This window comes from Triticum aestivum, chromosome 4A (genome assembly GCF_018294505.1).
Source record: "Triticum aestivum cultivar Chinese Spring chromosome 4A, IWGSC CS RefSeq v2.1, whole genome shotgun sequence".
Lineage (NCBI taxonomy): Eukaryota > Viridiplantae > Streptophyta > Magnoliopsida > Poales > Poaceae > Triticum > Triticum aestivum.
Genome location: NC_057803.1, coordinates 464,639,603 through 464,711,691, shown reverse-complemented (window position 1 = coordinate 464,711,691; position 72,089 = coordinate 464,639,603). Strand labels below are relative to the sequence as shown.

General features: G+C 44.8%; 3 protein-coding genes and 2 pseudogenes across 4 annotated transcripts; 2 read left to right on the top strand and 3 right to left on the bottom strand.

Annotated features, from left to right (window-relative positions):
• Positions 1–34,565: 34,565 nt before the first annotated feature.
• LOC123086380 (putative receptor protein kinase ZmPK1) lies at positions 34,566–37,287 on the top strand (annotated as a pseudogene).
• Positions 37,288–37,674: 387 nt separating this feature from the next.
• Positions 37,675–40,912, bottom strand: LOC123086381 (putative receptor protein kinase ZmPK1; annotated as a pseudogene).
• Positions 40,913–45,930: 5,018 nt separating this feature from the next.
• On the bottom strand, positions 45,931–48,110 carry LOC123086379 (protein ROOT PRIMORDIUM DEFECTIVE 1). Its single transcript, XM_044508139.1, has one exon. The coding sequence runs from the start codon at positions 47,689–47,691 to the stop codon at positions 46,411–46,413; it is 1,281 nt and encodes a 426-aa protein (XP_044364074.1). The 5' UTR covers positions 47,692–48,110; the 3' UTR covers positions 45,931–46,410.
• A 1,102-nt stretch (positions 48,111–49,212) lies between these two features.
• On the bottom strand, positions 49,213–56,790 carry LOC123086376 (alpha-L-arabinofuranosidase 1). 2 transcript variants are annotated; one of them, XM_044508137.1, is made up of 18 exons: positions 56,664–56,790; positions 56,117–56,313; positions 55,947–56,001; positions 55,170–55,366; positions 54,734–54,855; positions 54,494–54,641; positions 54,184–54,253; positions 52,936–53,081; positions 52,808–52,853; positions 52,650–52,702; positions 51,862–52,012; positions 51,310–51,428; positions 51,123–51,194; positions 50,689–50,795; positions 50,377–50,433; positions 50,095–50,287; positions 49,710–49,853; positions 49,213–49,613 (listed from the first exon to the last, which is right to left on the bottom strand). In XM_044508137.1, the coding sequence occupies exons 2-18, from the start codon at positions 56,294–56,296 to the stop codon at positions 49,488–49,490; spliced, it is 1,986 nt and encodes a 661-aa protein (XP_044364072.1). In that variant the 5' UTR covers positions 56,297–56,313; positions 56,664–56,790; the 3' UTR covers positions 49,213–49,487. The 2 variants fall into 2 exon arrangements, with proteins under 2 accessions (XP_044364072.1, XP_044364071.1); XM_044508136.1 differs by having other exon boundaries at positions 56,588–56,666.
• A 1,853-nt stretch (positions 56,791–58,643) lies between these two features.
• LOC123086378 (uncharacterized) lies at positions 58,644–59,603 on the top strand. Its single transcript, XM_044508138.1, has one exon. The coding sequence runs from the start codon at positions 58,723–58,725 to the stop codon at positions 59,362–59,364; it is 642 nt and encodes a 213-aa protein (XP_044364073.1). The 5' UTR covers positions 58,644–58,722; the 3' UTR covers positions 59,365–59,603.
• The last annotated feature ends 12,486 nt before the right edge of the window (positions 59,604–72,089 follow it).

Sequence of the window (72,089 nt, the reverse complement as noted above, 5' to 3'; positions counted from 1 at the left end):
CTTGCAACAACAAAGTAGAGGACGTCTAACTTGTTTTTGCAGGGCATGTTGTGATGTGATATGGTCAAGACGTGATTATATAAATTGTTGTATGAGATGATCATGTTTTGTAACATAGTTATCGGCAACTGGCAGGAGCCATATGGTTGTCGCTTTATTGTATGAAATGCAATCGCCATGTAATTGCTTTACTTTATCACTAAGCGGTAGCGATAGTCGTAGAAGCAATAGTTGGCGAGACGACAACGATGCTACGATGGAGATCAAGGTGTCAAGACGGTGATGATGGTGATCATGATGGTGCTTTGGAGATGGAGATCAAAGGCACAAGATGATGATGGCCATATCATATCACTTATATTGATTGCATGTGATGTTTATCCTTTATGCATCTTATTTTTCTTAGTACGGTGGAAGCATTATAAGATGATCTCTCACTAAATTTCAAGGTATAAGTGTTCTCCCTGAGTATGCACCGTTGCTACAGTTCGTCGTGCCGAGACACCATGTGATGATCAGGTGTGATAAGCTCTACATTTACATGCAACGGGTGCAAGCCAGTTTTGCACAAGCAGAATACTCGGGTTAAACTTGACGAGCCTAGCATATGCAGATATGGCCTCGGAGCACTGAGACCGAAAGGTCGAGCATGAATCATATAGTAGATATGATCAACACAGTGATGTTCATCATTGAAAACTACTCCATCTCACATGATGATCGGACAATGTTTAGTTGATATGGATCACGTGATCACTTAGATGATTAGAGGTATGTCTATCTAAGTGGGAGTTCTTAAGTAATATGATTAACTGAACTTTAATTTATCATGAACTTAGTACCTAATAGTATTTTTGCATGTCTATGTTGTTGTAGATAAATGGCCCGTGTTGTTGTTCCGTTGCAGTTTAATGCGTTCCTAGAGAAAGCTAAGTTGAAAGATGATGGTAGCAATGACACGGACTGGGTCCGTAACTTGAGGATTATCCTCATTGCTACACAAAAGAATTACGTCCTGGAAGCACCGCTAGGTGCCAAACCCGCCGTAGGAGCAACTCCAGATGTTATGAACACCTGGCAGAGCAAAGTCGATGACTACTCGATAGTTCAGTGTGCCATGCTTTAGGGCTTAGAACCGGGACTTCAACGACGTTTTGAACGTCATGGAGCATATGAGATGTTCCAGGAGTTGAAGTTAATATTTCAAGAAAATGCCCGGATTGAGAGATATGAAGTCTCCAATAAGTTCTACAGCTGCAAAATGGAGGAGAATAGTTCTGTCAGTGAATACATACTCAGAATGTCTGGGTACCATAATCACTTGACTCAGTTGGGAGTTAATCTTCCGGTTGATAGTGTCATTGACAGAGTTCTTCAATCACTGCCACCAAGCTACAAAAGCTTCGTGATGACCTATAATATGCAAGGGATGGATAAGACAATTCCCGAGCTCTTCACAATGCTAAAGGTTGCGGAGGTAGAAATCAAGAAGGAGCATCAAGTGTTGATGGTCAACAAGACCACCAGTTTCAAGAAGAAGGGCAAAGGGAAGAATTGGAACTTCAAGAAGAATGACGAGCAAGTTGCTGCTCAAGTGAAGAAGCCAAAGTCTGGACCTAAGCCTAAGACTGAGTGCTTCTACTACAAAGGGACTGGTCACTGGAAGCGGAACGGCCCCAAGTATTTGGCGTATAAGAAGGATGGCAAAGTGAAAGGTATATTTGATATACATGTTATTGATGTGTACCTTACTAATGCTCGCAATAGCACCTGGGTATTTGATACTGGTTCTGTTGCTAATATTTGCAACTCGGAACAAGGGCTATGGATTAAGCAAAGATTGGCTAAGGACGAGGTGACGATGCGCGTGGGAAATGGTTCCAAAGTCGATGTGATCACCGTCGGCACGCTACCTCTACATCTACCTTCGGGATTAGTTTTAGACCTGAATAATTGTTATTTGGTGCCAGCGTTAAGCATGAACATTATATCTGGATCTTGTTTGATGCGAGGCGGTTATTCATTTAAATCAGAGAATAATGGTTGTTCTATTTATATGAGTAATATCATTTGTGGTCATGCACCCTTCATGAGTGGTCTATTTTTATTGAATCTTGATTGTAGTGATACACATATTCATAACATTGAAGCCAAAAGATATAAGTTTAATAATGATAGTGCAACTTATTTGTGGCACTGCCGTTTAGGTCATATTGGTGTAAAGCGCATGAAGAAACTCCATGCTGATGGGCTTTTGGAATCACTTGATTATGAATCACTTGATGCTTGCGAACCATGCCTCATGGGCAAGATGACTAAGACTCCATTCTCCGGAACAATGGGACGAGCAACAAACTTATTGGAAATAATACATACTGATGTATGCGGTTCGATGAGTGTTGATGCTCGTGGCGGGTATCGTTATTTTTTGACCTTCACAGATGATTTGAGCAGATATGGGTATATCTACTTAATGAAACATAAGTCTGAAACATTTGAAAAGTTCAAAGAATTTTAGACTGAAGCAGAAAATCATCGTAACAAGAAAATTAAGTTTCTACGATCTGATCGTGGAGGTGAATATTTGAGTTATGAGTTTGGTCTTCATTTGAAACAATGCGGAATAGTTTTGCAACTCATCCCACCTAGAACACCATAGCATAATGGTGTGTCCGAATGTCGTAACCGCACTTTATTAGATATGGTGCGATCTATGATGTCTCTTACTGATTTACCGTTATCATTTTGGGGTTATGCTTTAGAGACGGCTGCATTCACGTTAAATAGGGCACCATCAAAATTCGTTGAGACGACACCATATGAATTATGGTTTGGCAAGAAACCCAAGTTGTCATTTCTTAAAGTTTGGGGCTGCGATGCTTATGTGAAAAAGTTTCAACCTGGTAAGCTCGAACCCAAATCGGAGAAATGTGTCTTCATAGGATACCCAAAGGAGACTGTTGGGTACACCTTCTATCACAGATCCGAAGGCAAGATATCCGTTGCTAAGAATGGATCCTTTCTAGAGAATGAGTTTCTCTCGAAAGAAGTGTGGGAGGAAAGTAGAACTTGATGAGGTAACTGTACCTACTCCCTTATTGGGAAGTAGTTCATCACAGAAATTGGTTCCAGTGATGCCTACACCAATTAGTGAGGAAGCTAATGATGATGATCATGAACTTCTGATCAAGTTACTACCGAACCTCGTAGGTCAAACAGAGTAAGATTCGCACTAGAGTGGTACGGTAATCCTGTTCTAGAGGTCATGTTGTTGGGGGACATAGTAATTTCAAAAAAAATCCTATGCACACGCAAGATCATGGTGATGCATAGCAACGAGAGGGGAGAGTGTTGTCTACGTACCCTCGTAGACCGGAAGCGGAAGTGTTAGCACAACGCGGTTGATGTAGTCGTACGTCTTCACGATCTGACCGATCAAGTACCGAACGCATGGCACCTTCGAGTTCTGCACACGTTCAACTCGATGACGTCCCTCGAACTCCGATCCAGCCGAGTGTTGAGGGAGACTTTCGTCAGCACGACAGCATGGTGATGATGATGATGTTCTACCGACGCAGGGCTTCGCCTAAGCACCGCTACGATATGACCGAGGTGGATAATGGTGGAGGGAGGCACCGCACACGGCTAAGAGATCATACGATCAATTGTTGTATCTTTGGGGTGCCCCCTGCCCCCGTATATAAAGGAGCAAGGGAGGAGGAGGCCGGCCCTAGGAGGGGGCGCGCCAAGTGTGGAGTCCTACTAGGACTCCCTAGTCCTAGTAGGATTCCACCTCCCATATGGAATAGGAAAAGAGGAAGGGAAAAGGAGAAGGAAGGAAGGGGGCGCCCCCCCTTCCCTAGTCCAATTCGTACCAGACCAAGGGGAGGCATGGGGCCACCCTTGAATCCCTTTTCCTTATTTCCCGTATGGATCAATAAGGCCCAATACGTATTCCCGTAACTCTCTGGTACTCCGAAAAATACCTGAATCACTCGGAACCTTTCCGATGTCCGAATATAGTCGTCCAATATATCGATCTTTACGTCTCAACCATTTCGAAACTCCTCGTCATGTCCCCGATCTCATCCGGGGCTCCGAACTCCTTCGGTACATCAAAACTCATAAACTCATAATATCACTGTCATCGAAACTTTAAGCGTGCGGACCCTACGGGTTCGAGAACTATGTAGACATGACCGAGACACATCTCCGGTCAATAACCAATAGTGGAACCTGGATGCTCATATTGGCTCCCACATATTCTACGAAGATCTTTATCGGTCAGACCGCATTACAACATACGTTGTTCCCTTTGTCATCGGTATGTTACTTTCCCGAGATTCGATCGTCGGTATCTCAATACCTAGTTCAATCTCGTTACCGGCAAGTCTCTTTACTCGTTTCGTAATACATCATCCCACAACTAACTCATTAGTTGCAAGGCTTGCAAGGCTTAAGTGATGTGCATTACCGAGTGGGCCCAGAGATACCTCTCCGACGATCGGAGTGACAAATCCTAATCTCGAAATACGCCAACCCAACAAGTACCTTCAGAGACACCTGTAGAGCACCTTTATAATCACCCAGTTACGTTGTGACATTTGGTAGCACACAAAGTGTTCCTCCGGTAAACGGGAGTTGCATAATCTCATAGTTATAGGAACATGTATAAGTCATGAAGAAGGCAATAGCAACAAACTAAACGATCAAGTGCTATGCTAACGGAATGGGTCAAGTCAATCACATCATTCTCTAATGATGTGATCCCGTTAATCAAATGACAACTCATGTCTATGGCTAGGAAACTTAACCATCTTTGATTCGACGAGCTAGTCAAGTAGAGGCATACTAGTGACATACTGTTTGTCTATGTATTCACACATGTATTATGTTTCTGGTTAATACAATTCTAGCATGAATAATAAACATTTATCATGATATAAGGAAATAAATAATAACTTTATTATTGCCTCTAGGGCATATTTCCTTCAATCTCCCACTTGCACTAGAGTCAATAATCTAGTTCACATCGCCATGTGATTTAACATCAATAGTTCACATCACCATGTGATTAACACCCATAGTTCACATCGTCATGTGACCTACACCCAAAGGGTTTACTAGAGTCAATAATCTAGTTCACATCGCTATGTGATTAATACCCAAAGAGTACTAAGGTGTGATCATGTTTTGCTTGTGAGGGAAGTTTAGTCAACGGGTCTGCCACATTCAGATCCGTATGTATTTTGCAAATTTCTATGTCAACAATGCTCTGCACGGAGACACTCTAGCTAATTGCTCCCACTTTCAATATGTATCCAGATTGAGACTTTGAGTCATCTGAATCAGTGTCAAAACTTGCATCGACGTAACCCTTTACGACGAACCTTTTGTCACATCCATAATCGAGAAACATATCCTTATTCCACTAAGGATAATTTTGACCAATGTCCAGTGATCTACTCCTAGATCACCATTGTACTCCCTTGCCAAACTCATGGCAGGGTATACAATAGGTCTGGTACACAACATGGCATACTTTATAGAACCTATGGCTGAGGCATAGGGAATGACTTTCATTCTCTCTCTATCTTCTGTCGTGGTCGGGTTTTGAGTCTTACTCAACTTCACACCTTGTAACACAGGCAAGAACTCCTTCTTTGATTGTTCCATTTTGAGCTACTTCAAAATCTTGTCAAGGTATGTACTCATTGAAAAACTTATCAAGCGTCTTGATCTATCTCTATAGATATTGATGCTCAATATGTAAGCAGCTTCACCGAGGCTTTCTTTGAAAAACTCCTTTCAAACATTCCTTTATGCTTTGCAGAATAATTCTACATTATCTCCGACCAACAATATGTCATTCACATATACTTATTAGAAATGTTGTAGTGCTCCCACTCACTTTCTTGTAAATACAGGCTTCACCGCAAGTCTGTATAAAACTATATGCTTTGATCAACTTATCAAAGTGTATATTCCAACTCCGAGATGCTTGCACCAGTCCATAGATGGATCGCTGGAGCTTGCATATTTTGTTAGTACCTTAGGATTGACAAAACCTTTCTGGTTGCATCATATACAACTCTTCTTTAATAAATCCATGAAAGAATGCAGTTTTGTTTATCCATTTGCTAGATTTCATAAAATGTGGCAATTGCTAACATGATTCAGACAGACTTAAGCATAGATACAAGTGAGAAATTCTCATCGTAGTCAACACCTTGAACTTGTCGAAAAACTTTTTTGTGACAATTCTAGCTTTGTAGATAGTAACACTACTATCAGCGTCCGCCTTCCTCTTGAAGATCCATTTAATCTCAATGGCTCGCCGATCATGGGGCAAGTCAATCAAAGTCCATACTTTGTTCTCATACATGGATCTTATCTCAGATTTCATGGCCTCAAGCCATTTCGTGGAATCTGGGCTCATCATCGCTTCCTCATAGTTCATAGGCTCGTCATGGTCAAGTACCATGTGGTCAAGTACCATGACCTCCAGAATAGGATTACCGTACCACTCTGGTGCGGATCTCACTCTGGTTTACCTACGAGGTTCGGTAGCAACTTGATCTGAAGTTACATGATCATCATCATTAGCTTCCTCACTAATTGGTGTAGTAGTCACAGAAACAGATTTCTCTGATGAACTACTTTCCAATAAGGGAGCAGGTACAGTTACCTCATCAAGTTCTACTTTCCTCCCACTCACTTCTTTTGAGAGAAACTCCTTCTCTAGAAAGGATCCATTCTCAGCAACGAATATCTTGCCTTTGGATCTGTGATAGAAGGTGTACCCAACATTTTCTTTTGGGTATCCTATGAAGACGCACTTCTCCGATTTGGGTTTGAGCTTATCAGGTTGAAACTTTTTCACATAAGCATGGCAACCTCAAACTTTAAGAAACGACAGCTTAGGTTTCTTGCCAAACCATAGTTCATACGGTGTCGTCTCAACGGATTTAGATGGTGCCCTATTTAACGTGAATGCAGTTGTCTCTAATGCATAACCCCAAAACAATAGTGGTAGATCGGTAAGAGACATCATAGATCGCACCATATCTAATAAAGTATGGTTATGACGTTCGGACACACCATTACACTGTGGTGTTCCAGGTGGCGTGAGTAGTGAAACTATTTCACATTGTTTTAACTGAAGGCCAAACTCTTAACTCAACTATTTTACCTTTGCGATCATATTGTAGAAACTTTTATTTTCTTGTTACGATGATTCTCCACTTCACTCTGAAATTCTTTGAACTTTTCAAATGTTTCAGACTTGTGTTTCATTAAGTAGATATACCCATATCTGCTCAAATCATCTGTGAAGGTCAGAAAATAACGATACTTGCCGTGAGCCTTAACACTCATCGGACCGCATACATCAGTATGTATTATTTCCAATAAGTCAGTTGCTCGCTCCATTGTTCCGGAGAACGGAGTCTTAGTCATCTTGCCCATGAGGCATGGTTCGCAAGCATCAAGTGATTCATAATAAAGTGATTCCAAAAGTCCATCAGCATGGAGTTTCTTCATGCGCTTTACACCAATATGACCTAAACGGCAATGCCACAAATAAGTTGCACTATCATTATTAACTTTGCATCTTTTGGTTTCAATATTATGAATATGTGTATCACTACGATCGAGATCCAACGAACCATTTTCATTGGGTGTGTAACCATATAAGGTTTTATTCATGTAAACAGAACAACAATTTATTCTCTTACTTAAATGAATAACCGTATTGCAATAAACATGATCAAATCATATTCATGCTCAACGCAAACACCAAATAACACTTATTTAGGTTCAACACTAATCCCGAAAGTATAGGGAGTGTGCGATGATGATCATATCAATCTTGGAATCACTTCCAACACACATCGTCACTTCACCCTTAACTAGTCTTTGTTCATTTTGCAACTCCCGTTTCGAGTTACTACTCTTAGCAATTGAACCAATATCAAATACCGAGGGGTTGCTACGAACACTAGTAAAGTACACATCAATAACATGTATATAAAATATAGCTTTGTTCACTTTGCCATCCTTCTTATCCACCAAATACTTGGGGTGGTTCCGCTTCTAGTGACCAGTCCCTTTGCAGTAGAAGCACTTAGTTTCAGGCTTAGGTCCAGACTTGGGCTTCTTCACTTGAGCAGCAACTTGCTTGCCGTTCTTTGAAGTTCCCCTTCTTCCCTTTGCCCTTTCTCTTGAAACTAGTGGTCTTGTCAACCATCAACACTTGATGTTTTTCTTGATTTCTACCTTCGCTGATTTTAGCATCGCGAAGAGCTTGGGAATTGTTTTCGTCATCCCTTGCATATTATAGTTCATCACGAAGTTCTACTAACTTGATGATGGTGACTAGAGAATTCTATCAATCACTATTTTATCTGGAAGATTAGCTCCCACTTGATTCAAGCGATTGTAGTACCCAGATAACCTGAGCACATGCTCACTGCTTGAGCTATTCTCCTCCATCTTTTAGCTATAGAACTTGTTGGAGACTTCATATCTCTCAACTCGGGTATTTGCTTGAAATATTAACTTCAACTCCTGGAACATCTCATATGGTCCATGATGTTCAAAACGTCTTTGAAGTCCCGATTCTAAGTCGTTAAGCATGGTGTACTAAACTATCAAGTAGTCATCATATTGAGCTAGCCAAACATTCATAACGTCTGCATTTGCTCCTGCAATAGGTCTGTCACCTAGTGGTGCATCAAGGACATAATTCTTCTGTGCAGCAATGAGGATAAACCTCAGATCATGGATCCAATCCGCATCTTTGCTACTAACATCTTTCAACTTAGTTTTCTCTAGGAACATATATAAAGCATAGGGAAGCAACAACGCGAGCTATTGATCTACAACATAGATATGCTAATACTACCAGGACTAAGTTCATGATAAATTAAAGTTTAATTAATCATATTACTTAAGAACTCCCACTTAGATAGACATCCCTCTAATCCTCTAAGTGATCACGTGATCCAAATCAACTAAACCATGTCCGATCATCACGTGAGATGAAGTAGTTTCAATGGTGAACATCACTATGTTGATCATATCTACTATATGATTCACGCTCGACCTTTTGGTCTTCGTGTTTCGAGGCCATATCTGTTATATGCTAGGCTCGTCAAGTTTAACCTGAGTATTCCGCATGTGCAACTGTTTTGCACCCGTTGTATTTGAACGTAGAGCCTATCACACCCGATCATCATATGGTGTCTCAGCACGAAGAACTTTCGCAACGGTGCATACTCAGGGAGAACACTTATACCTTGATAATTTAGTGAGAGATTATCTTATACAGCTACCGCCGAACTAAGCAAAATAAGATGTACAAAAGATAAACATCACATGCAATCATAATATGTGACATGATATGGCCATCATCATCTTGTGCCTTTGATCTCCATCTCCAAAGCATCGTCATGATCTCCATCGTCACCGGCATGACACCATGATCTCCATCATCTTGATCTATATCAATGTGTCATCACATGGTTGTCTCGCCAACAATTGCTCTTGCAACTATTGCTATCGCATAGCGATAAAGTAAAGCAATTATTTGGCGCTTGCATCTTATGCAATAGAGAGATAACCATAAGGCTTTTGCCAGTTGCTGATAACTTCAACAAAACATGATCATCTCATACAACAACTTATATCTCATCACGTCTTGACCATATCACATCACAACATGCCCTGCAAAAACAAGTTAGACATCCTCTACTTTGTTGTTGCAAGTTTTACGTGGCTGCTACGGGCTAAGCAAGAACCATTCTTACCTACGCATCAAAACCACAACGATAGTTTGTCAAGTTGGTGCTGTTTTAACCTTCGCAAGGACCAGGCGTAGCCACACTCGGTTCAACTAAAGTTGGAGAAACTGACACCCGCCAGCCACCTGTGTGCAAAGCACGTCGGTAGAACCAGTCTCGCGTAAGCGTACGCGTAATGTCGGTCCGGGCCGCTTCATCCAACAATACCTCCGAACCAAAGTGTGACATGCTGGTAAGCAGTATGACTTATATCGCCCACAACTCACTTGTGTTCTACTCGTGCATATTACATCAACGCATAAAACCTGGCTCGGATGCCACTGTTGGGGAACGTAGTAATTTCAGAAAAATTCCTACGCACACGCAAGATCATGGTGATGCATAGCAACGAGAGGGGAGAGTGTTGTCTACGTACCCTCGTAGACCGAAAGCGGAAGCGTTAGCACAACGCGGTTGATGTAGTCATACGTCTTCATGATCCGACCGATCAAGTACCAGATGCACGGCACCTCCGAGTTCTGCACACGTTCAACTCGATGACGTCCCTCGAACTCCGATCCAGCCGAGTCTTGAGGGAGAATTTCGTCAGCACGACGGCGTGGTGACGACGATGATGTTCTACCGACGCAGGGCTTCGCCTAAGCACCGCTACGATATGACCGAGGTGGATTATGGTGGAGGGGGGCACCGCACACGGCTAAGAGATCAAACAATCAATTGTTGTATCTTTGGGGTGCCCCCTGCCCCTGTATATAAAGGAGCAAGGGAGGAGGAGGCCGGCCCTAGGAGGGGGCGCCCCAAGTGTGGAGTCCTACTAGGACTCCCTAGTCCTAGTAGGATCCCACCTCCCATATGGAATAGGAAAAGAGGAAGGGAAAAGGAGAAGGAAGGAAGGGGCGCCCCCTTCCCTAGTCCAATTCGGACCAGACCAAGGGGAGGGGTGAGGCCACCCTTGAGGCCCTTTTCCTTATTTCCCGTATGGCCCAATAAGGCCCAATACGTATTCCCGTAACTCTCCGGTACTCCGAAAAATACCTGAATCACTCGGAACCTTTCCGATGTCCGAATATAGTCGTACAATATATCGATCTTTACGTCTTGACCATTTCGAGACTCCTCGTCATGTCCCCGATCTCATCTGGGACTCCGAACTTCTTCGATACATCAAAACTCATAAACTCATAATATAACTGTCATCGAAACTTTAAGCGTGCGGACCCTACGAGTTCGAGAACTATGTAGACATGACCGAGACACGTCTCCGGTCAATAACCAATAGCAGAACTTGGATGCTCATATTGGCTCCCACATATTCTACGAAGATCTTTATCGGTCAGACCGCATAACAACATACGTTGTTGTTGGGTTTCGTAGTAATTTCAAAAAATTACCTACGCACACGCAAGATCATGTGATGCATAGCAACGAGAGGGGAGAGTGTTGTCTACGTACCCACGCAGACCGACTGCGGAAGCATTAACGCAACATAGAGGAAGTAGTCGCACGTCTTCACGATCCAACCGATCAAGCACCGAAACTACGGCACCTCCGAGTTCGAGCACACGTTCAGCTCGATGACGATCCCCGGACTCCGATCGAGCAAAGTGACGGGGAAGAGTTCCGTCAGCACGACGGCGTGGTGACGATCTTGATGTACTATAGCAGCAGGGCTTCGTCTAAACTCCCTACATTATTATCGAGGAATATGGTGGCTGGGGCACCGCACACGGCTAAGGAATAGATCACGTGGATCAACTTGTGTGTTCTAGGGTGCCTCTACCTCAGTATATAAAGGACTAGAGGGGGGAGGCTGGCCGGCCATAGGAGGCGCGCCAGGAGAGTCCTACTCCCTCTGGGAGTAGGATTCCCCCCCAATCCTAGTTGGAATAGGATTCGCGGAGGGGGGAAAAGAGAGAGGGGGGCCGGCCACCTCTCCTAGTTCTAATAGGACTAGGGGAAGGGGGAGGCGCGCAGCCCATGTAGGGCTGCCTCTTCTCTTTTCCACTAAGGCCCATCATGGCCCATTTAGCTCCCGGGGGGGTCCGGTAACCTTCCCGGTACTCCGGTAAAATCCCGATTTCACCCGGAACACTTTCGATATCCAAACATAGGCTTCCAATATATGAATCTTTATGTCTCGACCATTTCGAGACTCCTCGTCATGTCCGTGATCATATCCGGGACTCTGAACAACCTTCGGTACATCAAAATACATAAACTCATAATATAACGGTCATCGTAACCTTAAGCGTGCGGACCCTACGGGTTCGAGAACAATGTAGACATGACCGAGACACGTCTCCGGTCAATAACCAATAGCGGGACCTGGATGCCCATATTGGCTCCTACATATTCTACGAAGATCTTTATCGGTCAGACCGCATAACAACATACGTTGTTCCCTTTGTCATCGGTATGTTACTTGCCCGAGATTCGATCATCGGTATCCAATACCTAGTTCAATCTCGTTACCGGCAAGTCTCTTTACTCGTTCTGTAATACATCATCTCGCAACTAACTCATTAGTTGCAATGCTTGCAAGGCTTATGTGATGTGCATTACCGAGAGGGCCCAGAGATACCTCTCCGACAATCGGAGTGACAAAACCTAATCTTGAAATACGCCAACCCAACATCTACCTTTGGAGACACCTGTAATGCTCCTTTATAATCACCCAGTTACGTTGTGACATTTGGTAGCACCCAAAGTGTTCCTCCGGCAAACGGGAGTTGCATAATCTCATAGTCATAGGAACATGTATAAGTCATGAAGAAAAGCAATAGCAACATACTAAACGATCGGGTGCCAAGCTAATGGAATTGGTCATGTCAATCAGATCATTCTCTTAATGATGTGATCCCGTTAATCAAATAACAACTTATTGTTCATGGTTAGGAAACATAACCATCTTTGATTAACGAGCTAGTCAAGTAGAGGCATACTAGTGACACTTTGTTTGTCTATGTATTCACACATGTATTATGTTTCCGGTTAATACAATTCTAGCATGAATAATAAACATTTATCATGATTATAAGGAAATAAATAATAACTTTATTATTGCCTCTAGGGCATATTTCCTTCAGTCTCCCACTTGCACTAGAGTCAATAATCTAGTTCACATCGCCATGTGATTTAACAGCAATAGTTCACATCACCATGTGATTAACACCCATAGGTCACATCGATATGTGATCAACACCCAAAGGGTTTTACTAGAGTTAGTAATCTAGTTCACAATGCTATGTGATTAACACCCAAAGAGTACTAAGGTGTGATCATGTTTTGCTTGTGAGATAATTTTAGTCAACGGGTCTGTCACATTCAGATCCGTAAGTATTTTGCAAATATTTATGTCAACAATGCTCTGCACGGAGCTACTCTAGCTAATTGCTCCCACTTTCAATATGTATCTAGATCGAGACTAAGAGTCATCCAGATCTGTGTCAAAACTTGCATCGACGTAACCTTTTACGACGAACCTTTTTGTTCACCTCCATAATTGAGAAATATTTCCTTATTCCACTAAGGATAATTTTGACCGCTGTCCAGTGATCTACTCTTAGATCACTATTGTACTCCCTTGCTTAAAACAGTGTAGGGTATACAATAGATCTGGTACACAGCATGGCATACTTTATAGAACCTATGGCTGAGGCATAGGGAATGACTTTCATTCTCTTTCTATCTTCTGCCATGGTCGAGCTTTGAGTCTTACTCAACTTCACACCTTGTAATACAGGCAAGAACTCTTTCTCTGACTGCTCCATTTTTGAACTACTTCAAAATCTTGTCAAGGTATGTACTTATTGAAAAAACTTATCAAGCGTCTTGATCTATCTTTATAGATCTTGATGCTCAATATGTAAGCAGCTTCACCGAAGTCTTTCTTTGAAAAAACTCCTTTCAAACACTCCTTTATGCTTTACAAAATAATTCTACATTATTTCTGATCAACAATATGTCATACACATATACTTATCAGAAATGGTGTAGTGCTCCCACTCACTTTCTTGTAAATACAGGCTTCACCGCAAGTCTGTATAAAACTATATGCTTTGATCAACTTATCAAAACGTATATTCCAACTCCGAGATGCTTGCACCAGTCCATAGATGGATCGCTGGAGCTTGCATATTTTGTTAGCACCTTTGGGATTGACAAAACCTTCTGGTTGTATCATATACAACTCTTCTTTAATAAATCCATTAAGGAATGCAGTTTTGTTTATCCATTCGCCAGATTTCATAAAATGCGGCAATTGCTAACATGATTCGGACAGACTTAAGCATAGATACGAGTGAGAAAATCTCATCGTAGTCAATACCTTGAACTTGTCGAAAAACCTTTTGCGACAATTCTAGCTTGGTAGATAGTAACACTACTATCAGCGTCCGTCTTCCTCTTGAAGATCCATTTATTTTCTATGGCTTGCCGATCATCGGGCAAATCCATCAAAGTCCATACTTTGTTCTCATACATGGATCATATCTCAGATTTCATGGCCTCAAGCCATTTTGCGGAATCTGGGCTCATCATCGCTTCCTCATAGTTCGCAAGTTCGTCATGGTCTAGTAACATGACTTCCAGAACAGGATTACCATACCACTCTGGTGCCGATCTCACTCTGGTTTACCTGCGAGATTCGGTAGTAACTTGATCTGAAGTTACATGATCATCATCATTAGCTTCCTCACTAATTGGTGTAGTAGTCACAGGAACAGATTTCTGTGATGAACTACTTTCCAATAAGGGAGAAGGTACAATTACCTTATCAAGTTTTTACTTTCCTCCCACTCACTTCTTTCGAGAGAAACTCCTTCTCTAGAAAGTTTCCGAATTTAGCAACAAAAGTCTTGCCTTCGGATCTGTGATAGAAGGTGTATCCAATAGTTTCCTTTGGATATCCTATGAAGATTTACTTCTCCGATTTGGGTTCGAGCTTATCATGTTGAAACTTTTTCACATAAGCATCGCAGTCCCAAACTTTAAGAAACGATAACTTTGGTTTCTTGCCAAACCACAGTTCAGATTGTGTCGTCTCAACGGACTTAGATGGTGCCCTATTTAATGTGAATGCAGCTGTCTCTAATGCATAACCCCAAAACGATAGTGGTAGATCGGTAAGAGACATCATAGATCGCACCATATCTAATAAAGTACAGTTATGACATTCAGACACACCATTACATTGTGGTGTTCCAGGTGGCGTGAGTAGTGAAACTATTTCACATTGTTTTTAACTGAAGGCCAAACTCGTAACTCAAATACTCTTCTCTACGATCAGATCGTAGAAATTTTATTTTCTTGTTACAATGATTTTTCACTTCACTCTGAAATTCTTTGAACTTTTCAAATGTTTTAGACTTATGTTTCATCAAGTAGATATACTCATATCTGCTCAAATCATCTGTGAAGATCAGAAAATAATGATACTTATCGCGAGCCTCAATATTCATCGGACCACATACATCAGTATGTATGATTTCCAACGAATCTGTTGCTCGCTCCATTGTTCCGTAGAACAGAGTCTTAGTCATCTTGCCCATGAGGCATGGTTCGCACGCATCAACTGATTCATAATCAAGTGATTCCAAAAGCCCATCAGCATGGAGTTTCTTCATGCGCTTTACACCAATATGACCTAAACGGCAGTGCTACAAATAAGTTGCACTATCATTATTAACTTTGCATCTTTTTGGTTTCAATATTATGATTATGTGTATCACTACGATCGAGATCCAACGAACTATTTTCATTGGGTGTGTAACCATATAAGGTTTTATTCATATAAACACAACAACAATTTATTCTCTTACTCAAATGAATAACCGTATTACAATAAACATGATCAAATCATATTCATGCTCAACGCAAACACCAAATAACACTTATTTAGGTTCAACACTAATCTTGAAATTATAGGGAGTGTGCGATGATGATCATATCAATCTTGGAACCACTTCCAACACACATCGTCACTTCACCCTTAACTAGTCTCTGTTTATTCTGCAACTCCCGTTTCGAGTTACTAATCATAGCAACTGAACTAGCATCAACTACTGAGGGTTTGCTATAAACACTAGTAAAGTACACATCAATAACATGTATATCAAATATACTTATGTTCACTTTGCCATCCTTCTTATCCGCCAATCACTTGGGGTAGTTCCGCTTCCAGTGACCAGTTCCTTTGCAGTAGAAGCACTTAGTCTCAGGCTTAGGACCAGACTTGGGCTTCTTCACTTGAGCAGCAACTTGCTTGCTGTTTTTCTTGAAGTTCCCCTTCTTCCCTCTGCCCTTTTCTTGAAACTGGTGATCTTGTCAACCATCAACACTTGATGTTTTTCTTGATTTCTACCTTCGTTGATTTCAGCATCACGAAGAGCTTGGGAGTTGTTTCCGTTATCCCTTGCATATTATAGTTCATCACGAAGTTCTACTAACTTGGTGATGGTGACTAGAGAAGTCTGTCAATCACTATCTTATCTGGAAGATAAACTCCCACTTGATTCAAGCGATTGTAGTACCCAGACAATCTGAGCACATGCTCACTAGTTGAGCGATTCTCCTCCATCTTTTAGCTATAGAACTTGTTGGAGACTTCATATCTTTCAACTCGGGTATTTGCTTGAAATATTAACTTCAACTCCTGGAACATCTCATATGGTCCATGACGTTCAAAACGTCTTTGAAGTCCCGATTCTAAGCCGTTAAGCATGGTGCACTTAAACTATCAAGTAGTCATCATATTGAGCTAGCCAAACATTCATAACGTCTTCATCTGCTCCTGCAATAGGTCTGTCACCTAGCGGTGCATCAAGGACATAATTCTTCTGTGCAGCAATGAGGATAAACCTCAGATCATGGATTCAATCCGCATCATTGCTACTAACATCTTTCAACACAATTTTCTCTAGGAACATATCAAAATAAACATATGAAAGCAACAACGCGAGCTATTGATCTACAACATAGATATGCTAATACTACCAGGACTAAGTTCATGATAAATTTAAGTTCAATTAATCATATTACTTAAGAACTCCCACTTAGATAGACATCCCTCTAATCTTCTAAGTGATCAAGTGATCCAAATCAACTAAACCATAACCGATCATCACGTGAGATGGAGTAGTTTTCAATGGTGAACATCATTATGTTGATCATATCTACTATATGATTCACGCTCGACCTTCGGTCTCCGTGTTCCGAGGCCATATCTGCATATGCTAGGCTCGTCAAGTTTAACCTGAGTATTCCGCGTGTGCAAAAACTGGCTTGCACCCGTTGTAGATGGACGTAGAGCTTACCACACCCGATCATCACGTGGTGTCTGGGCACGACGAACTTTGGCAATGGTGCATACTCAGGGAGAACACTTCTTGATAATTTAGTGAGAGATCATCTTATAATGCTACCGTCAATCAAAGCAAGATAAGATGCAAAAAAATATAAACATCACATGCAATCAATATAAGTGATATGATATGGCCATCATCATCTTGTGCTTGTGATCTCCATCTCCGAAGCACCGTCATGATCACCATCGTCACCGGCGTGACACCTTGATCTCCATCGTAGCATCATTGTCGTCTCGCCAATCTTATGCTTCCACGACTATCACTACCATTTAGTAATAAAGTAAAGCATTACATCGCGATTGCATTGCATACAATAAAACGACAACCATATGGCTCCTGCCAGTTGCCGATAACTCGGTTACAAAATATGATCATCTCATATAATAAAATTCAGCATCATGCCTTGACCATATCACATCACAACATGCCCTGCAAAAACAAGTTAGACGTCCTCTACTTTGTTGTTGCAAGTTTTACGTGGCTGCTACGGGCTTAAGCAAGAACCAATCTCACCTATGCATCAAAACCACAACGATAGTTTGTCAAATAGACTCCGTTTTAACCTTCGCAAGGACCGGGCATAGCCATACTTGGTTCAACTAAAGTTGGAGAGACAGTCGCCCGCAAGCCACCTGTGTGCAAAGCACGTCGAGGAAACCGGTCTCGCATAAGCGTACGCGTAATGTTGGTCCGGGTCGTCTCGTCCAACAATGTCGCCGAACCAAAGTATGACATGCTGGTAGGCAGTATGACTTATATCGCCCACAACTCATTTGTGTTCTACTCGTGCATATAACATCAACATAAATAATCTAGGCTCGGATGCCACTGTTGGGTTTCGTAGTAATTTCAAAAAATTTCCTACACACACGCAAGATCATGTGATGCATAGCAACAAGAGGGGAGAGTGTTGTCTACGTACCCATGCAGACCGACTGCGGAAGCGTTGACGCAACATAGAGGAAGTAGTCGTACGTCTTCACGATCCAACCGATCAAGCACCGAAACTACGGCACCTCCGAGTTCGAGCACACGTTCAGCTCGATGACGATCCCCGGACTCCGATCCAGCAAAGTGACGGGGAAGAGTTCTGTCAGCACGACGGCGTGGTGACGATCTTGATGTACTATAGCAGCAGGGCTTCGCCTAAACTCCGCTACATTATTATCGAGGAATATGGTGGCTGGGGCACCGCACACGGCTAAGGAATAGATCACGTGGATCAACTTATGTGTTCTAGGGTGCCTCTACCTCAGTATATAAAGGACTAGAGGGGGGGAAGGCTGGCCGGCCATAAGAGGCGCGCCAAGAGAGTCCTACTCCCTCTGGGAGTAGGATTCCCCCCCCCCAATCCTAGTTGGAATAGGATTCGCGGAGGGGGGAAAAGAGAGAGAGGGGGCCGGCCACCTCTCCTAGTCCTAATAGGACTAGGGGAAGGGGGAGGCGCGCAGCCCATGTAGGGCTGCCTCTTCTCTTTTCCACTAAGGCCCATCATGGCCCATTTAGCTCCCGGGGGGTTCCGGTAACCTTCCCGGTACTCCGGTAAAATCCCGATTTCACCCGGAACACTTCCGATATCCAAACATAGGCTTCCAATATATCAATCTTTATGTCTCGACCATTTTGAGACTCCTCGTCATGTCTGTGATCATATCCGGGACTCCGAACAACCTTCGGTACATCAAAATATATAAACTCATAATATAACAGTCATCGTAACCTTAAGTGTGCGGACCCTACGGGTTCGAGAACAATGTAGACATGACCGAGACACGTCTCCGGTCAATAACCAATAGCGGGACCTGGATGCCCATTTTGGCTCCTACATATTCTACGAAGATCTTTATCGGTCAGACCGCATAACAACATACGTTGTTCCCTTTGTCATCGGTATGTTACTTGCCCGAGATTCGATCGTCGGTATCCAATACCTAGTTCAATCTCGTTACCGGCAAGTCTCTTTACTCGTTCTGTAATACATCATCTCGCAACTAACTCATTAGTTGCAATGCTTGCAAGGCTTATGTGATGTGCATTACCGAGAGGGCCCAGAGATACCTCTCCGACAATCGGAGTGACAAATCCTAATCTCGAAATACGCCAACCCAACATCTACCTTTGGAGACACCTCTAATGCTCCTTTATAATCACCCAGTTACGTTGTGACATTTGGTAGCACCCAAAGTGTTCCTCCGGCAAACGGGAGTTGCATAATCTCATAGTCATAGGAACATGTATAAGTCATGAAGAAAAGCAATAGCAACATACTAAACGATCGGGTGCCAAGCTAATGGAATTGGTCATGTCAATCAGATCATTCTCTTAATGATGTGATCCCATTAATCAAAGAACAACTTATTGTTCATGGTTAGGAAACATAACCATCTTTGATTAACGAGCTAGTCAAGTAGAGGCATACTAGTGACACTTTGTTTGTCTATGTATTCACACATGTATTATGTTTCCGGTTAATACAATTCTAGCATGAATAATAAACATTTATCATGATTATAAGGAAATAAATAATAACTTTATTATTGCCTCTAGGGCATATTTCCTTCAGTTGTTCCCTTTTTTATCGGTATGTTACTTGCCCGAGATTCGATCGTCGGTATCTCAATACCTAGTTCAATCTCGTTACCGGCAAGTCTCTTTACTCGTTCCGTAATACATCATCCCGCAACTAACTCATTAGTTACAATGCTTACAAGGCTTAAGTGATGTGCATTACCGAGTGGGCACAGAGATACCTCTCCGACGATCGGAGTGACAAATCCTAATCTCGAAATACGCCAACCCAACAAGTACCTTCAGAGACACCTGTAGAGCACCTTTATAATCACCCAGTTACGTTGTGACGTTTGGTAGCACACAAAGTGTTCCTCCGGTAAACGGGAGTTGCATAATCTTATAGTTATAGGAACATGTATAAGTCATGAAGAAAGCAATAGCAACAAACTAAATGATCAAGTGCTATGCTAACGGAATGGGTCAAGTCAATCACATCATTCTCTAATGATGTGATCCCGTTAATCAAATGACAACTCATGTCTATGGCTAGGAAACTTAACCATCTTTGATTCAGCGAGCTAGTCAAGTAGAGGCATACTAGTGACATACTGTTTGTCTATGTATTCACACATGTATTATGTTTCTGGTTAATACAATTCTAGCATGAATAATAAACATTTATCATGATATAAGGAAATAAATAATAACTTTATTATTGCCTCTAGGGCATATTTCCTTCACATGTTACTTTACCATGATGAACCTACGAACTATGAGGAAGCGATGATGAGCCCAGATTCCACAAAATGGCTTGAGGCCATAAAATCTGAGATGGGATCCATGTATGAGAACAAAGTGTGGACTTTGGTTGACTTGTCCGATGATCGGAAAGCCATAGAGAATAAATGGATCTTCAAGAAGAAGACTGACCTGACGGTAATGTTACTTTCTACAAAGCTCGACTTGTTGCGAAATGTTTTCGACAAGTTCAAGGACTTGACTACGATGAGACCTTCTCACCCGTAGCGATGCTTAAGTCCATCCGGATCATGTTAGCAATTGCCACATTTTTTGATTATGAAATTTGGCAAATGGATGTCAAAACTGCATTCCTTAATGGATATCTTAAAGAAGAGTTGTATATGATGCAAACAGAAGGTTTTGTCGATCCAAAAGGTGCTAACAAAGTGTGTAAGCTCCAATGATCCATTTATGGACTGGTGCAAGCATATCGGAGTTGGAATATATGCTTTTGATAGTGTGATCAAATGATAAAGACTCGACTAGATGCAAGTCGTTCGTTGGCCCGAACTTTCACGGTACTAGAAGCAGTAACAAGAAATTCCACTCGAGCAAAGATACAAGACCGTAATATCAAAAACTGGCGTCGAGTAGACGAATCAACTGCACGCGTAGCAGCGACAAAATCCGTCACGGATCAGCAAAGGCAAACACGATATTTGGTGTCCCCCGACATGGGACGTTTCTGACTTTTATTGAACTCGCGCGAAAGCAAAACTTGACCCTTTTACACAACGTGTCGTCCTGGTATATATAGTGCACGCAGGCACAACCGACTCGACTTTGACTTGAACAAAACAAACGAGATTTTCTTGCTACGAAACCGAACACAACTACTACTAGGACTCCCCCGTATATCACGCCAAGGAAACATCTAATCATGTTTATCCTTTACCTAACACCGATTGATTTCCTAAACTAAGGACTCCACTAATTAATCATTCGGCCAGCTGATCATCTGCATGTAAACACAACATCACGTGACTCAGACCAGAATATCACCAAAAAATATGTAGCTTGGCGTACGAAAATTAGGCTTAATTTCTTCATGCTCTGGATCTTGTGATGGCATTTTAAGTGCAATTGTACCCACCATCAAAATATTAGAGTCGATTGCTTGATCAGATTTTGCTAATGCATTGACGGACGCATCACCCCCTCCTCCTTGAAACAAAACCGTCCTCGGCTGTGCGGTAGATTTCATGGACTTCTTCAATGAAGCAGTTGTGTCCACCATTATTTCTCCCGTAAACATAGATCGCAGAACATGTCGTCTTCCGGATTTCCAAAAAGAGTAGGTATTGGACCGTCCCTCATGTGTGGCATGACGGTCATATTGCCACGGTCTCCCCAACAATAAGTGACATGCATCCATCGGCAATACATCACAAATCACTGTATCAATATAGTCACCAACCGAAAAATTGAGACGCACCTTGTGAGTAACTTTCAGTTTCCCCGACTGATATAACCATTCGACGTAGTGGGGTTGTGGGTGCTTCCAGGTAGGCAAAGCTAAAGCATCCACCAATTCCTTGCTAACCACGTTGGTGTAGCTTCCTCCATCTATGATCATCTTGCAATTAGTGTTGTTGATTTTGCATTGAGTTTGAAAAATATTCCATCGCTGCCCCTTATCTTCAATGCGATCTTCTTGCACCCGTTGCACCATCAAAGACGGATATGATTCAGCAGCTTCAAAACTCGCAACCACATTTTCAACATCTTCAGATTTTTCACCAGAAGTGTCAGAAACTGCCTCTTCGTCACTAGCGGATGCATATCCATCTCTCGTGAGCAACACTCTTTTCTCATTAGGACATTCACGCTTCATATGTCCCCTTCCTCCACACTTGAAACACTCTATGTCACTAGTGCGTCCGGTCGACTGTGCACTAGAATCAACCATCGACAGTCGTGATTTTGAAGCATCCTTTTGCACGGAACCATGAGAGCGATTTGATGATGTCGCCCTGGATCTAGGATCGACATCCTCACTCTTATACTGCGAGCGTCGCCATGTGTTCAAAGTGGTACTGGGAGCAATGTTGACTTGGCGTTGCTTAATCTGTTATTCCGCACGCACAGCTTGATGCACAAGATCTTGTATGTTGTAGTAGACCACCATCTCAACACGATCCTGCACCTCGATATTTAGCCCGTTAAAGAAACGTGCCATAGTCGCCTCCGGATCCTCCATTGTCCCTGTACGTATCATAAGCAATTCCATCTCCTTGTAATATTCATCAACGCTCATATTACCTTGAGAGAGCCGCTGCAACTTGTTGTACATATCTCTTTTATAATGCTCAGGAACAAAACGTCACCTCATGAATTCTTTCATACCTCGCCAAGTCGTCGGCCGATGTCTTGAATGACAAATTTGATTCCACCAAATTAGCGCGTAACCGGTGAACTCAATTCCAGCAAGTTGAACTTTCTTCTCCTCGCTATAATGATGGGCATCAAAAATTTGATCAACACGCATCTCCCACTCCAAATAGCCTTCTGGTTCGCACTTGCCGGAGAATGAAGGGATTGAAATTTTTATGCGCCCAATTCCATCATCCAAAGGCACACGCACAGCTTGACCAACTCGGTCATGCACTCCGCCACGAACGGAAGTTTCAGGACAAGGCTCATAGTGTCGTGGTCGTGGCGCGTACCCCACCTGGTCAACGCCATCATCGAGACCATCATCTCCAGCATGAGGTTGTGCCACCAAACGACGATCATGCACGCCGGCATGTCCGTCACGAGCAGGTGGTGCATAATGCAATGGAGCCGCTGGAGCAGTCTGTGGTGGGGCAAAATTCGTAGCCGGCATATTGATGATGTCCGCCAAACCATCAAACCGAGTGATCAGGACATCTATCCTTTTGCCGAGGGCATCATGACATTGCTTGATGTAGTTGCATGTATGGTCAAAACCATCCCAAATATTTTGCGGAATATCATCCGCATACACTGGACGTACTATTTCCTCAGAATCAGCGGCAACCTCATCACCCTTGTTGACCGAGGTTGACATCTTAATCAACACAGTACCGTGAACAACCTTAGCTCTGAATACCACTTGATAAAGACTCAACTAGATGCAAGTCGTTCGTTGGCCCGAACTTTCATGGTACTAGAAGCAGTAACAAGAAATTCCGGTCGAGCAAAGATACAAGACCGTAATATCAAAAACTGGGGTCGAGTAGACGAATCAACTCCACGCGTAGCAGCGACAAAATCCGTCACGGATCAGCAAAGGCAAACACGATATTTGGTGTCCCCCGACATGGGACGTTTTCTGACTTTTATTGAACTCACGCGAAAGCAAAACTTGACCCTTTTACACGACGTGCCATCCTGGTATATATAGTGCACGCAGGCACAACCGACTCGACTTTGACTTGAACAAAACAAACGAGATTTTCTTGCTACGAAACCGAACACAACTACTACTAGGACTCCCCCGTATATCACGCCAAGGAAACATCTAATCATGTTTATCCTTTACCTAACACCGATTGATTTCCTAAACTAAGGACTCCACTAATTAATCATCCGGCCAGCTGATCATCTGCATGTAAACACAACATCACGTGACTCGGACCAGAATATCACCAAAAAATATGTAGCTTGGCGTACGAAAATTAGGCTTAATTTCTTCAGGCTCTGGATCTTGTGATGGCATTTTAAGTGCAATTGTACCCACCATCAAAATATTAGAGTTGATTGCTTGATCAGATTTTGCTAATGCATTGACGGACGCATCATCAAAGCATATGGTTTTATACAGACTTTTGGAGAAGCTTGTATTTACAAGAAAGTGAGTGGGAGCTCTGTAGCATTTTTGATATTATATATGGATGACATATTGTTGATTGGAAATGATACTGAATTTCTGAATAGCATAAAAGGGGACTTGAATAAGAATTTTTCAATGAAAGACCTCGGTGAAGCTGCTTATATATTGGGCATCAAGATCTATAGAGATAGATCAAGACGCTTAATAGGACTTTCACAAAGCACATACCTTGATAAAGTTTTGAAGAAGTTCAAAATGGATCAAGCAAAGAAAGGGTTCTTGCCTGTGTTAGAAGGTGTGAAGTTGAGTCAGAGTCAATGCCCGACCACTGCAGAAGATAGAGAGAAAATTGAAGTCATTCCCTATGCTTCAGCCATAGATTCTATCATGTATGCAATGTTGTGTACCACACCTGATGTGTGCCTTGCTATTAGTTTAGCAGGGAGGTACCAAAGTGATCCAGGAGTGGATCACTGGACAACGGTAAAGAATATCCTGAAATACCTAAAAAGGACTAAGGATATGTTTCTCATTTATGGAGGTGACAAAGAGCTCGTCGTAAATGGTTACGTCGATGCAAGATTTGACACTGATCCGGATGACTCTAAGTCACAAACCGGATACATATTTTTATTGAATAGTGGAGCTGTCAGTTGGTGCAGTTCTAAGCAAAGCGTCGTGGGATGTTGCATTACAGAACAAGTACAGAGACTTGCCGGTAACGAGATTGAACTAGGTATGATGATACCGACGATCGAATCTCGGGCAAGTAACATACCGATGACAAAGGGAACAAACGTATGTTGTTATGCAGTTTGACCAATAAAGATCTTCGTAGAATATGTAGGAACCAATATGTGCATCTAGGTTCCGCTATTGGTTATTGACTGGAGATGAGTCTCGGTCATGTCTACATAGTTCTCGAACCCGTAGGGTCCGCACGCTTAACGTTCGATGATGATATGTATTATGAGTTATGTGATTTGATGTACCGAAGATAGTTCGGAGTCCCGAATGTGATCATGGACATGACGAGCAGTCTCGAACTGGTCAAGACATAAAGATTGATATATTGAAAGGCTATGTTTGGACACCAGAAAGGTTTCGGATATGTTCGGTCATTTTCTGGAGTACCGGGGGGTTACCGGAACCACCCGGGGAGTTAATGGGCCTTAATGGGCCATGGTTGAAGAGAGGAGGAGGCGGCCAAGTGGGAGGCACGCGCCCCCCAAGCCCAATCCGAACTGGGAGGGGGGCCGGCCCCCCTTTCCTTCTCTCCCTCTCCCTCTTCCTTCTTCTCCTACTCCAACTAGGGAAGGGGGAAAACCTACTCCTACTAGGAGTAGGAATCCCCCCTTGGGGCGCGCCATAGGAGGCCGGCCCTCCCCTCCTCCACTCCTTTATCTACGGGGGAGGGGGCACCCCATAGACACACAAGTTGATCTTTTAGCTGTGTGCGGTGTGCCCCTCCATAGATTTCCACCTCGATCATATTTGTCGTAGTGCTTAGGCAAAGCCCTACGTCGGTAACTTCATCATCATCGTCAACACGCCGTCATGTTGACGAAACTCTCCCTCGGCCTCAGCTGGATCTAGAGCTCGAGGGACATCACCGAGCTGAACGTGTGCAGATCACGGAGGTGCCTGATATGTCTCCAACGTATCTATAATTTTTGATAGTTCCATGCTATTATATTATCCATCTTGGATGTTTTATATGCATTTATATGCTATTTTATATGATTTTTGGGACTAAACTATTAACCTAGAGCCCAGTGCCAGTTTCTGTTTTTTTCTTGTTTTTGAGTATCGCAGAAAAGGACAACCAAACGGAGTCCAATTGACCTAAAATTTCACGGAGATCATTTTTGGACCAGAAGAAGCCCACGGAGTACCGGAGATGGGCCAGAAGAGTCCCGAGGCCATCACGCGGGTGGGGGCACGCCCTACCCCCCTGGGCGCGCCCCCTACCTCGTGGCCGCCTCGGGGACCCCCCTGACTTGTTACCGACTCCAACACCTCTTATATAACCCCAAACTTCCAGAAAGAAACCTAGATCGGGAGTTCCGCCGCCGCAAGCCTCTGTAGCCACCAAAAACTAATCTAGACCATCTTCATCATCTCAGTGCTCTCCATGAAGAGGAGGGAGTAGTTCACCCTCAGGGCTGAGGGTATGTACCGGTAGCTATGTGTTTGATCTCTCTCTCTCTCTCTCTCGTGATCTTGATTCGGCACGATCTTGATGTATCACGAGCTTTGCTATTATAGTTGGATCTTATGATGTTTCTCCCCCTCTATCTCCTTGTGATGAATTGAGTTTTCCCTTTGAAGTTATCTTATCGGATTGAGTCTTTAAGGATTTGAGAACACTTGATGTATGTCTTGCATGTGCTTATCTGTGGTGACAATGGGGTATTCACATGATCTACTTGATGTATGTTTTGGTGATCAACTTGCGGGTTCCGTGACCTCATGAACTTATGCATAGGGGTTGGCACACGTTTTCGTCTTGACTCTCCGGTAGAAACTTTGGGGCACTCTTTGAAGTTCTTTGTGTTGGTTGAATAGATGAATCTGAGATTGTGTGATGCATATCGTATAATCATACCCACGGATACTTGAGGTGACATTGGAGTATCTAGGTGACATTAGGGTTTTGGTTGATTTGTGTCTTAAGGTGTTATTCTAGTACGAACTCTAGGATAGATTGAACGAAAAGAATAGCTTCGTGTTATTTTACTACGGACTCTTGAATAGATCTATCAGAAAGGATAACTTTGAGGTGGTTTCGTACCCTACAATAATCTCTTTGTTTGTTATTCTCTATTAGTGACTTTGGAGTGACTCTTTGTTGCATGTTGAGGGATAGTTATATGATCCAGTTATGTTATTATTGTTGAGAGAACTTGCACTAGTGAAAGTATGAACCCTATGCCTTGTTTCCTAGCATTGCAATACCGTTTACGCTCACTTTTACCACTTGCTACCTCGCTGTTTTTATATTTTCAGATTACAAAAACCTATATCTACCATCCATATTGCACTTGTATCACCATCTCTTCGCCGAACTAGTGCACCTATATAATTTACCATTGTATTGGGTGTGTTGGGGACACAAGAGACTCTTTGTTATTTGGTTGCAGGGTTGTTTGAGAGAGACCATCTTCATCCTACGCCTCCCACGGATTGATAAACCTTAGGTCATCCACTTGAGAGAAATTTGCTACTATCCTACAAACATCTGCAGTTGAAGGCCCAACAACGTCTACAAGAAGAAGGTTGTGTAGTAGACGTCAGTGCCGTGCATTCGATACTTGATCGGTTGGATCGCAAAGATGTTCGACTACATCAACCGAGTTACTTAATGCTTCCGCTTTCGGTCTACGAGGTACGTAGACACACTCTCCCCTCTCATTGCTATGCATCCCTAGATAGATCTTGCGTGATCGTAGGACCTTTTTTGAAATATTGCATTCCCCAACAGGGGGAACTCGTCCATAGATGATAGAGGGGGGAGTGGGCTGACCGCACTCGAGCGGGCCAGGAAGCCCAAGATCCATCCCCCTCGTGGCCCACTAGCCACCAAAGGGGATACCAGATCTAGGGCAAGCGCGGTCGCCGCCGCGGCGCACCCCGCTCGCCTGCATGGCCGCCGCCGATGGTGACAGGGAACCAGAGAGAGGGGGAGCTGCCCACGCCCGGAGCCACACCCATAATCCTAGAGCAAGGCGAGGGGAGGGGGGTCTTACCGGACTTCTGACGGCGGTGAGAGACACGGATCCAGCCAGCGCCCGCATCCGGAGACACCACCAGCCGACCCCGGCCCCCAGGCGCAAACTTGTGGGGGCGGGGCACGACAATGGGTGCCGACGCCGGCAGGAGGGACTCCGCGCGAGGACGGATCCTCCTCACCCAAGGAAATATCCCCAACGACATCCAGAGACCAGAAGCGAGATCCAAGCGGCTGCAGAGGGGAAATCGAGGACCGCGACGGCGATGAAGGAGAAGGGGGAGAGAGGCCGAGCACGGAGGGCGGGACCGGAAGGGAGGGCGACGGTGGGGCACGACCCATCGGGGGTGAGGAGGCGGCATGGGAGGGGAGACGGGGGAAGGGAGCGGGGGAGGGAGAGAGGAGAGCCATCTACCAACTTTAACCAACTGAAACCCTTGTTGCTCTCTAGCTTTGTACCGGTGATATTGCAAATTTTGTGACAACTTCTCTCTAGCTTCCAAAATCTGTGCCAAGTAAAAAATAGGCGATATCAAGAATTCGCCATGAAGATTGTAATGATACCAATTTCTCTGTTTTGCAATCATGAACAAATTAAGCACTGGCCATCAGACAATATATCTATGTCTCAAGCAAGCATATAAACCCTAAAACATCTTAAACTACTGTAACGCATTTGCTTGAGCATCAGTTCTCAGTCTCATTTAAAAAAAAAGATAATGTTCCAACACTTATAGACCATGTTTCGTTGTAACATCCCTTTTTTTAAAAGAATTGGGTGTTAACAATCATTGATATGCATAACATGATTTTTGCATCATCTGGAGTTCAGAAGAATGAATTTGGATATTTTATAAATTCTAAACTGAATTTAGGGAATTACTTAAATGGGCGTATTAAGGCCTGTTGCGTAAAAATGAATTTACAAAACTACATTGGGTCTGGAAATATTTTTTCCTATGATATATGTTGGGCCTAATATTTTTGTGAATCTTTTGGATGTTTTGGAATGAAATGACATTGTTTTGAGCCATATCCATTTCTTGTTCAAATTAAATCAAATTAGATTAAACCTACTATTCACCTGGGCCAAAACAGCTACAACAACAGCGCAACCCAATGAGTCATGGGCCAAATTGGAGAGAAAGGCACCAGTTAAGCCGTGGTCATCAGACCTTCTTAAATTTCCCCAGCAGGACCCACTCCCTCGTCCCTAACGTCCACCCACACACTTCTTAAACCAGTCTCACAAGTGATATGGCGAGGACAATAGTGACTGTGAAGGATGGGAAGCGACACGGAGAGCCCAACACATTATGGATAACACCGAACTATTATCCACGTTCGAAAACCCTTATCTAAACAATGAACAACCATAAGAATAGTTGTAATCTTTGTAATTTCTTTTCCTTTTGTAGTTTTCTTTACCAGGATTTATCTCCAAGGGAAATTTACCTAAAAGGTTTTAATGAGAAAACTACTAGTAAAGCTCAATATTTATCCATACCACCATATAACACTTTGCCCTTTTTATAATGAGGCAACATCCCAGAAGCAGCGGGTGGTTGCTCTCTCCTCGTGCGGGGCACACTACATCGCCTGCTCCACCGCCGCCTCTCAGGGCATCTGGTTAGCTCGCTTGCTCGACGAGGACACAAAGGCGACCAAGATCTTAATCGACAACAAATCCGTCATCCCACTCGGGAAGAATCCCGTACTGCACGACAGGAGCAAACACATTGACCTCCATTACCATTTCATCAGTGACAACATTGAGAGTGGCACGATGGTGGTCGAGTTCATCCGCTCCGGTGAGCAAAAGGCACACATCCTAACCCAGTAGACTGGGTGCAATCGCTTCCAGGAGCTGTGCTCGAAGATCGGCACCCTCCACGTCAGGCGGCGCACCTAAATCATGGGGGAGGAACATGATTGGTTTGATGCCAAATATTGGCCAGTGCTTGATTGGTTACTATGTTTACTTGGTAACTCACAAGAAGTTATCAATTTTGGCAACTTTTGATATTGCCAATTGTTGACTTGCCAAGTATCGACAATACCAAATTTTGGTATCAAACAAATTGGGATAACTCAGTTACGCAAATAACGCTGCCATGGCAGCCGCCAAAATCTTTAGGTGTCTTTTTTCTTCAGTAGTTTCATGTTTCAGTTTAAGATTTCTGTTAGCTATACAAGGACATGTATTGAGAGCATCTTCAATAGCCGCGCCAAACTAGCGCCGCGTCGCAAAATTTCCCGTTTTAGCGCGCGCGCAACCGGAATAGTTGCTCCAGCGGGCGCGCGAAAACAGCGCATGCGGCATATGTAGTTCAGCGCGCGGGCCGAAACTCAATCGCGCGCCGCTTATTTGCTGCGCCCGCTCCCGCGCGCTGGACTCTCGCGCGCTCGCTCGCACCTCCCACCCCCCATCCAGCCGTGCCGCTGCCGTCGACCGCGCCACCCGGCGACCATTCCGGCGCTTCCCCGGCCTATCCCCACCCCGCGGTGGCTTCTCCGCCCCTCCTCTAGTCCCGCCGCCCCTCCCGCGCGCTGGTCCTCCGACGAGCAGCGCCCGCGCGCTCGCTGCCGCTCGGCGCCCGCAAGGTGTTCGACAAAACGCCTAGAAGGTATGTATTGCTCAAAAGCCATGAATTTCGTGCATGTTGATTGTAGTTTTTTTAGCATAGTATTGAACATTGTAAATGAGTTCATCGTATGATTCTTCTGAAAAAGAATTTGATATGGAAGAGGAGGATCTTGCAATGATCCTAGCTATGCATATCAATAAAAAACCGAAGCACGGTGGTTCGGTTATGGGTCGGCAGAAAATTTGGAGGGATAGGATCAATGCCCACAACAGATTGATCAGGCATTATTTTGCGAAGAATCCCACATACCCCGAGTCGTATTTTCGTCGCCGGTTTAGGATGAGCACCGAGTTGTTCAGGCGCATTGCAGAGAAACTAGCGAGCCATGACCGCTTTTTTCAGCAAAGGAGGAATGTCGCCGGAGAGCTCGGGCATAGCACTTTTCAGAAGATGACAGCCGCTTTGCGTATGTTGGCATACGGTATATCGGCTGATCTAGTTGATAATCACTTGGCTATGGGTGAGAGCCAAGCCATCATGTGTGTCAAGCGCTTTGCAGTCGGAATTGTGCAAGTGTTTGACGAGGAGTATTTGAGATCTCCCAATGTTGAAGACGTCGCAAGGCTATTGGTGGTGAACAAAGCTCGCGGCTTTCCTGGCATGCTTGGCTCAATAGATTGCGTGCATCGGAGTTGGAAGAATTGTCCAAAGGCATGGCATGAACAATTCCACGGCCAAAAAAAGGGTTCCACTATAATCCTTGAAGCGGTGGCCGATCAAGAGACTTGGATTTGGCATGCATTCTTTGGAATGCCTGGATCTTTAAATGACATCAATGTTGTCAACCGGTCACCATTGATGAATAAGATTGCAAATAGTGAGTTACCACCGGTGCAGTTTGTAGCAAATAGCCGTACGCACAACTATGGCTATTATCTAGCGGATGACATCCATCCAAAGTGGCAAACCTTTGTCAAGCCGTTGAAAAAGCCAGAAGGTAAGAAAGAACTTGATTTCCACAATGCTCAGGCGGTGGCTAGAAAAGATGTGGTGAGAGCTTTTGGGATTTTGAAGCCCAATTTGCTACTATGAGAGGACCGGCTAGATTTTGGGATTAGAAAATGCTTTGGTACATCATGCACGCTTGTGTGATCATGCATAACATGGTCATCGAGAATGAGCGTGGCCAAGATGTAGACTATTCTCAGTATGAGCTTTTGGGACACCCGGTGCGAGTGCGACGGAGGGCTGAAAGGGTGGCCCGTTTTGTTGCCTCCTATCATGCCATTTGACGTCCTGCAGCGCATAATGATCTTCAGAAGGATCTCATTGAGGATTGGTGGGTATGGAATGGACGACAAAGAGCATCATGATTTGTGCGTTCGATATTGTATTGTTGAACTATTTGTTATGTTTAATTGCATTATTTGTTGTATTGAACGATAAACTGTTTGTTTGAGTTGTAATAACGAAATTGAACTATTCAGTTGATTTATTTTTGTTTGTGTTTGATCCTTTTGCTTCTGTTTTCGAATGTATATGTTGTTTGTGCGAGAGTCGCGCGCGCTGCATTTTAACGGGGCTGCTGGAGATAGCTCTGCGCGCCGCGCCAAACCAGACGATGGACGTGCGACAAAGTTGTTTTTTACGTGCGGCGCGTTCGACGCCTGTTAGAGATGCTTTGATGTGTGCTCGTAGGTGGTACAGCGTAGTAGACCTGCTGCAGAGTTAATTGCACAGAAGTACCACAATTCGGGCATCACATGCAGATTGATACCACGATTGCTAATTTTTACGTGTCAGTACCAACATTCGTCCAATTTTTTGCAAATTAGACTAAAACGCGTATTTATACGTATTGACAGTGTATCTGACCGTTGGGGCCCGCCCATCAGGTGCCGACGTGGCATATTTTTTGCAGAAAACCCCTTGGCTTTATATGTAATCACATAAATGCCCATTTTTTCGCAGGAAAACCGCTATTGAGAGGAACTTTTTTTGTCGTTCGCGAGTTTTTCGCGGACTTGTTCGAAAGTTTCCGGCGAATTGAACAAATAAATAACCGGAACGAACGCGCGCGATTTGAACCCGCGACCTGCAGGTCTGCCGCCGGGCGCGCTAGCCACTACGCCACAGCGACGCTGTTGACTTGATACAGGCGAAATATTTATTATACTAGCACACACACGCTGGGCCGGCAGCTGGGCCAAGCAAAGCCTGCAATATTATTTTACAAATAATTTAGTAGATGCAAAATGATCATTTTTTCTTATTTTTACACAGGCTGTATTAATAGCATTATCTTTGAGAAAAATATTAGTTTGGTAAACATGCAGATTACTACATGTGTTATTTTTTGACAAATAGAAATATGAACCCGAGATTGAAACTTTCATCGTTTTAAAAAAGTTCAATATATAGGTGACAAATGGTTTTATAATACAAAAAAAGTTCATCGTATATTTATATAAAATCATTGTATATAAAAAAATGTTCAATGTTTAGTGTTTATTTACAAAAAAATATCGCAGAATAAAAAGTTCACTATAAACTTAAAAAATGTTATGATCATTTTGCATCTATTAATTTTTTTTACATAATGCACGGTGAATATTTATTACAAAAATGATCAATATAAGTTAAAAAATCTTAATATATGTTGAATAATTTTGGTAACATATATTAAGAAAATTGTTCAACATATATTACAAAAATGATCAATTTCATTGAATGAAAAAAGATGAAGAAACGAAAAGAAACCTGGGCAACGAACGAGCCCCAGCAAAACGCAAAACGAAAAAATTATTACAGGCCTCGGTTGGCCCAACCACCGGTCCAGCGTTTTATTGTTTGTATAAAGATATACTGCCCGCCTTTGAAACAGAGCACACCTGTGGCCTGGTGGCTAGCGCTCTCCGCTTGCGTGTTGCTGGTCGCAGGTTCGAAACCTGCTGATGATGTGCATTTTACCTTTATTTTATTTGTTTATGCTGAACATTTTTTTAAATACGTTGAACAATTTTCTAAAGATATGATGAATATATTTGACATAATGCAAGGTGAATTTCTTGTAATTTATGGTGAACATTTTCTTAGACATGATGGATTTTCGTAAAATATTGCAGGCTTTGCTTGGCCCGGCTGCCGGCCCAGCGTGTGTGTGATAGTATAATAAAACTTTCGCCTGTATCAAGTCAGCAGCGTCGCTGTGGCGTAGTGGCTTGCGCGCCCAGCGGCACGCCTGCAGCGAAAAAATGGGCATTTATGTGATTACATATAAAGCCAAGGGGTTTTCTGCAAAAAATATGCCACGTCGGCACCTGACGGACGGGCCCCAACGGTCAGATATACTGTCAATACGTATAAATACGCGTTTTAGTCTAATTTGCAAAAATTTGGACGAATGTTGGTACTGACACGCAAAAATTAGCAATCGTGGTACCAATTTGCATGTGATGCCCGAATTGTGGTATTTCTGTGCAATTAACTCCCTGCTGCACGACTTTGTCCGTGTGATGGCACGGGCACGATGGAGTTTATTGCGAGCATCATGACACGTTTTAGGATCACTAAAAAAAATGGAAAAGAAGAAGAGAAAAGCAGCAGAACTTGGCCTGCACAACACCTCGCCTGTCTCGTTTTTTTCTTCAGAGAGTGGTCGAGTTGTGCTCCGGCGAGCTTCACCGTCAACAGTCTGCTCGGTCTGGTTGCTACTGCGCCTCTTTACGACCGGGCAGAGAACTTAGAACGATCGAGCCAAGATAGTAGAATTTTCCAACGTGATCCTCTCTTTCCACCTTAATAATCAACCAACTACAGTAGGAGCTAGACTTCGCGCCTGAACGTGTGATCCAACACCAACAGCGTGAAGTATTTTTCTTAACTAGTGTACTTGCCTGCACATGTGCGTGTTGAAAAACGGTGACGTCGCGTCCCATTACCGGAAGAAGTGGGCCTTTGTCCTCCTCGTCCTACTGCCCCTGCATAAAATATTACTACAAACTCCGGCGACCGGCGTCGAGCTTCCCCATTACGTGCCGCTCTATCCTTTTCCCGATCCGTACCGGGCCAAACAATTCTTTCCGCAGTGACAGCCAGGCAGCTAGAGCACTGACGATTTCTTTTTGTCCCGGCCTGATCACCGACCAAGCTCAGCTCAGCTCAGCACGGCCATGACCGCAGCTCGCGGCTGTGCTCTGCTTCTGCTCTTCGCCCTCGCGCTCCCCGGCACCGGCCGTGCGCTGGCGCAGCGCGAGCGCGGCCGCGATAGCCTGCCGCGCGGCGCCTCGCTCGCCGTCGAAGACCACGCGTCCGACGTCCTCGTCTCCCCGGACGGCGCCTTCGCCTGCGGCTTCTACGCCGTCTCCCCCACCGTCTTCACCTTCTCCGTCTGGTTCGCGCGCTCCGCCGACCGCACCGTCGTCTGGACGGCCGCCGCCAGCGCCACGGCGCGCCGCGCCGTGCACAGCCAGGGCTCCCGCCTCGCGCTCGACGCCCGCCGCGGCGCGCTCCTCCTCACCGACTACGACGGGGAGGTCGTCTGGAACTCCACCGCCCACGACGGCGCCGCGCGGGCGCGGCTCCGCGACACCGGCAACCTCGCCGTCGAGGACGCCCGGGGGGCCGTCCTGTGGCAGAGCTTCGACCACCCCACCGACACCCTGCTCCCCGCCCAGCGCCTCGGCGGCGCCGCCGGGAGCGGCCTCGTCTCCACCAGCAGGCTCCTCGCGGCTGGGCACTACGGCTTCCGCTTCAGCGACTACGCCATGCTCTCAATGGTGTACGGCGACGGCGGCCAGGTGTCCAGCATCTACTGGCCCAACCCCTACTTCAGCTACTGGCAGAACAGCCGCAAGATCTACAATTTCAGCCGCGAGGCCGAGCTCGATTCCACGGGACATTTCTTGGCCAGCGACAACGCGACGTTCGATGCCGCCGATCTGGGCGTCGCCGGGGTCAGGAGGAGGCTGACGCTGGACACCGACGGCAACCTCCGGCTGTACAGCTTGGACGCCGGCGGCCAGACGTGGACCGTGTCGTGGATGGCCTTCTCCAACCCCTGCATCATCCACGGCGTGTGCGGCATCAACGCGGTGTGCCTCTACACGCCTTCACCGGCATGCGTCTGCGCCCCCGGCCACGAGCGCGCCGACCGGAGCGACTGGAGCAGGGGCTGCCGGCCGACGTTCAGCAACTCCACCGGCGGCCGCGACGAGCAGGTGAAGTTCGTGGCGCTGCCGCACACCGACTTCTGGGGCTTCGACCTCAACAACAGCGAGTTCCTGTCGCTGGACGCGTGCGAGGCGCAGTGCACCGGCGAGCCGTCGTGCGTGGTGTTCCAGTACAAGCAGGGCAAAGGGGAGTGCTACCCCAAGAGCCTCATGTTCAACGGCAGGACGTTCCCGGGCCTGCCCGGCACGGCCTACCTCAAGGTCCCCGCCGACTTCAACGTGCCGGAGCTGCACGTCCATCAATGGCAGACCGATGATGGCCTCGCCATCCAGGAGGACATTGCCGGATGCGATGCCGCGGCACCGGAGGTAGTCATGCTCAACGTCTCCAGCACGGCGAAGATGAGCAGCAACCAGGGCAAGTCACTATGGTTCTACTTCTACGGATTCTTGTCCGCCTTCTTCGTCATCGAGGTGTTTGTGATAGCGTTTGGGTGCTGGCTCTTCTCCAAGAAAGGGATACTGTCCAGGCCATCGGAGCTTCTGGCCGTGAAGGGTACAGGATGATCACCAGCCATTTCCGGGCATACAGCTACTCAGAGCTGCAGAGTGCCACCAGGAAGTTCCGTGCCAAGATCGGGCATGGTGGTTCGGGCACCGTGTACAAGGGGGTCCTGGACGACGACAGGACGGTGGCCGTCAAGGTGCTGCAGGATGTGAGCCAGAGCGAGGAGGTGTTCCAGGCCGAGCTGAGCGCGATCGGCAGGATCTACCACATGAACTTGGTGAGGATGTGGGGGTTCTGCTCGGAAGGCGCGCACCGGATTCTGGTCTACGAGTACGTCCACAACGGATCACTGGCAAATGTGCTGTTCCAAAGCACCGGAAATTCCGGCAGGTTGCTGGGATGGAGGCAGAGGTTCAACATCGCCGTCGGCGTGGCCAAGGGACTGGCATATCTTCACAATGAGTGCCTAGAGTGGATCATCCACTGCGACATGAAGCCGGAGAACATACTGCTGGATGATGAAATGGAGCCCAAGATCACCGACTTCGGGCTGGCGAAGCTGCTCAACAGAGATGGGTCCGACTCGGGCCTGTCGCGGATCCGAGGAACAAGGGGGTACATGGCGCCCGAGTGGGTCTCCAGCCTTCCCATCACTGAGAAGGTCGACGTGTACAGCTACGGAGTGGTGCTCCTGGAACTGATGAAAGGGAAGAGGGTTTCAGATTGGGTGGTGGATGGGAAAGAAGGGTTTGAAACTGATGTGAGAACTGTGGTTAAGATGATTGTTGACAGATCGAAGCACAGCAATGGAGGATGGGTTGCGGACCTGGTGGATGAACGGTTGGATGGCGAATTTCATCATGCGCAAGCTAAAATATTTGCCCAATTGGCTGTCTCATGTTTAGAGGAAGATAGAAACAAAAGGCCCGGTATGAAGAATGTAGTGCAGACGCTCATCTCTGCAGATGATGAGTCCAGAGATAATGAATATCCAGAAATTTGATTCAGTTTATTTTGGGCATGTGTTAGTTTGTGTGTGTGTGTGTGTGTGTGTGTGTGTGTGTGTGTGTGTGTGTACAGCAATCTTTGTGACATCATATAATATAGTATATTACTGTACTCCTTCCGGTTCAAAATAAGTGTCGCAGTTCAACCTTAGTTCAAAACTGCGACACTTATTATGGACCGGAGGGAGTAGAAATTAGAACCCACAAATTATGTCCTTGTTAATGCGTGATGGCAGAAATCTAGAAGTTTACCTGTTGCAGATGTTGGACAAGCTGCACTTGGATTTGTTCTTCTTGCCCAAATCTATTGGTTTGACAGTGGTATCATAGCTGATTTGGGACAGCACTTAGATTGTCAACTGGATCAGGATACCTGTGCAGTCCTGCTGCATTTCCTCGAGTTGCCAGATGAAAAACCTTTGATACAGAATGTCAATACATAGAACACCTATATCAGTTGGCAAACAGTTACCAGATGATACCACAGGCTAGCAGAGACCTGATATGTGACAACGTCATTAGTTTTACCATTGTCAGATTTACAATATGTTCTTATACCCACTAAGAGGGCATAAGCGATTTCAGAAACAAAAAGACTGAATATATACATGTATTACTATTATTACTCAATTACTACTCCCTCCGTTCCAAATTACTCGTCGCAGAAATGGATGTATCTAGAATTGAAATACATCTAGATACATCCATACCTGCGACAAGTAATTCGGAAAGGAGGGAGTACATGACATGGAATACCTATGCACAGGTATACATACAACTATATGCACCCTAGTGTGATGCTTACGAAGCAACGCACTAGTATGTTCAAAGTTCAAACTGAAGCTTCTTCAACTGAGAGGAGGCTCTCAACTATTGATTCCATTGTTGGCCTGTTCTTCCTGTCCTCCTCCAGGCATGAAACGGCTATCCTGATCAACTCTTTCGCTTGCAGGTAGTTGAAATTGCCGTCCAGTCTGACATCTACAAACTCTGTTAACCACAACAGTTCATCCCCTTCCAACCTGTAAGAAAGCATCTTAATGAACTTCTTGAGCACCACATGGACATCCTCCTCCAAATCAACAACAAAGTCGAGAATTCTTGTTCCTGACACTAGTTCAAGAAGCACGATCCCATAGCTGTACACGTCAACCTTCGCTGTGATCGGTAAACCAGTGACCCACTCCGGAGCCATGTAGCCCAAGGTTCCTCGCGCCCGAGACACATTCTGATTAGGCCCCGTTCTGCTGAGCAGCTTTGCGAACCCAAAGTCGGTGATCTTAGGCTCTAGATCTTGATCCAGCAGAATGTTCTCCGGCTTCAGGTTGCAGTGGATGACCCACTCTAGGCACTCATGGTGAAGATAGGCCAGCCCCTTTGCAACACCTAAAGCAATGTTGAACCTCTGACCCCACTGCAGCAAGATTTTGTTGCTGAATAGTATGTTAGCTAATGAGCCGTTCTCAAAATACTCCAAGACCAACATTCTATGGGATCTCTCTGAGCAAACCCCCCATATTCTTGCCAGATTCATATGGTTAATCCTTGCAATGACATGCAACTCATCCTGGAACTCTGCCCTGTTCCTTGTTACATTTTCCAGCCTTTTTATGACCACCTCTCGCTCATCATCCAAGGTTCCCTTGTAGGCAATACCTGAACCTCCCCATCCAAGCTCATGTTTGAACTTTTCAGTCGCCTTGGCCAGCTCTCTGTAACTATACATCCGGAAATGACTAGTCATCACCTTGTAGCCTTCCTCAGCTGCCCATAATTGCGATGACCTAAACTCTCTCCGTAGAACGAAGAACCATGCAAACGCGAAGAAGAAAACCTCAATGACAAAAAATGCAGCAATGAACCCATACAGATAGAGCCATTTTGAATCATCACCGCCATCTTCACGAACCATGTCTGGCACTGGTTCTATGATTGTTTTGCTCACATGATCACATTCGAGACGATGTATTTCAGTGTTGAGCACATTGGACTGTGGAATTGAGGTATTTGAAACATTGAAACTTGTGGGGAGCTTGATGTACATCGTTCGCACAGTAGGTGTTGGGAAACTCCTCCCATTGAAAAGAAGATTCTTTGGATAGCATGTGCCATTTCCTTGTTGGTACTGAAAACCCTTGCACGTGCAATCACTCAAGCATACGTCCATACAACGCTCCAAAGACACTTTGTTGATGCGCTGCTGATCAGATCCCCAAAAATCAGTGTTTGGAAGCTGCAAAAATGTCGCACTCCGTTCACTATCCGCGCATCCGATGGTATCTACGGTAAGCTCGCATCCCTGTGTCCAGTTGCCAGGATTCCTCATTGCATAACCAGGTGGGCAAGAACATGTTGGTGCAGGGGAGTAGTGGCAGATCCCATATGGACCACACAGGCCATGTATCATGCATGGCTGAGACACAGCCACCCATGAAACTGTCCATCTCCTGTTTGAATCTGATCCATTGCTCAAGCTGTATATCCTAAGATTACCATCAGAATCAAGAGTAAGTCTTCTCTTAATCCCATAGCCTCTATCAGAGGCAACAAGAGGCCGGTGCCAAGCGAAATCACTGGCAAAAAATTCCCCGAAATCATCAAGGCTCCCCATCCGAGTACTGTTATAGAGGTTCCTGTTATTCTCATAGTACTGGTAATCAGGATCAGGCCAGTATATGTCAGAAACATTGGTGTCATCGTAGAAGAGAGACAGCATGGATTGGTCACTAAAACGGAAGGTGTAGTGACCAGGAACATGCAGCCGGCTGGTAGAGACTAACTTCGCCGTGGCAGGGATTCGCTGGGTGGGTAGGAAGGTGTCTGTTGGTGAATCGAAGCTCTGCCAAACAATGTTGCCGCTTGTGTTCTTCAGGACGAGGTTCCCGGTGTCAAGAAGCTGAGCATACTCGACATTTGGGAGGTCGCCCTCAGTTTGCCACACGGTGGTGCCATCGTGGTCGGTGAGGACCATGTTGCCGTCCTTGTGCAGGGTGACGGCTGACCTCCTGGAGCGCACGGGGCGGCCGCGGTTGGCACTCCAGACGACGGTTTCCTAGGTGTGTCAGAGTACCAGATGGAGAAGGTGAAGGCGCCGCTGTAGATGCTGTGGAAGCCACAGGAGAACGTACCGTCGGGTGACCGCAGGAAGCTGGTCTCATGATCCTCGACGGCGAGGGAGGATTTCAGCGCTAGGACGTCGCCGCCAGGAGGTGCCGTGCCACCAACACCCACGGCTGGTAGAAGTAGAACAAGCAAGGATAGGAGCAGGGTGGGTAGGAAGGGGGTAGCCATGGTTGGTTGCAGAGATTATCTGAGCTGCTGCCTGCAGGGCCGGGATGAGGATGAGTTGAGTAGGCGATGAAGTTCCAGATGCTCCCCGTTTGTCTTGGTCCAATCCACTGGTAGCCATGGTTGGAATACTTCTTGTCTGCATGCATGTTGAGACGTGTAAAAACGATATGCTGTAGAAGAGAAGGACTACTAATTGGACTTCGTTACCTGAAATGTATTAAAAGTCCACAAGCTGAGGGATGCATCTTGTCCAACACACTAGTTTATATCTGTCTAAGCTTGAGACTCATCAATGAACATGGAGCCACATGGTGCGGCGCTTGATTGTGACATCTCCAGAATATTAAGGACAGGTCAGCTTTAAACAGGGTCGGTCGCTGTCCAGCAAGGTGGCAGCATCTAACTTCTTTTCAACCCCTTGTACCCCTGCTCGCCAACCCCTTCTGTGTGCTGCAACTTGGACAGCAATAACATATTCAGGTGGGGAGTCGCTCTCCTCAGCAAACTTTTGAGAAAGTGAAGCTTGTCTTGTTGTTAAAGTGTATTCATAACATGTGATTTTATACTGTTACAACACCTCCTCTTCTTCAAGAACAGAGGAATGCTGTTACAACGCAATAGAAGCTGTCGACAAAGGCAGGCCGGGGTCCAGTTAACCCAAGCCAAGATGGTCAAAGAAGCAAACGTCCACTGTATCTGCGACAAATTCACAGCCAAGCAGAAACCCATGATCAGCCTGAACAAGTGGTTTGCTGTTACGCTAGTTAGAATATAAATTTACATGCTTTGGTTTCAGATTTCATTGAAAGTTTCCCCTGTTTATCTTCTGAAAGGTGCAATATTTTTACAGGTTACATTTGCTTCGGAGCAGCGGCCAATGCCTGAGCATTTGCTGTAAGACAACTCTGATTAATGGAGAAATGAATGAAGGATAGAAGGCTGTAATCTACATTTTAAAATTTTGTATACTAACATATGCGGCATTTAAATTTTTAATTCAGCATGAATATCAGCTACAACATATGCAACGTTTAAATTTTACACAAAAACACAACAAGCAATTAAGTAGTCTAGCTAATGCACTTTCCTGTCAGCAACAAGCTCCGTTGAATAGTCTGAAAGAAAGAAACTTCAGCGGAAAGAATGCATTGTCCTAGAAAAGCCATGCATATGAATACAAGAAGAAAAATCTGATGGGAGTTTCCTCAGTACCAAATTTAGGAACCCTTGCCCGAGTACATATACTTCAGAGAGCACCAGAAGCTTGTTTGTTGTCTGCTGAAAGCTTCAGGTTCTCCCATTACTGCATTATTTCATCGATTACTATTTTGTGCGAGTCACAGCAAGACTCCCGTTGTCTTCGTTAAATCCACTAGTAACCACGGTTGTAATACTTCTTATCTACATGCAGGTTTGAGACTTGTAAAAATGATATAGTGCAGAAGAAAGGGACTACTAATTGGACTTTGTTACCTGAAATAGATTAAAAGTCCACAAGCTGAGAGATGCATCTTGTCCAACGCGATAGTTCATCTGTCTGAGCTTGAGGCTCATCAATGAATATAGAGGCGCATGGCGATGCTTGATTGTGACATTTCAAGAATATAAAGGATCAAGTCAGCTTTAAACAGGGGTGGTCGCTGTCCAGCAAGGTGGCAGCATCTAATTTCTTTTCAACCCCTTGTACCCTGCTCACCAACCCTGCGCGTCCTGCAACTTTAACAGTCAATGAAATATCACACGAACAACAAAGCCCGTCAAATAGCACATCCAAAATTGAATCAAGGCATATCCTGGTCTAGCCTGTTCAAAGTAAATATTGTTCAGTGTTTCACAAATGTGAGATATTGTTGATCTCAGTCACTAAAGTCAGCCACAACATTTGAGATATCGTCAACCGATTACAAATATCCAAATCAGTGAATAATGAATAGCAGGATCATGCAAGTTTGCAAAAGAAATTAACAGGAGCATCATTCACATCAAGATGACAAGTGCTCAAGTGGTATACATATTCTGCCCGCTAGTCTCTACAGCCATGCCTCCTCTTCTTCAAGAGCAGAGAAACACTACTACAGTGCAACAGACGCTGTCCACAAAGGCCGGGGTCCAGTTAACCCAAGCCTAGGAGGAACCTGTTGCAGGATGGTGAAAGAAGCAAACGTCGACAGTATCTGCGATAAATTTACAGCCAAGCAGAAACCCATGATCAGTTTGGAGAAGTGGGTTGCTGTTACAGAAAAATGTGTCGATGGATTGTGCACAGGTGCTGATTTCGCTAGTTAGAAGGGTCAATTTACATGCTTTGGTTTGACCTTAAAAATCAAAGTTTCCCATGTTTATCTTCTGAAGGTGCGATATTTTTACAGGTTACATTGCTTCAGAGCAGTGGACGAACGCCTGAGCACTTGCTGTAAGACAACTCTGAAAGAAAGACAGAAGGCTGTAATTTACTTTTGTATTGTCTATCACGACATCTGCAGACTTGTTACGGCGCTGCTAGAAGGAGGGCGCAAGAAGGCCGGCCGGGGGCCTTTTGCCCACGGCCGGGCAAGATGGAAGGATTTCCTTCTTAATTCTTGCTTGATTAGATTGATACATCTCCTCTCTTTATATAGAGAGGTTTACTTGACTCCCAAGCAAGGCTTACTTGACCCCTAAGAAAGCGACTCTTATCTCTAATTAACCCTAAGACTAACGGGCCCATTAGGCCCATTACGTATTCTAACACTACACCCCACCTGGACATGCAGCTTGTCCTCAAGCTGCAGCCTAACCAACTTATAACCATGACTTGACGCAACCCAAACCTAACACCTAAAAACAAGCCTTTTACATCTCGGCTTGTTTTATTATTCTCAACCTGAAATGGACTGGGACGATTTATTTTGGACCTCTTAACAAAAAGTGGATACCATCCGCACGTCGGACGTGCACGTGTACAGCCACCTGGATCCCATGGACACCATCTGGACAAAAGGAGTGCATGTGTATGGCCACCTGGAAGTGGTTGCAAGAGTGACCAGCAGAGGCGCCCTTGCGGCGCCCGGTGACGGAATGCAGTGGTGCTACGTGGAGCGTTTTTGTCGGTGACACCATGCCTTCTTCCTACCGGAGGGCTGTTGGTCTGCACCGCACAGGGAAGAGTGGGGGGCTTGCGATGGAGAATGACGAGGAGGGGTGCGCCCCCCCCCAACCGCCAATGTCGCAGACTTGGAGGTCGCTGCCCGTGGGGAAAACAGCATGCCCGCTGCCCGTGGGGGAAACCGCATGCCCAAGATCCCCGGCGCAGCGGATGAGATCGAGGTCCTTTGCGCAGCGAAGGGCAACTTGGAGGAGCGGCAGCTGCAGACCACGCATCTCCCGCACACGCCGACGCGCTAGGAGGCCATGCGCAGTAGCCTGCAGCCTCACCGCCGCCGACACGTGGCGGGTAGCGATCCAAGACGGAAGCGGTGACGGCGACGGCGGGGACTGGACTTGGTGGAGTGGGACTCCCGCCGGCGCGGTCGATGCGGGGCCGGAGCTAACCGGCGGTGGCTGCGGCAGCGGCTGCGGCGGTGGCGCACCGGGCAGCGGCAGCGGCTGCTGCGGCGGAGGCCGGCAGGAGCGGCGGCTGCCAGTGCAGCCAGGGCTGGGCGGTGGTGGCGATGGATGGCAGCTGCAGTGGCCCGGCGAGCGCGGCGAAGGCCGCCTGGTGCGGCGGCTGCCACGACAGCCAGGACGGGGCGATGGATGGCAGCTGCAGCGGTTGCTGCAGCAGCCCGGCGAGCGCGGCGGGGGCCGCTTGGTGCGGCGGCTGCCACGGCAGCCACGGCGGCGCGGTGGCGGTGATGAGCGGCGCAGCCGGGTGCGGCCCATAGGATCCGGCCAAGAACAGGTGGATCTCCTGGACCGCCTGTGTTAGGTCCCGCAGCGCCCCGGACACCTCCGGGGTGAGGACGACGGGGGCGGGCGCGACGGAGGATCCCGGCGCGGGCAGGAGCGGGGCGACGGTCGTGACCGGCAGCGGAAGAGACGGGTTGGGCGGCGGTGAAGACATGATCGAACCGAAGCTAGCTGATACCAAATTTTTACGGCGCTGCTAGAAGGAGGGCACAAGAAGGCCGGCCGGGGGCCTTTTGCCCACGGCCGGGCAAGATGGAAGGATTTCCTTCTTAATTCTTGCTTGATTAGATTGATACATCTCCTCTCTTTATATAGAGAGGTTTACTTGACTCCCAAGCAAGGCTTACTTGACCCCTAAGAAAGCGACTCTTATCTCTAATTAACCCTAAGACTAACGGGCCCATTAGGCCCATTACGTACTCTAACAAGACTGAACCTTAGTTTTATCAATGTAAATAGTAACATAAAAGTGGGTGTTATCCGCTTCCTTCTTTTTGTCTCTGTTACCATGTTCACACTGTACTTTTACCAGTGTCTTTAAACTAGAACTCTACCCGATAGATATACTTGAATAAAGTAAATTAGAAGACGTTTATAATAAGCTGCAGCAGAAGAAGAAAGCAGGAAATGAAATCAGCTAAAAATAGTCACCAATTTTTTTTTATTCAGCATGAATGGCAGCTACAACATATGCAGCATTTAAATTTTACAAAAAAACACTACAAGAAATTAAGTAGTCTATCTAGTGCACTTTTCTGTCAGCAACGAACTTCGTTGAATAGCCTCAAAGAAAGAAACTTCAGTGGAAAGGATGCATTATCCTAGAAAAGCCATGCATATGAATACAAGAAGGAAAATCTGATTCTCCCATTACTGCATTATTTCATCGATTACTATTTTGTGCAAGTCACAGCAAGACTCCCGTTGTCTTCGCTAAATCTACTAGTAACCACGGTTGTCATACTTCTTATCTGCATGCAGGTTTGAGACTTGTAAAAACGATATATTGCAGAAGAAAGGGACTACTAATTGGACTTTGTTACCTGAAATAGATTAAAAGTCCACAAGCTGAGAGATGCATCTTGTCCAACGCAGTAGTTCTGAGCTTGAGACTCATCAATGAACATAGAGCCGCATGGCGACGCTTGATTGTGACATTTCAAGAATATTGAGGATCAGGTCAGCTTTAAACAGGGGCGGTCGCTGTCCAGCAAGGTGGCAGCATCTAATTTCTTTTCAACCCCCTGTACCCTGCTCACCAACCCTGCGTGTGCTGCAACTTTCACAGTCAATGAAATATCACACGAAACAACAAAAACCGGTCAAATGGCGCATCCAAAATTGAATCAAGGTGTGTCCTAGTCCAGCCTGTTCAAAGTAAATATTGTTCAATGTTCACAAATGTGAGATATTGTTGATCTCAGCCAGAACACTTGAGATTACAAATGTCCAAATCAGTGAATACTGAATAATGAGTAGCAAGAACATGCAAGTTTGCAATAGAAAAGAACAGGAGCATCATTCACAACAAGATGACAAGTCCTCAAGTGGTATGCATATTCTGCCCACTAGTCTCTACTCTCTACAGCCATGCCCCTTCTTCAAGAGCAGAGAAACACTACTACAGCGCAATAGACGCTGTCCACAAAGGCCGGGATCCAGTTAACCCAAGCCTAGGAAGAACCTGCTGCGAGATGGTGAAAGAAGCAAACGTCCACACTCCACAGTATCTGCGATAAATTTACAACCAAGAAGAAATCCATGATCAGTTTGAAGAAGTGGGTTGCTGTTACAGAAAAATGTGTCAATGGATTGCGCACAGGCGCTAATTTCGTTCACAGTATCTGCGATAAATATACAAGCTTGTTTGTTGTCTGCTGAACGCTTCAGGTTCTCCCATTACTGCATTATTTCATCGAATCCTAATCTCGCCCGTGCCACAGCAAGACTCCTCAAGAAAATGGCTCTACAGAGGAGTCACTTTCAGACTCTGACATGGAATTCATGTTATCCACCTGGCATGTGTGATTCTGACTGCTTCCCTGGCTATCCTCCTCAACAAGCGAGATGGCATTTTCAGTTTGAACAATGCCACGACATCCAGCCAAAATCAGATCTAGCATTTTCCTTCGCACGCTATAAACAGGGTTTGGCTCAAGCAAACATCCTTTATTATAACTCTCCCTAAGAAGCACAGTTTGTGTGCTTCCTTTAGTCGAGATGTAGAAAATGCCAGGGTGCTTAAGAAGAAGTTCCCGCAAGTTTACCTCCATCGAAAATGGTCTCCTGAAATGTGACAACCTCTCAAGTGGCACCATCTTTTCGACTGTCGAGCTTAAGAGTTCATGAAGAATACCAACAATACGTTTCTCAAGCCTCTCAGCGTTGGTGATTGGATGCAAATCATTCTTCTCGTAAGGTTTGGTGTAGGGAAGCCTCTGCCAATTCTTAAGCTTTTCCCTAAAACCTTTCTCAATCTTAAAGCCTGTAGGGAAGTTTACTGGAAAAGCATATTTGGTCTCATATTCCGCTAACCATTTTTCTGTATACTCCTTGTCCCTCCATTCTTCGACACTAGCAACAGCCAGATTCTCATCCCTACGACTGATCAAAGTCAGGGTATCAGGGGTTTCAAGAGAAAAATCAGACTGATGGTTTGGCAGCATAGAAGACCTGTAGTCATCGGGCAGGCCAAGCTCCTTCCTTATGAGCCATAACGCATGCATATTGAGAGTTCCATCGGTAGACATCATGAGAAGTTTCTTGAGCCGCTGAACCACGGCCGGCTCATTTTCCCTGAGGACAGCGTCTTCTTCCGCGACCAAATCAGCCATCTTTCGGGTGATCCTGCAGCAATGGTTCCTTTTGACAGGGTGCACGTAAATCTCGAAAATGTGGGGGTATTTCTTGAGGAAAGCGCCGATCTCGGTGTTGAGACCGATCTCACGCCTCCACCTCAGAAGGAGCTGGAGGGACGCGTAGCCGTTCCTCTGCTGGGATATCACGGCATGCAAATCCAAGGCGAGCCTCAGGTTCTTGAGTTGGAGCATCAGCTTGTCCAGCCTATGGTCCCTTGTTCTGCCCTCCAGGCGGGTCCGTGCTGAGTCCACCGGCTTCTTCCACCTCCTCTGCATACTACGGTTAAACGGCCCGTAACAGAACGCCTCATCCAGCATGTGCGGCCTCGGGGAGAAGATGCGCAGATTTTTTGGACTGAATAGCTTGGATGCCATCTCGCTTGTGTGCTAACAGACAGAATCCTTATACCCAACTGAGAGGAAAAACTGAATCTGTGGAGAAAGTAGCAATGCCAACTTCTACTGGAACGACACGCACGCATGTATCATGTGTGCAGCTGCGGGTGCGACTGGAGAAAAAAGGGACGACTGCGAGCTGGGCATTTCATCGAACAGGATGTGCTCTATCCAGGTGGATAGGAGCGAGCTCTGCCTGGCGGCGGAGTGTGGTCGCGGGCAAGCGCGAGGAAGGAGGACAAGAGGATTGGGGAAGGGTGTTGTGGCTGCAGAGGACGAGAGCGACGGCGCGACCAGTGGTAGCGGCGGCCGCGGTGGTGGTGGTGGTATCGGCGCGAGGGAAAGCGGAGTGACCGAGTGAGCACTGAGCAGAGCGAGGCAGAGGACGTATCTGGTGCACCAAGCCAATTGGTGCTACCGTTGCATATTTAAAAATATTCAAACAAATCTAGAAAAAAAATCCGAGTATGATACAACATCAATATATGTTATCATAAAAATTCAATTCAAAATTCAAAACAATGCTCAAGATACAAAAATGATAAATTTGACATCAATGTGTTAATGAGCCAAAACTGAAGCCCAACTTGTGTTATGTACTATTCAGTGTCAAATTTGTTATTTTTGTATCTCGAGCAGTGTTTCGAATATTGATTTAAATTTTTGTGACAACATACACTCATGTTGTGTCAATGCACTAATTTTTTTAGGATTTTTTCAAACATTTTTAACCCCCCCCCCCCCCCTCCTCTCGGTCGCCGCTGGATTAGCAGGATGGGGACATCCGCACCGTAACGGCGGCCTCCGCCTGTCGTGGCCATCCATCCGTGCTCTGTCTGCTAATCCCTGTCGCGAATCCAACCTGACGCACCCTGCTCCACACGCCGTGCTGGCTGAGGGCATCAACCTCAACCGGCGTCCATCCTTCCTCCTTCCACGTCCAGCGATGTGAGCCATCTGAACCTCAATTTCTACTCCATAGGTTTTCCTCATAATTTCTACTCCACTCCAAAGGTTATTACCACACATCATTGAGGGCTACCATTTTCGGCTTGCTTGCTAGCCACTGTTTGGATGGGCAGGCTTATGAGCATCATTTTACAGCTTCCTCTACATCTCTGCCTACACTCTTTACTACAGTACCTTGTTTCGTCAACAAGACAGACACCATTCCTGATTATTTTCCAGGCTATGGCTTCACACAAGTTTCGTCCAACATCAGTGAACTTTTTTTTTTTGGAAATGGAGGTAAAACCCCCGGCCTCTGCATCATGATGATGCATGCGGCCCTTTTATTAAAAATCCAGAAAGTATCCTCAAAAGGTCTTACAGCTCGCAAATGGAGCAAAATCGAAGCAAGGTAACAGTAATTTGCAAGCAATAAACTCACATGGAACATCAGTGAACTAAATTGTGCTTCCAACATAGTTCAAGCCAATGACAATTATTTTTGATATGCTCTGCGGCAGGTCAACAAGCGAAAGCAAATTGACAAAGATATCATCGTGGCAACCTTTTCATTCATTTTGATATATGCTTGCGGCAGGTCAACAAGTAGTGTCATGGATACCAGGACCGATCACATGAGGCCTAATAGCCAAATACCAGAAAAACAAACCTATATTTATTTATCTATATACTTCCAATGAACCAGGGAAGACAACTTCACATTTCGCTTGCTTTCTGGAATCCATGCACCAGACCTGCTGATCGATCAATGCCTCGTGTAAATCATCTTGTTTTCCACCTCGCCTAAACCTCTCACCATTGCTTCTTCACATGTCAGCTGCGAGCTCGCCGTACTCATCCAGAGCCAGATCAAATGAAGTGAAAGAGTGAGGAACCAGCATGGCCTGCATCTCCTCTGCAGCGCTGGGTAGACCACTTTTTACCGGCTTAACCTGCATCAGTTGCAAGATACATGTTTTACAAAAAATTCTAGTGCATATACCATATGAAACAAAAAGACCGTAAGCAAAGCAAAGGCGCCATCTTACCTTAAGTGGGTCATCGAACGAGTTCTCATCCAATGAATCGTTGGATGTGAGAACGGTGACAGCTGATCTTGACGCATTAACACCAGCTTCCAGTCCGGTTGCAGATAATGTGAGGTTCACAGCGTTCGGCCCAAAGTTCACAATCTGCAGAAAATCACATGAAGATTGGTACAGAGCTCTAATTTCTAAAACCTAAACATGTTACTCCAGCAGTAGAAACCATGTCTGTGACTTTTTTATGCAAGTACATAAATGTTGAAGCAATCCTGTATTGTCATACGTGGATTGGGCCATTTCAAACATCAAGGCAAGCTTACTACCCTTTATCTAATGAAGCAAAGCAATGACATGCAGGCTGGGAGGAAACTAGGACAACTGGCTTTACCTTTATCCTCAGGAAGATATCCTCATTGTCTTGCCAGGTAATTGCAGATGCTGCCAATGAACCAGAGTAGCTGGAATTGAGTCTCACTGGATGGATCACAGCACCACTTGATTCACCGAAAAATGTCTGCATCCAGTAACTAGGAGTTCCATACTGTTGCCAGGAGTTGAAGACTATCGCATCTGGGTTCCATCTGTTCATTATATTCAGACATAATCACTGAAACCGTCATAAATAAGAATGCTAGTACGAAAACACACACAGAATGCTGTCAGTGCTAACTTGCGGTCGTTGTCATTTACGAAGAGTGGAGCATAGCTCGCCATGTGGACGATATCACTGCATAGGAGAATGACGCAAAACCATCTCATTAATTCACAGTAAGGCACTACTGTTAAATAAATATTTAGAATATTATTCACTGTTCAACATATGTACTTATCTCATAGTTTCTTACCATATGCACAAGTACCAAAGACCGATTTACACCCAGGAAAACTTATATATAGAAAGATAACTTATGATAGAAAGGCAACCCTTTGCATTAGTGGTGTTTCCCTAAACCTCAAGAAAAGAAGGAAGGCAAGACATTACCTATTCACTTCTAATCCAATGAGGAATGCAGCCTCTGCCAATGAAGCTTGAAGGCTTCCCTTGCTGGTATCCCCATCAACATGAACAGCATACTCACTAACGAATACCTGAAATAAGATCTTAGGATAGTTATAAGATACCTTCAGTCTACAGAATACACAATTCTAGAACACGATAACAGTGTGATGCTTGTCACTATGAATCAGTTAAGATCCTCCTTCCAAGAAATCTGCATGGGAATTGCAAAGATCTAATACGACGATTTCAATAGATTTTTTGGTATATAAATCAGTAAAGGTAGATGTCAACTTCAGTTGCACAATAAGCGGAAGAAATAGTGACCTCAGAACACCCTAGAAAGTCAGAAACTAGGTCCATGAAACATCTATTGCCCACATAAACCACTCCATAGGCCTTTAGAAACTAAGCCATACCTTAGGCCCGGTACGTGATGTCCTGCTAAATGTATCTTTCTTGAGAAAAAGATCATTAGCACTGTTATATATCTACAGAAACGAAGGCAGAGTATTTTAAGAAAACACTGGTAAAATAACTACTAAAATATCTGATGAAAGTTAAGCAGGGAGAAATGACAAACTAATTTGCAAGCAATAAACTCACATGGAAATCATATAAATCCGCAGGATGGTCAAGTGGCTCAGATGAGCCATCGCAGTTTGAAATAATTTGAATATCTGGATAGGCCCCTCGTATGGCATTGTAGAACTTGAGGTAATGTCCTGTTAAATAGAATTTAAGGGCATCACATGCAACATGGGAAATTCTGAGCTAGCTCTTCACTCTTTAGTATTCCAGCAAAACAAGTGAACGCCACTGTAATTCTGTAGGCTATGATGGAATAGCTTAATTTATGTGCAAATCCAATGTTAGTAGTCTAGTGGACCATAAACTGGTAAAGTGGGCGGCTCAATTTTTCTTCCTTTTTTTCATGGCATTGCTATGATCATAATCAACTCCACAATTCAATGATGGCTAAAAAGGGGGAATGAAGAAGTAAAATGTGGTTTTAGATATGCTCGACAAAAAAAGTCATGTCGAGGAACTGTCGTTAGACTTGGCCAATGGCCATCACATCACTTCAGACTACTAACATATTCAATAGGAAACGTTACCTTTACAGTTTATGCATGTTAATTACTAATAAAAAATTACCCTGGTAAAATGGTTTGGTGTTGTCACAATCTTCATTCCCAACCGCGACATACTTCAGCGGAAATCGTTCAGGATGCCCCATTGCAGCTCTAACAGATCCCCATGTCGATTTTGCACTTCCCCTAGCGAACTCAAGGCTGTCCAATACATCCTATAGCAAGTCAAGAAAATAAATAACTTAAAATCATGATAAATGCATAGGCCTAAATATATGTTAGATGAAAAAATTTAAGATGCTCCCAAATTGTTCTGGGTCGTCCATTTATGTTGATATAATGGCTACGATGAACCATTACCTTGTAGAGGATAAGAGGCCACTCTGACCTTTCTAAAGATATAGATGCCTTTTCACAAATACATAAATATACCAGTACAATTTCAAAAGAGCTCTTGTTAGATCGATAGCATCTGCTATGAAGGAAAAAACAGATGGGCTAACTTTTTTTGAAGAACATTGACAGTGACATAGGGGACACACTATGTTCCATTGTGCCAGTTTGGCTTTCTCATTATGCTAACTATCTTCCTTTTGACCAATGTTCACTCGAGTATACACACTATATGTCTATATGTTGTTGTCATTCAGATACCATACCAGTAAACTAGCATGCAGCTGTTATTTTGACAAGACCACCTAACTTACCTGGATCTAATATGCTCATAAACATGCTCTGAAAAGAGGCGCCATGTGTTCTTTTTGTATACGCACCCAGAAAAAAAAGGGAACATTAAACTGTACTGCACTAAGAGTGATCCACAAGTGAAAGATCTACTCCATAAAAAAATACCTTTACAAAAGGTGCGATGGCAGTGGTATCAACTTGATCATTCCGGCTGATCCCTAAAATTCAAGAGAAAAAAGTTCAAGAAATTAATTGGTATGCAAGTGATTATTCAAGATATGTTAAAGTAGGATTAATGAAAAAATAGCGAGAGTACTATTTACCAGCATTAAAAACCCAGATTGGCTCGGCGCCCAGGTCTTCCGCAAGCTTTAATAGACATCTCACACTCAAATGTATGAGTTTAGATATGGCTACACCTAGAAAATTCATATGAGATTAATCAGCATACCTGGAGAAGCTCATAATACCCAAGACCATCATCTGTCCAGTAATTCCAAACGTCTCCATAGTGCCCAGGCCTCTCTTCCCATGGACCGATAGTTTCCCTCCATCTGAAAGCATTTCTTAACAAAATGCCTTCAACAAAGGTACCACCTATCAAAAATGGTGTGAAATATCAATATATCCATGATTGAAGAATTGTTAAAATTCTAGTTACAAAATTTCATTTGTTTCTAGAATAAAGTACCCACTATGGCATCCATATGAAAAAAATACAGAGAAATATGGCATCCATATAAAAAATACAGAGAAATAAGGCAACATATGACATCAGGGGTAAGATAGTCATTTTCAGTTTAACTTGCAATCTGGATTAACTTGTCGTCAAATTTGAAACTTCTACTCATTCTTCAAATTTAGGTGTTAAGCATACAGTATCAAGTAAATTAGCATCAGCACTCTAATCTGGACTAGGACGATTAATAAGTTGTACAGTTTAAAAAAGGCAATGATGTACTTATATGTTAAGCATATCATCTCAAATCAACCTAAACAGAACAATTATGTAAAAAGGGTTGCATAGGACACTAAAATAATAAGAACTTTGTGCTCAATTCTAGTTTGTTCTTGTAAAGTAGTTTTAGAATTTTGTGTTATCGATATCTTGGACTATACCACAAGATAAAAATTGTCTGCTGGGTACACCAGCTGCAAGATCTATTTTTTGGGTTAGCCAACTTGATACATAAGAGAACATTAAGGATCAATTTGATCAGATATGTTCAACACTCTTATGTAATAAGGTCAGCTATTGATATGGCCTAATGGGGCATATATAAGCACAGTACATGGTACAGTAGAGAGTCCTACCCTATCTTGCACATCAAACCTTGCCAGTTTTCACTCGATTTCTCAACCATAAAAATGCATTCTACAGGACAAAAGGAGGCTATGCAGTACAAAGGAGACTACCATGTACTTCTACATTTTTTTGCTTCAGTCATTAGTAGTTCCCTTGGCAGACGTAATAAAGTTTATGATTGTCAGTCTAGGCATATTCCTGTTTGAGATTGGCTGCTTAATTAGTTCCTACCAAATCCTAATGGCTGAATATGATCTAAAAAATACAAAGGAATACCCACCAAAAGTTTGCGAGAACCATTGGATATAAACAGTTCATAAACATGTTAGAAGTTTAGAACATAAACGTGCAGCATTTATTAGTTGATCTTAATTTCAAAAGCATATGAAATACCAGGAAATCGTAGGAACTGTGGTTTTAAATCCACAAGCATGTGTATGAGTTCCTTGCGAAAGCCATGGCCCTGTATATGTACAACAAAATAACGATTAAGGTCTCTTGTAAACTCGTACTTAGAAGCATTAGATAAGATGGATTAAATTATCATTATGATTTATTATTATTATTTAAGTTTCTAAAATATAAATGCAAACTATTATTATTATTATTATTATTATTATTATTATTATTATTATTCCAGATCACATCATGCGGTTGGGAGTGTCAGTACCCAATAGGAAGACAGGATAAAAATGCAATTCACCTTGTATGTATCTGAAGGTATGAGCGACACTTGATCGATCCATATGACTCCCCTTTTGGAAGTTGTTAACTCAAGTCTTGAAGTTCTGCACGTTCCTTTAGCTAATAATTGCATCTCTATCTTTCTCCAATCTGACACATTTGTATCTCTGTAAACACACCGTATGTAATCCTTTCAGTCTTAGTGAAAAAATTAACAAATTGAAAATCATCTTATCTCAGTGCTAGGGAAGATATATACACTATGACAGCTGCTGCTATATTTTGCAGTCCATCTGAACATGTGAGTGAAGCAGTCAACTCCACGGATTCTAGTGATCTGATATACATTACCAGATTATAGCTCTTCCCCTCTTCGATGTTCTGGAAGTGGAAATGGTCAGGTGCAGCACAAAACCAGAGGGAAAAAGTGAAAATGCTTCTGAGAAAAAGGATGCATTCCAAGGAAGCGAAGGCACAGCATTAAATGGAGAGCTAAAATTACCCAAGGAAAATATGGATGTGGATTAGAACAGATCAAATTATGTTTCAGTTTTCACTTTTGGGAAGAAAAACATTTGCTACCATTTTTCAGCTAGCAATACTGTAGCCTGTAAACTGTTGACCATCATTTTTTTATATTTATATTTTAATGCTGATGTTCCTGTCCACTTAGTATATTGATGAATAAAACGTACCATGCCCCAGAATCCCGGGTTGTAAATACCAACACCGCCAGCTGGACACTTGGCACAAAGAATTTCCATCCTTAGAGCAACGATATTTCTACTGAAACAAGATGCTCTTTCAGTCTTCACGTATATGGAGGATTCGTCACCAATGATGGACCATGGATCTATATTTGAAGGAGTGTAAGGCCCTCCAGCTTCAAAACCTAATGCACAATTCTGTAACAGTCAGTACATGGCTAAACGTGAAATTTTATCGACATGTTATAAAAGTGAAAGGCCAACAATATTTTTTGTATTGTTATTGGTAAATACCAACAATTTTATCGACATGATTTGTTTTGTTCTGCAGTGATTGCAGAACTTCCTAGGGAAGAGAAACAAGAAGCAGGAAGGACTGCCAAGTGCCAACTGTCAATATGGAACGGGAATAAATATAGAAGTAACAGAAATCTGTCCTGTTATTGTTCTTTGTACAAAATTTCGTACGATCCAGTTGCGCAAAAAAGGGTACTGTACTCTTTTATACATAACTGACCATTCAGCCTATATGAATCCTTGTTAACAGGGGAATTTGGATATAGGTCAGTGCAAAATTTCAGAGTTCCAAAAAATGCAACTAGGTGTATGTGTAATTGTGTATCACTGCCATGTAAGTCACTGCACGGCTTTTGGAGCTGTGTATCAAGCGCAATTGTCTGTAACGTAGTCCAGAACTTTCTGATAACATGTTCCCAAGAGGTAGTGTACATATAAGAGCTGATAGTTAGTACGTAACAGCAGTACCTCTGTTACTGACAAGCTCCGCCCACAATCCACCAGCTCCAGCGTGGTTGATTTCCTAGAATGAATATTCAGTGAAGGAATATTGTGAAAAAACAAGAATAACCAGGAGAGTTTCGTGTTGGAATTTAAAGGCAATAACTATTAACTGTTAACCAAAAGATGGCATGCACCTCAAAGAACAAGCCAAAGAGGGTTTGAGGGATCTTTCTGGCGGCCTTCCATGATGTATCGACCTCCAGCAGTGCCGTCTGATCCCCCTCCGACTCTGGCGCCAGGCACCCGCAGCTCAACGAGAGAAGAAGCAAGGAGCAGAGGATGGCAAGCAAAGTTGCCGCACCCTTGGTGCCCATCCTCCACTTGCTCCAGCCTGCAGATAAACAGCATCAGCTCAGTTCACGGATCGATCGAGCATGTAAAATGGCGACAAACAGTAGAACTGTTTCCACAAGAGAACCGAATAATTGGGGGCGCCGGTGAAGGAAAGAAAAGAAAAACCAAGTGGCAAAGGTGAACTCGTTTGGGAAGAATATAGCGGGAAGAAAACATAACACACGAGGGAAACCAAGTGAGCCTCCTCCCTTAGGCATTCCATCGAACACCTCAACCTCTCAGACATGATGCGTATGAACAGTAGTACTGACCGGAGCAGGGAGAAAATGACGCAGACAGAGAGGGGGGTCGCCGTAACGAACAAGATCGGATCATGGAACTGCTCACCTCCGGCCAGCACTCGAGGGCGGAGAGGCAGGATGCCAAGCGCGCGTGAACTGTGATGCCGCGATGGTGTTGGTGGGGTGCTCGGGGAGGAAGAGGAGGTGCCGCTGCTTTAAGTAGCTGCTGCGAGCCCATGACTACGAACGAGGAAGAGAAGAGAGGTGGGTGGGTTTGGTGGGTCCAAGAGAGTGGGACCGCGTGCCACGTGGAGCTTGCAGTCAGTAACTTTGCCCGTATCAGCCGTTGGATGTTGATCCGGCCGCCGAGCGAGTGGCGATGGCCGATGGGCAACGAGCAAACCCTCGGTCGTTGCTTCCCGGGCTAGATTGGACATGTCCCGTTGTGGTTGACTTGTCGGTGTTCGGAGGTGGAATTCAGTCTTGGTTTTACAAAATATTTTTTATGTCAAAAATATTTATTTTTTCAGTCAATAATAAAATCGAACATGGTCGATCACCTGTTCATGCAATTCCCCATAGCTGCTACGCTTGGGGATGGTCAATTGTGCTTTTTAGTTTTGATATGAATTTGACTCCGGTTAGCGAATTTTGTAGTTGAATTTCCAGTTTTCCCCTAGTTTAGCGTGAATTTTGTAATTGGCAAAAGAAAAAACTGAAAAGGCATGTGTTGGATGGAATTCATCCCCACCCAACTAGTCTTTGTTAACATTTTCTAAAATCTTGGACGGACACAACATCAACGATTGCTGTGGGCAACAAATCAATGACAATAAATAACCTTCTTGAGTGAGCTGGCCACGTCGTTGGTGAAGGTAAGGGTGATTAGGTCGAGTGAAGACTGGCGGCCTCAAAGGAGAAGACAACATTTACGAATAGCATCCTAGAAATATTGAAACTGAATTTGTTTTCAGATTTCAAAACCATCAAAACAAAAAAGATGGAGACCCTACCACGAATCGGTTACCTAATTCAGTTGACCCAATTCAATTCCAGCATACAAAAATGCCCTTAAAAACAAGATATCAGGGAGATGTGTGTAGGCACAACATACTTATTCTCGCGCTCTCAAAAGAAGAAATAATCAAAGGAGCTCGTAGAGGTCTACTCACCTTTATTAAGCAAACACATTGGTGAGAGCAATTTTTTTTTTTTTTGCAAAAGTTAATGGGCTGCCATGTATCCTATGCCTATAAATTTCATATAGTAGGAGACACCATCAAGGATTACATCCATCCACATGGTTGCTTCTGGACCACAGTCTCTCTCTCTATGGCCTAGTTTGTAGGAAAAGCCCCACGCCACGTTGCTTGTGTCTTACTTCCATTCCCTTTTGGTAAGAAATAGACGGACAAGAAATGTTGCGGCCCGCTCACAATTGCACCTCTTTGGTTGGCATCTTGCCTCGATTATCATCACCTATTTTTCGAGTCTCATTATTACCACCTCTCGGAGCATTTCTTTGTGTATACACTTACATGCATAGTATTCTGTCTCATACTCGATTTGCAGGCCGGAATATCTCCTCAAATCACAAGAAAGGAAAACGAATATAGCCATTTGTGGGTGGTAGAGTGAGGAGCAACAATGTGCGTCGTCACATGCAACGCGATGAGATGGATACACTACACACACCGATGATGAAACTTGGAAAGGCTAGCTATAGCTGACTACAGGTCCATTGCTTGCTGCGATGGCTCACTGGTTAGTTATGTTGGTCTAAAAGAAGCTTGAAAGGAAAGGGCCACTATGGCAAGATAGCGTGACTCACCGACGCGTAGTAGTTTGGCAGTTCCTCTTCTGTGGTGCTAGGCTGCTAGCCACGTGTTGGGCAAGTGATCTCTTTGGCTTTTCCCGACGGTCAGAAGTGCCATTTCTCTGAAATACCGGGGCAGTTTTAAGGCCGATCGTAATGTATTCCCTCCGTAAACTAATATAAGAGCGTTTAGAATACTAAAATAGTGATTTAAACATTCTTATATTAGTTTACAGAGGAGTAAATCCAAAAGTACACATGGTTTCAGTATGAGCGTGAAGAACACTCCATGATACTCGCGTGGTGAGCGTGGTGGTCAAATACAGAATCAAATCGAAAATAAAAATATATGCAATCAATCTTCCAACACCTCACATCTTCATCTGCCATCTTCGACACATACACAAGACGGAATCCCTCTCAGGCAATGGCTTCCTTCTCCTGCTCCTCTAGTAGCGTGATGGGCGTGATCTTGCTGCTCTTCTCCGTCCTCCTTGCGCCTGCGCGGTCGGCCAGCGACCAGATGATACTTGCCGCATGCAAGACCGTCGGCGGCGGGAGCACCTACTTCGACGTCACGTTCTGCTTGGAGGCCCTCGGCTCCGCGGGCGGCTCCGGCGGCTACCAAGACCTCGCGGCCGTCGCCGTGGACCTCCTCGCGACCAACGCCACCAGCACGGAGGCCAAGATCGACCGCCTGCTCGGGTGCGGCGGCGTGGAGGTCAAGGCGGATGACGCCGCCCTGGCGCGGTGCCTCCGGTCGTGCCAGTCGCTGTACGGCGGCATAGTGGACGACGGGCCTGCGTGCACCGCCGCGGTCAAGGGCGGGAGGTTCGGCGAGGCGACAGCGATCCTGGAGAAAGCCGCGGCCGCGGCGAAGGAGTGCGAGGGTGGGTTCGAGAAGAGGAGAGCGGCTTCGCCGCTGACGGCGGAGGACGACGACGCGTTCAAGCTCGCAAAACTCGCCGTCGCGTTGCTCCGTTTTGCTTGAGAGCCCGGAAACGGACATTGCTGCTACCGATGTTTCGATTTTTTTTTCTTTTCTTGAATATTTCGTATATTGCATACCTTTTCTTTAGGGTAGCATAATAATCTTCTTGATTAGTTGTTCTATTTATAACCGTGTCATGTGATCTGTGATCTGCGTTGTTGGTTAGATCATGTACCGATGATCCTACGTGTCGTCTGTTGTCAAACAGTCAGGGCGAAAATGTGAATTGAGGACTGCAGACCCTCTCGCAATAGTTTGAATTGCACGGTCCGGACAATTTTACCATCTAACGCGATCATGTATCGGTTCACTCGACGGACGTCACTTTTAAGTAAGGGGGGACTTTATGGATGTTCAGACTGCTGCCACGCAAGGGTCTGACAACCCCGGCCCACCCAAAACCTCTCCATTTACCTGCTCTTTCCCGCCCAAAGCGATCAGTGCCACATTCATGCTAGCCCAGAGCGGATGTGACCTCTCACGTTGCTTCGGCATTAAAGCGGTGCGCCGGCCGACTGCTCCATTCAAACAACGGCGCGTTCGTCTGCCGCCCACATTAACCACCTCGTTACCTACCTAGCCATTCGCTTCCAATCTCCTCTCAGCACCACGACTACCATGGCCTCCTCGAGCTCTAAAGCCTTCTCGAACAGCCTCTTGTCCGAGCAGAAAAAGAAGATCGCCACCATTGCAGCCTGCTGGCAGGATGACAGACGGACGAGCTCATCGGAGGTTAGTGTTGCAGACGCCCTAATGGAAGAGGCGGTCAACGAGCAGGCGCTAAGGTCATTGCTGGTTGATGCTGGTGTGACGCTCCCGATTTGACCGTACACTAATCATACACGCAAACGTGTACGATCAAGATCAGGGACTCACGGAAAGATATCACAACACAACTCTACAAATAAAATAAGTCATACAAACATCATATTACAAGCAGGAGCCTCGAGGGCTCGAATACAAGAGCTCGGTTATAGATGAGTCAGCGGAAGCAACAATATCTAAGTATAGACATAAGTTAAACAAGTTGTCATAAAATGGCTAGCACAAACTGGGATACATATCGAAAGAGGTGCGGGCCTCCTGCCTGGGATCCTCCTAAACTATTCCTGGTCGTCGACAGCGGCCTGCACATGGTAGTAGGCACCTCCAGTGTAGTAATAGTCGTCGGCGGTGGCGTCTGGCTCCTAGGCTCAAACATCTGGTCGCAACAACCGGGTATAAAAAGGGGGAAAAGGGGGAGCAAAGCAACCGTGAGTACTCATCCAAAGTACTCGTAAGCAAGGAGCTACACTACATATGCATTGGTATCAATGAAATGGATAGTATATGTGAACTGAACTGCAGAATGCCAGAATAAGAGGGGGATATCTAGTCCTATCGAAGACTACGCTTCTGACAGCCTTCATTTTGAAGCAGAAGAAGAGAGTAGATGGTAAGTTAACCAAGTATCACCGCATAGCATAAGCCTACCCGACGATCCTCCCCTCGTCGCCCTGTGAGAGAGCGATCACTGGGTTGTATCTGGCACTTGGAAGGGTGTGTTTTATTAAGTATCCGGTTCTAGTTTTCATAAGGTCAAGGTACAACTCCGGGTCGTTCTTTTACCGAGGGACGCGGCTATTCGAATAGATCAATTTCCCTGCAGGGGTGCACCACATTTCCCAACACGCTCGATCCCCTTTGGCTGGACACACTTTCCTGGGTCATGCCCTGCCTCGAAAGATCAACACGTTGTAGCCCCACCTAGGCACAACAGAGAGGTCAGCACACCAGTGTAAATCCTATGGCGCAGGGGTCTGGGCCCATCGCCCATTGCACACCTGCCCGTTGCGAACGCGGACGGAAACAGACCTAGCCTCCCTAATACAAGAGCAGGCGTCCCAGTCCAATCCGACGCGCACTGCTCAGTCGCTGACGTCAAGAAGGCTTCGGCTGATACCATGACGTCGAGTGCCCATAATTGTTCCCGCGTAGTTGGTTAGTGCGTATAGGCCAGTGGCCAGACTCAGATCAAATACCCAGATCTCGTTAAGCGTGTTAATTGAATTAACCGCGGACGCCGACTAAGGCCAGGCCCACCTCTCTCCTAGATGGTCTCAACCTACCCTGTCGCTCCGCCATAAAGGTTCGTTCAGAGGGCCGTCAGGACAAACGTCCTTTTGGTCCCAATTCGTGAATCACTTGCGGGTACTCTACGAGTCGACCCGACTTTAGTCATCACATATATCATGTATTATGTATATAAGTATATACCCGTGATCACCTCCCGAGTGACCACGTCCCGATAGCATGGCAGATGGACAAGAATGTAGGGCCACTAATGGAATACTAGCATCCTATACTAAGCATTTAGGATTGCAGGTAAAGGTAACAACAATAGTAGCAAGGACAGGCTATACATCAGAATAGGATTAACGGAAAGCAGTAACATGCTACACTATTCTAAAGCAAGCAGTAGAGAGAAGAATAGGCGATATCTGGTGATCAAGGGGGGGGGCTTGCCTGGAAGCTCTGCTGAAAAGGAAAAAGTGTCGTCGGTGACGTAGTCGATCACAGGGGCATCATCGATCTCGGGGTCTACCGGAGAGAAGAGGGGAAAGAAACAGTAAATACAGAGCAAACATAGATACCACTAAGCATGACATGACGAAAAGTAGAAGTGGGGTCGACCTAACACAGTACTGCACGATATAGGTGAAGGGGGAATTCAACCGGGAATGTTTTCCCGGTTTCGGACGTGTGTCAGACAAACGACCGAAGGGGGAATGTTCCATGTTCAGATTGTTAGAGGCATCTGATAGGTAAACGGACCGCGTATTCGAATTCGTCACGCCGTTCTGAATAACTTTCATGTATAAAAATTTTCCATCCGAGATACGGTTTATTTTCTATGATTTTTCAAAGCTTTAAACAATTATCTTGAAAATTGGCCAAGTCTGAGAATCACTCAGTTTTAACACCATTTAACTGTTTTCCGAAGGCTATAACTGTAGTTCTGTACATCCTATGGCTTAGTACCCTTCACCAATTTTTATCATCTTTCTGTGATCTACATGATAGTATTGTTGACATCCATGTTAGAGTTCAGTTGCTTGATCAAAACTGCATTTGAAAAGTGCCACTTGAAGTTAATTCCAAAAACTGTTAAAATGTACGAACATAGAATTTTGTGATTTTCATAGGATTTAATCCTTACATCTTTTGAATTTGGTCCAATGAGATGTTTTGAACCTTGTCAAGTGTACTACCTGCCTATAATATTTTTGCTCCTGTTAGCAGTTGTTTAGTCATTGTTTAGGGACAGTCCAAGGGGTTACTCAACGTAATATTAGAAAAGCTAGCTAGCAGCTATAGTAAGCATCAGTTAACATCGACAACAGCATACGAGTAGCAAGCAGTAGCAGCAGATAACAGGTAGGCACGCCGGCGCGTGCGCACGCGCAAGGCACGACCAGCGCGGGGAGAGGCGGCGCGGGGAGCAGGACGGGGCGGCGCGGCGCTTGGCAGCGAGCGGCGCGTGCGTGGCAGGCAGCAGCGGGCGACGCAAGGCGGCGAAGGCAACAGCGAGCAGCGGTAGCGGCGCTAGAGGCCACGGCAGCAGCAACCGAAGTGTGACGCCTGAATAATTAAGCTACAGTAAATTTCTGTTAATGATGTCACGTCACCATGATTATTATTTCTAATTTTACGTTAGTTCGAAACCGATTCAAATTTAAATTCAAAATCAAGTCAAACAGTAAAAGTTTTTCAAACATTAAAACTAAAATGTTTAGGTTGTGTCAAATAATGCATAGGTATTTATGATGAAGAAATCACACTTTTATAAAATGTTAGAGTACTCTAAAATGATTTAAACAATAGTTGAAACAATTATTTAAACGTCTCTTAATGATTAAATTATTGAAAACCACTTTTTATAACTACAAAAATAATTAAGGGAGTGGTATAACTACTATTACTAATTTAGATGCTAACTATATGATTTAAAAAAACTAACTAAAACAATTTGAAAGATCCAATAAACAGAAAAGAAATTGAAAAATAAAAAGAAAAGACAAAAAAATATAACTCGCGACCCAACTGGGCCACGGCCCAACTGGCCGCACAGCCAGCCGGGCCACCTAACCCCTATACCCCCTGGTCCACCCCCGCAAACCCTAAACCGCACCCACTCACCCCCCACGTCGCTAATCCCCTCCTCCCGATCCAGAATTGGATCGGGGCTCGACGACCTGATGCCACTAGACCTCGCCGTCGCCCTATGCCGCCCGCCGACGCCGCACGGAGCCTGCGTCGCTCGCGTCCTCATCGGAGCTGGCCTGCCGACCCCGACCTCGCCGTGGCCTCCTCGTCCCCTCCCCGCATCACTACCTCGCGCCTCGCCGACCCTCTGAACCCCTGCAATGCCCGTGAGCCGCCGCCCTTCCCTCCTCCCCTTCCCCGTCTCGCGCTCCGCTTCCCCCTGCTGCTCCTTCGCCGCGCTACCGCACTCGCCCCGTCCCTGCTCGCCGTTGCCCCGGCGCGGCTTTGCCCTGCCGCCAGCAGCTGCTCCCCGCGCCCTCCTGACCACGCGTGCGCACCCCCGCAGCCCAGCGCTCGCCCGCTGCCGCCAGTCGCCTGCCTGCGCGTGGCTGCCCCTTCCCCAGTCGCGGCCTCGCTCATCCCGGTTGGCGCCCGCCGCCTCGTGCCCGCCGCAGTCCCGAGCTCCACCACCGCCCCGCTCACTGACGCGCCGCCACTGCCCTCACGCACCGGCTCCGCCCCTGCCCCGCTTTGCGCTGGCCTCGCCGTGCCATTGCCTCTCGCCGGCGACTGCCCCGCGCAGTGGCCTCGTGCTCGCCTACCGCCCCCTCTGCTTGCCTCCAGTCGCCGCCCGTCGGAGCCACGCGCCGGCGCCCGACAGCTTCCTCCACCACGGCGCATGGCCCCGGCCGCGCCCGGTGGCCTCGTCCGCACCATCGCGCCCGTTCGGGCTATGCCCGTTGCCCGCACACCCGCTAGGCCTCTGGGCCACTGACTGCTGGGGCCCAGCCCCAGTAAAAACGAAAAAGGGAATTTAACAATAAATAAAATAATAAATAAAATATTAATTAATTAATTAACTTAATTAATTCTGTTTATAGATAACTAATTAAACTTAATTAGCTTGCTAACTAAACCAACTAATTGTTAATTTGTTAAAAGTCCATGACAGCTGGGACCCACACGTCAGTTTGACTCAGTTAATCCCTGTTGACTACTGACATCATGATGATGTTAATAACCACTATTCTGAATAATGTTGATTTAAAATAATTAAATAAATCCTCAAATTGATTTAAATCTTTTAAAATTAATATAAAATAAATCGTAGTTCGGATGGAAAAACTTTGTACATGAAAGTTGCTAAGAACGACAAGACGAATCCGGTTACGCAGCCCGTTTGTCCGCCACACACCCCTAGCATAGCGAACACGTAACTTTCCCCCTCTGATTTTTCTGTCCGAAAACGTGAAACATCGGGGATACTTTTCCGGATGTTTCCCCCTTCGCTGGTAGCACCTAGTACTGCGTTAGGTCACCCCAAGCACCGCGTATTGCCATGTTATGCTTTGTGATGCTTTGATTGTTCTGTTATTTATTGTGTTCCCCCTCCGCTACTTCTTTCCGGTAGACCCCGAGACCGCGGTTGAACCTGTGATCGACTACTTCACCTTCGAGGGTCCATTTTTGTCTGCAGAGCAACCAGGCAAGCCCTCCCTTGCTCACCAGATATCGCATATTCTTCTCTCTACTGCTTGCATTAGAGTAGTGTAGCATGTTACTGCTTTCCATTAATCCTATTCTGTTGCATAGCCTGTCATTGTTGCTACAGTTGTACCTTACCTGCATTCCTAAATGCTTAGTATAGGATGCTAGTTTATCATCAGTGGCCCTACATTCTTGTCCGTTTGTCATGCTATACTATCGGGCCGTGATCACTAGGGAGGTGATCACGGGTATATAGCTATGTACATATACATGATACATGTGATGACTAAAGACAGGTCGGCTCGTAGAGTACCCGTGAGTGATTCACAGATTGGGGGCTGAAAGGACCTTTGTCCCGACGGCCCTCTGGGTGGATCTTTATGGCGGAGCGACAGGGCAGGTTGAGACCACCCTGGCCCTGGTCGGCGTTCGCGGTTACTTCAAGATAACACGCTTAACGAGATCTTGGTATTTGATCTGAGTCTGACCACTGGCCTATACGCACCAACCAACTACGCAGGAACAGTTATGGGCACTCGACGTCGTGGTATCAGTTGATGCCTTCATGACGTCAGCGACTGAGCGGCACGCGCCAGGTTGAACCGCGTAACGCAACTTCCTTTGTAATGGAGGTTGCTAGGTCTGCTCACCGGCCGCGTACGCAACGTGCATGTGTGCAAGGGGCGATTGGCCTAGACCCATGCGCCATAGGATTTAGACCGGCGTGATGACCTTTATGTTGTGCCTAGGTAGGACTGCGACGTGTTGATCTTCCGAGGCCGGGCATGACCCAGGAAAGTCTGTCCGGCCAAAGGGGATCGAGCGTGTTGGGAAATGTGATGCACCCCTATAGGGAAGTTTATCTATTCGAATAGCCGTGTCCCTCGGTAAAAGGACGACCCGGAGTTGTACCTTGACCTTATGACAACTAGAATCAGATACTTAATAAAACACACCCTTTCAAGTGCCAGATACAACTCGGTGATCGCTCTCTCACAGGGCGACGAGGGGAGGATCGTCGGTAGGATTATGCTATGCGATGATACTTGGTTAACTTACCATCTACTCTCTTCTACTGCTTCAAGATGGAGGTGGCCAGAAGCGTAGTCTTCGATAGGACTAGCTATCCCCCTCTTATTCCGGCATTGTGCAATTCAGTCCACATATACTACCCCTTTCATTGATACCAATGCATATGTAGTGTAGCTGCTTGCTTGCGAGTACTTTGGATGAGTACTCACGGTTGCTTTGCTCCCCCTTTTCCCCCTTTCTATACCCAGTTGTTGCGACCAGACGTTGGAGTCCAGGAGCCAGACGCCACCATCGACGACGACTCTTACTACACTGGAGGTGCCTACTACTATGTGCAAGCCGCTGACGATGACCAGGAGTAGTTTAGGAGGATCTCAGGCAGGAGGCCTGCGCCTCTTTCGATATGTATCCCAGTTTGTGCTAGCCATCTTATGACAACTTGTTTACTTATGTCTGTACTCAGATATTGTTGCTTCTGCTGACTTGTCTATGATCGAGCTCTTGTATTCGAGCCCTCGAGGCCCCTGGCTTGTAATATGATGCTTGTATGACTTATGTTATTTGTAGAGTTGTGTTGTGATATCTTCCCGTGAGTCCCTGATCTTGATCATACATGTTTGCGTGTATGATTAGTGTACGATTGAATCGGGGGCGTCACAAGTTGGTTTCAGAGCCGACTGCCTGTAGGAATCCCCCTTCTAACTCCTTGGCCGAAGTTGAGTCTAGTCATTGAAAAACTTTTTACTAACATGGTTGTGTGGGTTACGAGCCCACGCCGCCATTTGGGTGGTATTATGATCTTTTATTCCTCGACCTATACTCTGGGACTCTGATCTCTCCTCTATTCATGTTAAATGAATTTTGCTAAATCTGACATTAGGATCTCGTGATCACTTTCACCCGGAGAGCATCTTATTACCGATGGTCGACTGCTGTACTAGAAGATTCCGAGGATACTCTATGATGTTCTTCTAAGACTTTGTGCCCGTTGCTTTTTTAATTCCCTACCATCGAAATGTCCCTATGGATAAATACAAGCACTTGTCGTTCTTACTTTTATTCTCAGTTGATCTTGTTATTACAAGATACCCCGAAATTCTCTCTATTGATACAAGAATACCTTGTGCCTACTGCCTTGCAGTTCTTTACCACATGAATACCCCTGCAAATAATTACTCGCACTTATCGAGTATTCATCCATCCCCAGTTGTTCATATGTTTCATACGATACTTTGAAATACTATCCGATCTTTCGAGAATCCTCTTTAAAACTATTGCTCTGCATATACTTGTCTGCTTGCATTATGGATGCTTCCCATAGGTCTAGCAACATTCATTAGTCTCCTTTGACACCGTCATTTTGATCCTATTGATTCAACATGTGTGCGAATGCACGCAATCATCGGTTGATCCTTTTAAAATTATCTTTCCGGCTGAGATGTCATTTTGAACATGAGCTGGTTATCGACCAATCAAATTGTCATCGATTGTACCCCTAAGCCTATTCAACTTCTCCATTCTTAATAAGACCATTGGCTTCTGATCCCTTGATTTGGAAATGATAATTCCTTTGCATTTGAGCTTTGAATCAGTCAGTTGTTTCTATAATCCGATGCCTTTTCATTCCTTCTTCCTATGATAGAGTACCGATACTCGCATCAGCTCCATTGTAGACCACAAGACCCCCTTGTTGGATTATTATCCGACAGTGTCCTTCCTATTCAATAACCTTGTGAGCCTTTCCATGGGTATATAATGCCTTTGGTAATTTGTATCCTCTGCATTGATAACCATACTGTACTTTCGAGCTTGTATTATTTTCTCCGAAGTTTGTGGTATATGTTCCTAAGATGCCCCGATGGGTTGAACCGGCGCCTTCCCTAATCTGTGTGAACCCGAAAGATTTCACGGGTCATACTTATCTGGTATTGCACCAGGTAAAACTTTCAACAACTAATGTCATTTTCTAAATACGAGAGGTGAATGGAAGGTTATGCATTGAGGAAGCGGGAGTCGACCTTGAACCTTTGTGTTCATGCCCATGGACACGATGTAGATCCTATCCTGGAAGCTTCTTATAATAATAACTATTTCCTTGATATAATATCCTTTGGTATCGGTGAATTGATCCTTTGCAATCGTGGTTCCGACCATATGTTCTTCTTTGATCCCATTTCTCGCGCAAGTTTAAGCACTTGTCTTCTGTGGATCAATACACCTATCTGATGACCCATAAGTGTAGGGGATCTATCGTAGCCTTTTTGATAAGTAAGAGTGTTGAACCCAACGAGGAGCAGAAGGAAATGATAAGCGGTTTTCAGCAAGGTATTTTCTACAAGCACTGAAATTATCGGTAACAGATAGTTTTGTGATAAGGTAATTTGTAACGGGTAACAAGTGATAAAAGTAAATAAGGTGCAGCAAGATGGCCCAATCCTTTTTGTAGCAAAGGACAAGCCTGGACAAACTCTTATATAAAGGAAAGCGCTCCCGAGGACACATGGGAATTATTGTCAAGCTAGTTTTCATCACGCTCATATGATTCACGTTCGGTACTTTGATAATTTGATATGTGGGTGGACCGGTGCTTGGGTACTGTCCTTACTTGGACAATCATCCCACTTATGATTAACCCCTATTGCAAGCATCCGCAACTAAAACAGAAGTATTAAGGTAAACCGAACCATAGCACGAGACATATGGATCCAAATCAGCCCCTTACGAAGCAACGCATAAACTAGGGTTTAAGCTTCTGTCACTCTAGCAACCCATCATCTACTTAGTACTTCCCAATGCCTTCCTCTAGGCCCAAATAATGGTGAAGTGTCATGTAGTCGACGTTCACATGACACCACTAGAGGAAAGATAACATACATCTCATCAAAATATCGAACGAATACCAAATTCACATGACTACTTATAGCAAGACTTCTCCCATGTCCTCAGGAACAAACGTAACTACTCACCAAGCATATTCATGTTCATAATCAGAGGGGCATTAATATGCATAATGGATCTGAACATATGATCTTCCACCAAGTAAACCAACTAGCATCAACTACAAGGAGTAATTAACACTAATAGCAACCCACGGGTACCAATCTGAGGTTTGGATACAAAGATTGGATACAAGAGATGAACTAGGGTTTGATATGAGATGGTGCTGGTGAAGATGTTGATGGAGATTGACCCCCTCCCAATGAGAGGATCGTTGGTGATGATGATGGTGATGATTTCCCCCTCCCAGAGGGAAGTTTCCCCGGCAAAACAGCACCACCGGAGCCCTAGATTGGTTCCGCCTCGTGGCGGCGGAGTTTCGTCCCGTGAGCTTGCTTATGATTTTTTTCCTCAACGAAAGACTCCATATAGTCAAAGATGGGCATCAGAGGGCCACCAGGGGGCCCACGAGGCAGGGGGTGCGCCCCCGCCCTTATGGACGGTGGGTGCCCCCCTCTGGTACTTCTTTCTCCCAATATTTTTTATATATACTGAAAACAATTCCCGTGGAGTTTCAGGACTTTTGGAGATGTGCAGAATAGGTCTCTAATATTTGCTCCTTTTCCAGCCCAGAATTCCAGCTGCCGGCATTCCCCCTCTTCATGTAAACCTTATAAAATAAGAGAGAAAAGGCATAAGTATTGTGACATAATGTGTAATAACAGCCCATAGTGCAATAAATATCGATATAAAAGCATGATGCAAAATGGACGTATCAACTCCCCCAAGCTTAGACCTCGCTTGTCCTCAAGCAAAAGCCGAAATCGAAAAATATGTCCACATGTTTAGAGATAGAGGTGTCGATAAAATAAAATACGGGCATGAGGGCATCATGATCATTTTTAGAACAACAACATATACATATATTGTCATATGATCTCTTATGCTAAAGTAACAATTCAATCACAATTTCAAGTGTGAATCATAAACTTCATTGAGAACTAACAAACTATAATCTCAGTCATTGAGGCAACTGCAATTTATCATAACATCAGAATGAGTCAATAAGAGCTTTTTAGCAAGTCCACATACTCAACTATCATTTAGTCTTTCACAATTGCTAACACTCACACAATATTTATGGGTATGAAGTTTTAATCGGACACAGAGAAAGCTAGGGGCTTATAGTTTTGCCTCCCAACCTTTTACCTCAAGGGTAATGTCAACAATAATAGTTCATGAAAACTTACATCCGATTAGCTATATATATCAGGATCTTTCCAACACATTGTTCTTGCCAAATGATAAAAAGTAAAAAGAAAAGGTGAAGATCACCGTGACTCTTGCATGAAGTATAAGACAAGAATAAAAGATAGGTCTTTCGCAGAGGGAAGCAGAGGTTGTCATATGCTTTTATGGTTGGATGCACAAAATCTTAATGCGAAAGAACGTCACTTTATATTGCCACTTGTGATATGGACCTTTATTATGCAATCCATCGCTTTTATTTCTTCCACATCACAAGATCGTATAAAGCTTATTTTCTCCGCACTAATAAATCATACATATTTACAGAGCAAATTTTTATTGCTTGCAACGATGACAACTTACTTGAAGGATCTTACTCAATCCATAGGTAGATATGGTGGACTCTCATGGCAAAACTGGGTTTAAGGATATTTGGAAGCACAAGTAGTATGTCTACTTGGTGCAAAGAAATTGGCTAGCAAGAGAGGGAAAGGCAAGCTCAACATGGTGGATGATCCATGACAATATAATTTATCTCAGATGCAAGAAAACATAACCCATTACGTTGTCTTCCTTGTCCAGCATCAACTCTTTAGCATGTCATATTTTAATGAGTGCTCACAATCATAAAAGATGTCCAAGATAGTATATTTAAATGTGAAAACCTCTCTTTCTTTATTACTTCCTATTAATTGCAACGATGACCAAACCTATGTTTGTCAACTCTCAACAATTTTTATTCATCATACTCTTTATATGTGAAGTCATTACTCTCCATAAGATCCATATGATCTCTTTATTTCTTTTTATTTCTTGTCTTTTATTCTATTCCCTCAAGATCATAGCAAAATAATCAAGCCCTTGACTCAACACTAATCTTTATTATATATATATAGCTCACAGACTCGATTACATAGAAGGATCGTAAAGCAAAACTCACAACTAGATCATACTAAAACTTTATTCTACTAGATCAAGATATTACCAAAAGGATCGAACTAAGAAAAACGGTAAAGATAAAAGTGTGATGGCGATACGACACCGGGGCACTCCCCCAAGGTTGGCAGTTGCCAAGGGGAGTGCCCATACGGATGTGTTTATGCCTCCTTCCTCAGAGGTGGTGATGATGGAGTTGTTGATGATGTGGGCTTGTCGTCCATCTTCCAAGGCATAGGCTCACCATCATAGAAGGATGATCGAGTCTCCGGGATCCTCAAATCTACAGCCCAACTCATCCTCTTGAATCTATATTCATACTCACAGTTTTGGTTTTGCAGGTCATAGATCTGGGCTTGGAGGCGCTCAATTTTCTCGTGAAGCTTGAATAAACCTGGGAATAGTTTGACATCCATACTAAACCCAGCCCAAACCATATGACTACACCTCCAGGAACCAAACCAAACCAAACCAAAATAATTAAGCTAGCATCCAAACCAAACCAAACCACATGCGCTTTCCACCCAGACCAATCCAAACCATATGCCATTTATGGATTCAACCCATAGTTTCAATCCATGGACAAAGAATAAGAGTAGCAAACCAGTTTTACTAGGAAAAGGATAGCTTGCTGACTAGCTAAGTAGCCGTTGGATGTTACAGCATGGGGTCTAGAATTATTACACAGAATGGATGTGACAATGGAATTTTACATAGTTGTTGAATGTTAACTCAGTTACAGAATGAATTTTACATAGTTGCTGGACTTGATCTCCCTTTTCTGAATGGTTTCTTCTACCCTGGCTTTCTTCTTGATACCTGAGTATATTAACAAGTAC

Excerpts from the sequence above, each read along its gene's own strand:
- LOC123086379 (XM_044508139.1), bottom strand. The coding sequence starts at position 47,691 with ATGGCATCCAAGCTATTCAGTCCAAAAAATCTGCGCATCTTCTCCCCG.
- LOC123086376 (XM_044508136.1), bottom strand. The coding sequence starts at position 56,651 with ATGATCCGATCTTGTTCGTTACGGCGACCCCCCTCTCTGTCTGCGTCA. Across the intron at positions 51,195-51,309 it reads CGGATTTATATGATTTCCAT|ATATATAACAGTGCTAATGA; the intron begins GTGAGTTTATTG and ends TCGTTTCTGTAG. Across the intron at positions 50,796-51,122 it reads CATCACGTACCGGGCCTAAG|GTATTCGTTAGTGAGTATGC; the intron begins GTATGGCTTAGT and ends ATCTTATTTCAG.
- LOC123086378 (XM_044508138.1), top strand. The coding sequence starts at position 58,723 with ATGCAATCAATCTTCCAACACCTCACATCTTCATCTGCCATCTTCGAC.